The sequence below is a fragment of the Lotus japonicus genome, chromosome 6, assembly GCF_012489685.1.
Source record: "Lotus japonicus ecotype B-129 chromosome 6, LjGifu_v1.2".
In the NCBI taxonomy this organism is placed as follows: domain Eukaryota; kingdom Viridiplantae; phylum Streptophyta; class Magnoliopsida; order Fabales; family Fabaceae; genus Lotus; species Lotus japonicus.
Window position 1 is genome coordinate 54773773 of NC_080046.1, and position 72089 is coordinate 54845861.

A 72089-nucleotide genomic window follows, 5' to 3' on the forward strand; every position below is an offset into this window, starting at 1 on the left:
CCCATAAAAATCTCCTCATGATTCTAGTACGTATTGACAGCACCCCCACTGGAATTTTATAGAAAGACAGAAAAAATAATGGGAGAGCAGATAAGACACTCTGAATAAGACATACCCGTCCTCCAAAAGAGATATGTTTCTGTTTCCACGCAGAAAGCCTTCCTCTCATCTTTGTGATGATGGGGTCCCATAACGCCAAACTTTTCAGTCTACCTCCCACTGGAATTCTGAGATACACAAAGGGAATGGTCATTAATTTGCAATGTAAAATAGCTGCAAATCTCCCCAAGCAATCTCGGTCTACTACCACCCCTGCTAGCTTGCTTTTATGAAAATTTACTTTCAGACCAGATATAAGCTCAAAACATCTAAGTACACATTTGAGTGTCTGCACATTCTGAATTGTTGCATTACCCACAAACACCGTATCGTCTGCGAACTGTAGCATAGAGATATCAATGTCTGAGCTCCCTCCAAATGAAAAGCCCTTGAATCTCCCCATCCTTACAGCCTGTGAGAACAAACCGCTAAGACCCTCAGCCACAATTAAAAATAAAAATGGAGCAAGTGGGTCGCCTTGGCGAAGACCTTTAGTCATCATAAACTCCTCACAAGGGCTCCCATTCACTAACACAGACACAGAAGCCGATTTAAGACAACTCATAATCCACTGGATCCACTTGTTACTGAAATTCATTCTCCCCATCATATATGCTTTTTTTTTCCTTTCGTTGCTTCTTTCTTGCACCCAAACTAATCTTATTTTTCTTATGCTTATATAAAATATCTCTTGCGCTCAAACTAATTTTTTTTTTCACCAAAATACCTATGTTTTTTTGGCTAATTTTTTACTCCCTCCGTTCCTAAATATAAGACCTATTCCAAAAAATTGCGCTTATTAAGAAAGCACTTAATGTGACTAATTAGTGTATTGACTTTTTAAAAATGCATACATTCTTCCCTATTTAGCCTTTGTCATTTTCTCTCACTAATAATCATTGCATTCATAGTTAGTTGGATTAGTAGTAATTAATGGTAGGTGGTAACTTTGGAATTGAATACATACAATTAATGTGAGGGGTAAATATGGAAGAGTACAAAACTTTTTGCTAGATTATTGTAAGAGGTCTTATATTTAGGAACATGAAAATTTTGAAACTAGGTCTTATAATTAGGAACGGAGGGAGTATTTGATAAGAATTTGAATTTTTCTTAAAAATTATATTCCTTTAGATCCTAGTCCCCCTTTTCAAATTCCTATCTCCGCCCTGGGTCGAACAAGAGATATAGTCGGACAAACGCCAGGTGTTACTACTATATATAAATATAAATTTTATTAAGAAGTTTTTATTTATCACAACCTGAGAGAAGGAAATTAAGAGCCTGAAACAATACATTATACATGAGAGATTGAGAAACCGGCCAGGCAATGCACAATGTTCATTGCATTGCGATGGACTGTTGCAGAGACCACCGTTAGCAGTGCATATTAAGTGAGGAGTTTTTAAAAGGTCACTCGAAACTACAGGTGCATAAGTTGAACTCACAAGATGTCAAGATCCCTGAACTCCTTCTTTATGCCCCGCCATCATACAACGCCGCGTGCACTCATCATTCGAAGAGCAGGGACCCTCTCAGTTTCATGACATTGCACAGCTTCCACTGTTAAATGGGTTGTGCTAATTAGGAGCACAAGGACATGAAGATGCAGCAGGTTCACCATTTTCATGTTTTTTTTTTCTTTTGATTTGGATTTGGACTTCTAGTGTGTGCCGCCATTTATAGATCCATCAATTCTGAAGCATTAATTATTTTCTTTTAATGCATTAATTATCAGGACTAATTAATCATTTAATTTGACCAAAGGCATTAATAAGGTTTTTTCAGTTTTACAATTAATAGTTAGTATAATTATTAGTATAAAAATTATTAATACTAACAAGTTAATAATTACTTTAATGTAAAATTAAGGAATTTTTTTTTGACAGAAAAAATTAAGGAAATTTTACTTATGTAAATATAAAATTATAATTTTTTAACTTTAGTACTTAATATATTTATTATATATAAAAATAAATATTACTTAATTTTATTTTATTATAACTAATCTCATTTCTCATTTTGTGATTACTAATTAACATTAAAAAAATTAATATTTAGCATTTTACATTTCTATTAAAAATTTGAGATATTTTATAATTATTAATTAATTAAATTAATAATATAAAATATTATTAATAAATAATAAATAATATCATTAATCCATAATCACCATCCATCCAATTCATCTATAACTATCTAAATTCCATTCATCCATTTAACTCGGTGGACGTTAGCGATGCAAAAACTTATGGAATGACAAAGTTATCAAGGAGGAACCGGTGGTGTGCCATAGCAGGAGAGAATGACACCTCGATGGGAATTGCTGGCGGAGGGAACGATTAAAATCAATATTGATTTTGGTTGGAGGGGAGGTGCACACTGGTTTCGGATTAGTGGCCAACTCCTCTAATGCTGAACTCTATGTAGCAGGCTCTCTTCTTGAGATGCAACGACAGCCTCCACTTGTGGTGGAAGCTATGGCTCTTCGTTGGGAAATTTCGGTGGGCTCACATTGTCCCTCAAGTGATTCAGGCGATGGTGGGCTCGCATTGTCCCTCAGAAATTGTTGTCATCATCCAGAATTGAAAGGTTTTGGCTTCTCTTTTTAGGAAGGTAGAATTCTTGCATGTTAAAAGGCAAGCAAATAATGTAGCACGTCTTAGCATCCATTGCAGTTAATTATCTTTGTAATCTTTGGTGGGATGGTCCTCCTCTTGATGTATCTGACGCTCTCTTTGTAGATGCAGTATTTTCAAATTAATATATTGCGCATTGACCCTAAAAAAAAACTTGATGGATGGACAATGACCCATCCATTAATTCTATTAATATATTAATATTTTCCACTGTAAAAAAAGGATTTAGACTCCAATTAATTTGTGTAACAAAAAAAAGACTCTAAATTGATTTTAAAGGTTGTTTCAAAAAAAAAACTTTAAGGGGGCTTTTACATTTATCATTTTCCTAGTCTTTTACCTTTTCTCCTCTTCATTACTAATAATTTATCACAATTTTTTAAGAAAAAATTAGAGTATCCTCTCCTACGGTATATATAGTTATAACAGATCAATCTCTCACAACATATATACTGCATCCAACTGATCCAAGTATATATGCAGTATATATTTTGCAGGAACCTTTCAAAAAAAAACACATATATTGCATCATTATAAGAATGAGATATATATTACTATAAATTATATTACTTATTATTATTCATGGGAGAAATTAGGAGTTTCTGAAACAGTAGTACATCGATCAACTAGCAATCAAACTGACAAAGGCACAATTTCTGACCATGCCAAAAGCTACAAAACCCTATACCATTATCTAAAATAGCACAATGTTCCCTGCATTGGCCGTAAATGCAGAGTCCACCATAAGAAAGACATTTCTTCTTCTTCACAGGTGGAATTGAGGGAGGCTCACAAGAGTAAGAACAAGTGCATAAGTTATGCTGACATTCTCCATATACTTGGCTATTGATGTGCCGCGATTGACAACCCCGGTTGCAATCCTCCGTTGTAGGGCAGTAACCCACAATTTCTGCACATGCATGTCCTACAACTACTAAATGCATTATGCTAACTAGGAGGACAAGGATAAGAAGATGTAGGTTCACCATTAGATAGAAATTCTTCTTCTTCTTCTTTTAATCAAATTTCTTTTGATTCGGATGTGGATTTCTAGTGTGCTATTTATTGTTTTTAATCTTCTCAATTAGTGATTAATAATTAAATTTTTTAAATATAAATATTTCAAATTTCTTTATGATTATTAATTGAATTAATAATAATATAAAAAAAATATAAATTTATAATTATTATTTAATTGAATTAATAATAATATAAAAAGTTATTAATAACAATTTAATAGTGTCATTAATGCAAAGGAATTGATTTATTTCAAATTTCAAAAAAATAAAAATAGCATAAATGAATTGATTTATTTAGAATTTCAAAAAAATATTATTTATTTAGAATTTAAAAATTAAAATAAAAGTCACAGTCACAATGGCCAAACCCCTGATCAAGCATTAAATGACCAACGAGAAGAGGCATCTTTTGAGGACCTAGAAGTGACGAGAGAAAGTCTCGCAAACCCAACATAAACAGAGTCTCATCTCGGCATTGGAGGGAACGCGAATCAACACAAGACATAGACGAAAGATGAAAACAACATAACTAAACCATACTTCTGAATGCGATATCGATAACAATGACAAGTCTAAAAATTCGGGAGTGAGGAGCCACACCGAAGAACCTCTTGCACATTCTAAATCAGCTGGACTAGCACACCAGTCACCAGACAACGAATTCGTCTAGGCCTAAATTTATTCAATTCATCCAATTATAAAGTGAATGGATAATGACTCATCCATTTAACTTGGTGGATGGACAATGACCCATCCATTAGTTCTTTTAATATATTAATATTTTCCAGGGTAAAAAAAAGGATTTAGACTCCAAATTAATTTTAAAGGGGGCTTTTCAAAGTTAGCCAAACATTAAAAAAAACCATTTTCTTAGTCTTTTACCTTTTCAACAATTTATTAACAATTTATTTAAAATTTTTGAGTATCCTCTCCTAGTTAAGAGATCAATCTCTCACAACATGAGATGATTGTTCTCATGATTCTCCTTTTGTTAATACAAACTCTTTCTTCTCGAAAAAAACATACTGCATCATTATGAGAATGAGATATTACAATAAATTATATTACTTATCATTTTTTTTAGAAAGCTGAATATATTATCACTAAAAGAAAGATACAAACGAAGCAGAAGGCAAGAAAGTTACGGCTACCAACTAACAAGAAAACAAAGAACAATAAAAGAAACTAGGCTACTTAAAAAGAAACTAAAGCTACCACAACACAAAAGAGCAGAGAGCTGAAAAGAAAGACAGGAGTTAGAGCAAGCTTCCAGCAACAGGCAAGAACACCAAAATCACATCAAGTACCCTCTTGATTCACAACCGCCAGTCACTTGAGCTGAGAATAATCACCAAAAGCACAGGGAGATGCCTCCACTAAATGAAACAGAAGCACGAAATGCCAGGGAGCAAAATCAGAAACAGTGCAGATCCGTAAAATAGCAGATCACATCAGCCAGGGTCCAAGACCTAAGAGGGGGTTCTTGGCATATAAATTTTATTAGAACACAGAAAAAAGAAACAAAGCTCCAGAGGGAAACAGGGCAGCTCGATTGCAGCAAGAGGCTGGAACCTCCCCGCAACACAAAAACCACCAGGATCCAGCATCACGGAGGGGGACAGCACACGGCACACCAAGGCAAAGACCCACAGGAACATCATCCACAACTTTTAGCAGTAATTATGTCAAACCCAGACTTGAAGGGAAAATCTCTATGAGGGGGGAGCTGCGATCACAGCCTTCTTTGGCTAAGGAATCGGCTTTGGTATTAGCTTCTCTGAATATATGGTAGACACCACAGCACTCGACTTCAACCATAAGTTGGTCAATCAAATTCAGTTCGTTGAGGAGCTTCCAAGGACGGTTCCTTTTAGTCAGCACCCACCCTACAGCAAGGGAGGAATCACTCTCCACAATTATGTTTTTGAAGCTGTGATTTTTACAGAAAAGAAGGGCATTAAGAATGGCTTTTACTTCTGCCATATAAGCCCATGAGACACCCACAGCAAGCGAGAATCGACCCAGAATAATACTATTTTCATCCCTCAAACCCCCCCCCCCCGCACCACTAACACCCGGACACCCCCAGGAAGACCCATCCACGTTGAATTTTAGCATACCAGAGGGGGGAGGGCACCAGTCCGGCAATCTCACTTTTGGAGCCGCTGATTTGATTCTAATCTTCTCAAAGTGTTGGGCAAAGTCCAAGGTTGAAAAAGGGCACTCCTTCCACCAAGCTTTAACCCACCACATTACTCTCATGATATGAATGTCCCAAACCGCATCAGTGGAGAACACTTTCTGGTTGAAAACAACATCATTGCGAGCAATCCAAATAGACCAAAACACCGCATACGGGATAATTTCCCATAAGATTGGGTCTGTGGTGGCTCTTAGGGAAGGCCACTCAATCATCCAGTCTTGGATGGAAGAGGGAATGCAGAATAGAGCCTCTTCTCTTGCCAAAATTGCACACCAGACATTCCATATCTTCTGGCACCGTAGCATAAGATGGTTTTCCGATTCCCCTTCTAATCCACAAATATCACACAATCACCGTTTTCTACCACGATTCCCCTTCTAATCAAGTTCTCTTTGACGGCGACTTTACCTTCCATCAATTGCCATGTGAATAGCACCACTTTCGGCGGTACTATCTTCCGAACTCTTTTTGGGACTAACCACGAGTGTTCCCCAAAGATCCTCAATTCAACCGCAGCGCAAAATCCTTTTACAGAGAAATTACCATTTGAATCTCCTGTCCAAATGATCGAATCAGGTCCATCACCTGGCACAACCAGATTGAGGAAGCTAAAAAGCTGTCTTTGCAAATCAGTCTCCCAATCGAACAAACGACGACGGAGGTTTAGATTCCAGGTCCAGCTACCATGCTCATAATGACCCACATAATTCAGAAAAGCATTTTTATCTTGAGAGAGAGCAAAAAGACGAGGGAACCTTAAAAAAATTGGTGAGGTATCCACCCAAGGGTCGAGCCAAAAACGAATGTTTTCTCCAGCCCCAACACAGCAAAAACAGCCCTCTTTGAAAACTTTTGAGATGATAGAGTCTTCTTTCATAATCTTAAAAATATCATGCGTGTATATAGATAGATGGGTGGAAGGAACCTGCATCTCATGCAGCAGCAGCAGCCGTGGATTGCAGAAGACCAATCGCCTACAAACGATTGGAAAAGCGGATCGGCCAAACAATTGAGCCCATTTCCTTTACGTTCACCATCATTTAGAATTGTGTTAAAATCACCACCAATGATTAAACAACCTGAAATCTGTTCCATGATATCTCCAATATCCTTGAAGTATACCTCCCTCTGACTGTCATTGTGAGGTCCATAAATATTCCCAACTGTGAAGGATTCACCAGATTGCACAGAGGAAAAAGTGATTAAAATAAAACGCTGACCTTGCCATACCTGAGAGACCAAGTATAAGGATTTCTTCCACAAAGTGACAAGGCCTCCCGCAGAACCACTCGCCGGAACAATCTGAATACCCATATCCATGGAAGCTGCCCAGTCTAATAGGACCTTATTACGGTGCTCATCCATCTTTGTTTCTTGAATGATGACCAAAGCAGTTTTGAACTACGAATTTTTTGCTTTACCACAAGACGTTTTGTAGATTTTCCCATACCCCTAACATTCCAGGAAACCCACAGTGACTTCATGGAGTTAGGGATTTGAAGTATGAGAAGAAATTTGCTCACACAAACCAGCTAGAGCCACCTCTTCAGAGCACTCGAGAACAACCCCTACTTCCGTACCCAGAGAAAGAGCACGATGGGACCTAGTGAGGACCCCATAAGAATTTTGGGTTTGGTTACTTACCTGAGCCAATTGAGAAGGATCCCCTGCAATACCAGAACTAGCATCCACAGAGGCTACGCTAATACTACTGCCAGGCGCGTGTGAAGCCTTAATTTTCTTGACTCCCCCTCGTTTGGCACCCCTTTTTTTTCTGAGAATTCACTCGTTTTTTACTAGCGTCATTTAGATGGGTTATCGGAGTGGAGCCAGCTGTGGGCGCAGCTTCAGGAGAAGGGGAAAGACAGCGATACTGAGTACAGGATTCACCTTCTAATGTGTCACTTGGCCCGGACCCACTATCAGTAAATAGAGTCTCCTTTCCTTTGACTGCTTGAGGATTACATTGGGGAGGCATAGAAACTTTCACACGGCCTAAATCCACGTAGAGGGAGAAACTGGGCTCGTCCCAAGTTGAAAGGCCCAAAGGCAAGGGCAAAGGGAAACTCAACATTGAGTGTAGCGCAGGCTGACCCTTAAATCTTAGGGTGGGAGACACGCTTCTCACAAACGGCGGATGACTGACAGCCATATCGACCTCACCCATTGACTTAGGTACCCATTGATTAAAGAGAACATTTTTAAAAGCCACTTTCACCATGTCAGGCAGGAACGGTAGATTAGCTAGGAAAAATTTTCTACTAGGATAAGGTCCAGAATATATGACACAAGAGGTTGAGCACCAATAGGAATTGCGCAAACTTTCAGGTCTTTTCAATAGAAATTTGAAAATATACCTTAGGTAGTCAATTTGGGTACTAACCGAGGTGGGACACGTGACAGCTACTATACTCTGCATAGCTACAGACTGATTTTCTGACAGTACTATGTTTGCCCCAGCCATAGAGTAACCGGGAACTGCCTCCCCTGAGTCAGAGTGCTCTGCCGCCTCCGCCGTTTCTTCAACGATGGTTTCGGGGGAGAGAAAAGAGCGATTTGAGTCACCACTACCCGAGGGCATGGTAGTATACCCCGAAATTCCTGAGGAGTCATTCTTTGGCTGGTAACGATTAGGGGCAACCTCCATCTGAACCGAAACCTGAATCACTCTGTCATGTACCTTAACTCTGATAACACAATCTGGAATAGTAGGCAATGAGGATGAAACTAGAACTCTGGCATGATCCAAGGCTTCCATATCACGCGTATTATCATCCAACTTAACAAATGTCCCCCAAAGTGATACAAAACTTGAGAAAAATCTAGAGTTCCAGCACCCCAATGGGACATTCTTGATCCTGAGCCAGACGAGATGTCTGGTGGGGACGGAATAAATAGTAGCTGGTTTGAACATTTCAAATTTTTTACCCATAGTTTCTCCAGCATGTTCTAGGAATTGAAACATGGCCGATTTTTCACAAAACTCCAGTGCCATTTCCAGCCCCTTCACTTGATGTACTCCATTTAAAGATAAGAAATCCTTTACTGATTGGACATTCTGGACCCCTCTAAGTGATGCTATGAGTGTTCTGCTGACACGCTCCTCATCCTCATCTGATGGGAGAAAGAGTGTATCATAGCCAGAAGGAGGGCAAGGAAGGGAGGCCCCCTGTTTTATCCTCCACGCCTTCCTGGTCTTCATTCGTGACCCCTGTTCTGGTTTTGGCGCAGATCTAGAAGCAGAATGGGTAGCTACCGGGGTCTGGGACTGGACACGAGAGCCCTGAGGATCTCTAGCTAGCGAGACCTTTATGGGTGCTCCGTTGAGAAAAGAGCCATTCATACAACTCCTAGCGTTCTCTGCGTCCGCTTCAAAACAGAATCTAACGAAGCCGAATTTGCTACTCCGTTGCCATCGCCTAGTGTTTTGCACGAAGACTCCTGAGATTCTGCCAAATCTAGCGAAGGCGTTTTTAACTTGGATGTAGGAAGTTTGGTCAGTCAAGCCATCCACAAACAAAGCTTTCCCTATTCGTCTTCGAATGTTCCCAGAACTTCTTCTATTCCCGGTCTCTATTTTCTTTGCCCTGTGGCTCCAATCTTGGTTGTTCATCGGATTTTGATGCCTTCGATTCCATGGCGCCACTGTCGGATTATCACCTCCTCCCATCTCTGTCATTATTCATCGGAGAAATTAAGAGTATCTGAAACTAGTACATACATCAACTAGCAGTCATGCTGACAAATGCACAATTTCTGACCATGCCAAAGACTACAAAACCCTATACCATTTTCTAAAAGAGCACAACGATTTTCACTGCATTGACCGTTAATGCAGAGTCCACCGTAACCAGCACATCTCTTCTTCTTCACAGGTGGACCTGAGGGAGGCTCACAAGAGTAAAAACAGGTGCATAAGGTATAGTGACATTCTCCATATGCATCTCCATTAATGTGCCGCATATTACAACCTCGGTTGCAATCCTCCGCCGTGGGGCAGTAACCCACAATTTCAGAACAAGCATCTCCTACCACTACTAAATGGATTATGCTAATTAGAAGGACAAGGATATGAAGATGCCTCCATTAGATAGAAATCTTGTTTTTATCAGATTTCTGTTGATTTGGATTTGAATTTCTAGTGTGCTATTTATATTGTTTTTAATCTTCTCAATTAGTGATTAATAATTAACATTTAAAAATGTAATTATTTAATATTTTACTTTTATGAGTTAATTATTAGTTAATTTAATTAATAATATAAAATTTATTGATAACAAATTAATAGTGTCATTTTTTGACATAAAATTAATAGTGTAATTTTTTTTGACAGAAAAAATTAATAGTTAAAACATAAAACCCGCACGTGCTATTATTTACCAATTATGATTACATGGCCTAAATGAACCGCACCGGCCCGCATACCCATCTCTCCAAAGAAGAAATGTCACAGGAAATATCCCTTACATATGGAAGGGCCGCATGAAATGTTATGCAAAAATATTCAATCACTCAAGCAAGTTTGAAATATTATTAATAATATCTTTATATGTTGATTTCAATTTACAACTTATTTATCACAACCTGTGAGTTACAATATGCTAAACAATAACTCATCAGCAGGTATATTCACAAATGCACAAGTTACCAAGTGCAGCATTACAACTCCCTGTAGCAAGATTGAATCTCCCAGAACACCAAAAACTGCAGCAGGAAGAACCACAATTATCAGTGCAGGGTCCAGTCTCAGCAAGGCATTTCCTTACAACTGGGCCTGGGGGTAAGGGAGACCCACAATCATAATAACATGTGCATATGTTGTCATGACAAATCCCTTTTCCATTGCTGTTGTTATGTTGGGATTTACAGGTTTGGTCACAATCTGGATGTGAACCACCACATCTACTCACAAGTTCTGAGCATCTACCTCCTCCCATTGTTAATTCCACTGCACTCCCACAACAATTTGTTAAAACAAACAACATAAATTATAAGGAAATGGAGGAAAAATATTATAATGAGATCTCTTTGCATCTATAGTTTGATTGGTATCACTATATTAGAGAGTTTACCTGTGGTAACCAGAATTAAGAAGACAAGGAAATGAACATAGTTTGAGATGTGTTTCGCCATTAGAGAAAACTGCTATCAATTTTCTTTTGAATTGGATTTTTAGTGTGCTTTTTATGTGCTATTTATAGATCATTGAAAAACCTGAGTAAAATATGCTGTTTATAATTACTTATTTTATGGTTTCAAAAAATTATTATTATTTATTTTAGTCAAAGCTATTTTCAAGTCAAAACATAAACGGTTAGTTTTATCTCCAAATGTTATTATCTTGGGGAAAGAATTCATTGACCATATTTTTTAGGAAAAGAAAATTATTATTACGAAACAAAATTTGAGAAATAGAAAATTTAACCATTGACCCAACTAATTTCCGTCCAAATCTTTCTTGTATTTTCTTGTTGATGGTCTTCGTACAGAGCTTGAGAGATATAATAGTAAATGTCAAGAAAAATATCATAAATTGCTAAGGAATTCACCCCAAAACACTTTCTGATAGTTAATAATTTTCAAGAGAAATAGATTTTACAAAAAATATTGCTATTCCAAAATATAACTTGGATTATTTTACCATCACTCACCATCACCAAGCAGGAATATCAGTGGTCAGAGTGATTATTTTTCTTGAATAATTATATTATATAAGTCTTTCTCATTTTAAAATTAACTAAGATTTATATATATATAACTATACTTATCTTATTTAATATATTAATTATCTACTTATGTATCAAGAGTTAAATCTAAAATTGTTTTACATGCATAGTAGTACACTTACTAAAATGTTTATAATAATATTAATTAGTTTTAAATCCACTAAAAAATTAATATATTATTTCTTTTTTATTATAAGTATATTAATTTCTGAATAAAAATTTACTTCCATTTTCATGAGTATATTAATTATCAATAGTAGAATGAGAAAAATTATTAAAATAATTGAATAAAATAATTTATTATAAAATAATTAGAGAATAGTTAACCATAAATATTACTTGTTTGCAAATAGTCTTTATGTGTGGTGGCTTGATGTGCGATAACGCTGGTCAGTGGATATAAGGTTTTACGTCATACATAACGAGTTGATGAAATGTGACAATGCTTGGCTAAGGCGATGACTCTGCATGATGGCTTATTGTTGGTTTGGAATTGTGGGCATATATAGGAAAGTATCAATGAGGTTGATTGCTCGAACCTGGTCTCCGTTCTAGTTGATCCTGATCCGGATCGTGCTCGACTACATTTGTAGGATCAAATGCTTCATGAGGTCCGTGATATTCTAGTTAGGAGCCGGAGAGTGAGTTTGTCTTGGATTCACGTGACAGTAATGTTGCTGCTGACTTGCTAAGCATGGTTCATGTGTCCCGCCCCCTTGGTATGCGCGCTCTTGACCGACACGGTCCAGAGTTAGAGCTTCCTTTGTTGAATGATTCTTTAGTCGTTTCGTAGTTTGTTCGGTTTGTTGTGTTGTTGTTGCTAGTTTTCCGATAAAAATAATAATTTTTAAGAAAGTATTCTAAATATAATGTAATTACCTTACACTTTGTATTTAAAGTTTAACCTACTAAATATAAATCTCAAAATTTCACAACTTGTTGGAACCGAAACAATTATTTTTTCTGTTTCCTCCAATTAGATCAGGGTTTTTTTTTAATCGCCACCATGGCTAGAAAGCGAGTCGTCGAGGAGGACCGCCGCAAGGCATGTCGTGATTCGGAGGACGAAGAAGATAGTAGGAAGAAAAGGGTGTAGGATGTAAAGGATGAGGGCGATAGGGTGCGCCTAAATCACAATCGACGAGAACGGAAAAAGGCAGAAGAGGAAGACAGGTAGAGAGAATTCCAGCGAATGTACAACGAGGATGACGGTGGCCTCCGTAGAGGCAATGATCGCCGGCAAGATGATAGGAACATGAACTGGGATGGTAGGTAGAAAGACACTTAGGAAGGTAGTGGCGGGGTTTACATTCCCCTATTTAAGTTGGATAGGATGATGAAGGAAGTTGAAGACAAGAGAAGCCTTGAGTATCATAGGTTAACTTGGAATGCATTGAGGAAGAACATTAATGGGTTGGTCAACAAGGTTAATACTACTAACATCTCGTCGCCCGGTTCTACTCAAGTGTTTGCTGCTTTGGTTGTTGTTGTGAATGCCAAGTTTCCTCAGGTGGGGGAGCTTTTGCTCAAGAGGATTGTCTTGCAAATTAAGATAGCTTGTAAAATGAATGACAAGGTATTTGATGTCATGTGATATGATTTCATTTGATGTCCTTTTTCCATGATCAATGAATGTTAATGTTACTTCTATGATCAATGAATGTTTTTGTCTTGCAGCTTATAAGAGAGCTTATTTCTTCGCTTTGTGTCCTTTTTCTATGATCAATGATTGTTATTGTTGCTTTCTATGATCAATGAATGTTATAGTATTGCAGCTTAAGAGAGCTTATTTCTTCACTTTGTGTCCTTTTTTTATGATCATTGAATGTTATTGTTGCTTCTATGGTCAATGAATGTTATTGCATTACAGCTGAAGAGAGCTTATTTCTTCGCTTTGTGTCCTTTTTTCTATGATCAATGAATGTTGTTGTTGCTTTTATGATCAATGAATGTTATTGTCTTGCAGCCTAAGAGAGTTTATTCTTCGCTTTGTGTCCATTTTCTATGATCGATGAATGTTATTGTTACTTCTAACTTTTTCTTCATTCATTTGTTGTAGCCTCAATTGCTAGCTTATGTTAAGTTTTTAACACACTTGGTGAATCAGCAAGTGGCTAATGAGATCATTGCTCTAGAGTTGCTCACAGTTTGCTTGAGAAGCCTACATATGACAGTGTTGAAGTAGTTGTTGGTTTTGTCACGGAATGTGGTTCAATCCTACAGGAGCTCTCAGCGAAAGGCCTCCATGGTATGTTTGAGCCTTTTCGAGGAATTCTTCATGAATAAGAAATTGACAACCGTGTCCAATTTTCGATTGAAGGCTTATTCGTGATAAGGAAAGCCAAGTTTCAGGGCTATCCAGCTGTTTGCCCTGAACTAGACCTTGTGGAGCTGGGAGACCAGTTAACTCATCAAGTCTCCTTAGATGAGGTCATAGAACCAGAAATTTCTCTTGATATATTCAAACTCGATTCCGATTATCTGGAGAATGAGAAATGTTATCAAGAGTTAAAGAAAACAATATTGGGTGAGGAGTCGGATGATGAGGAAAGTTCCTTTACTAATGCTTGTCTAGAGGCAGATGAAGATGATGAATCGGATGAAGAAAGTATGCAAATTAAATAAAAGATGAAACAAAGACAAATCTGATCAATCTTCGAAGGACAATTTATTTAACCATCATGTCCACCGTAAACTTAGAGGAAGCTGGTCATGAGCTTCTTGGAATTCATCTAGAGCCTGGTCAAGAGATGGAATTATGCATCATGCTTTTGGGATGTTGCAGCCAAGAGAGAACCCGGAATTCATCTTCATGATGTTTGAATTTACTTTTGTTTTAAATTGTTGAGTTAGTTGGAGCGGTTGAACTTTTGATATTTCTTGAGTAGTAATGCATTTGATACTCTTGGTGACAACTTTCATGTCAGGTTGCTATGCATTTCAGGTTGGATCACTTTTTGTTTTCTTTCCCGAGTTGTAGAGCAACCTGACATGGAAATTGTAGCCAAGAGTGACCAGTATTCACCAACTCAAGTATGCTCAATTAATGAACAAACTCTTCTTTTATACACCGGAAATATAAATTGCACCCTCCAAGAGTTGATCCCTGGACCTCCCCCACTCAACGCATATGTCCCCTAACTCTTACCACGAGCTATCATTCAGGAACTTAATGAACAACTCTAACTCATCACTTAAATTATCATGTGCCCAACTTATTAATTTCTAAGCACAATATTAATATAATGTGTATATGTACATTGTCTATAATTATCACAACAAATTTGATGATAACTTACATCATTTATTAACTACTTGAGTGTCTCCAAACTGACGATCTCATTGACAAAAAAGTACCATTGACTTGGAAATACTAAGCATATTAACTCCAAGTCAGGGATATTGTTTGGCATGAAGAAGAGAGACCAATTTAGAGAGCCTTAAGCAGTAAACAAATGGCAGTAACTCATCATCAAATCTGCATTGACAGTCAACATTAGTATCAGTCTATCAACTCATGTCCTACATAAGTCTTTTTTTTTTGAAAGCCACATAAGTCAATATGTACATCAACGCTAACGGAAGGACAATAATATCCTCAGTCATCTTATCAAGCGTGTAGTGTCGGCTGGCAAACCACAAGTATTAGCTTAATTGATGAGTTTTTTTTTTTAAATTCATTTAATATATGCACACACAAAAATTAGTAAAGTAGAAAATAACTGACCAATCGTTGGCTGCAGTGCATGAGGGAGACTGTTCCTTCGTCTTGGTCTGCCACTGCAAGTTGAGTAGAAGAGTTCCTTTTTCCTCACTTTCTCAGAGATAAAGCAAAACACACACTCAAAACGCTTCGTTTTCTGATCTTTCACCACCCAATTCCATTCTCTTGTTCTCACAATTCCTTCGATTCACAGGTAAATGCTCTTGTTGTGTCGAGTTTAGCTGCAATTACTCCATGGAAATTGAAAAAAAAGTATTGGGTATTCACTCTGTTCTAGCTTTTTGAGCTGGGCTACTCCAAAAACGTTGAATTGATTGATTGATTGTGTTTTAGTATTCATTTGTAAGATTGAATGATGAATACTGTTCATGTTTTGTGTTTTTTTTTTTTAATCTCCAAAGATTATATTTTTCTGGTTCCTAGATGATGTTGCTTTTGTGATTTTAGATTTGTAATCATACTATTGCATGTGGGTTATGTGTAAAAATTTGGTCTTTTTTAAATGTTAATGAAGTAGAGAATTCTGGGTTTTGACCTCACAGATCAGTGGTTCCTCCTCACTCCTTAATAGCTAGTATGTTAGGATTGTATAATGGTCATTTAGATATATTGATTTCTACTATCCCTTGAAGTTTGAAATTTACAACCCGAATTTTTTCTTTGTACTGCATTATGTGTGGTTGAACATGGAAAAATTGGTTTCTGATGGCTTGTGGAGTTATGTCTGTCGATTTTATAGTCTCTTCCCTTTTTGTATAGCGAGCACCATGTATGTCTGTCTGGGTCTAGATGTCTGTGTTCAAAACTGAGTTGACTTAAGTGGGTGGCTTGTTAGCTAATGTATCTGCATTTTGTGTTTTGATTCAGATTTTTTAGCATCAATCCGTTGAAGATATCTTGTAAGGCGTTTATCTTGAGTTCTTGTGTGTGCATGGAATGGTGATCCATGAGGAAAGGAGATTTGTGGACAGCAAAAACCGTGATTTGTTTACATAGATGAAAACAGCAAAGTTTTGGTGCCTAAGCATGGGTGATATGCAGATCTTGCCTGGATCTCGCTACCGTCCTTCCGTGAAGAAGCCAATTTGGATTATTGTCCTGGTTTTGTTTGTGTGCGTGTTTCTCATATGTGCTTATATCTACCCCCTAAGAAGCAGTACAGCTTGTTATGTTTTTCCTTCTAGAGGGTGCAAGGTTATTGCTGATCAGCTTCCACCTCTTCCTGCAAGGGAGTACACCGATGATGAGATTGCATCACATGCTGTTATTAGGGATATTTTAAACACACCACCAGTTTCACAAAATCCAAAAATTGCCTTCATGTTTTTGACGCCTGGTTCTCTACCATTTGAAAAATTGTGGGATAAATTTTTCCAAGTAAGGATTTGTTACCTGTCTATTTGATCTGTTTTTGTATCATATTATTATTTAATTATTTTGATGCACTGAATTTGAATGGTAAACAGGGGTAGTGGTCTAATGCACCTCTAGCTGAGTAGCCAAATTTGTTAATGATCTTTCTTGCTATAAGGGAATGAGGGGCAAAGGAATGTGGTTTAACTTGATTGAAGGTTAATTTTTTAAATTTATCAATCAACAACGTTGCATTTGAAAGAAATGGATAATGTGGTATTGCAACTTATTGCAAAATTACAGTCTCCTCCCTGTTAGATATGAGGTGTTCTTGGAAACTGTTGTGACAAAGATGTCACAGCCTTGGGTGCTTAGTTGAAAGTACTGATTCGGTTTAGTATTTGATCCATAAAATGTTAATTTGCAAAATAGACATCATATCTTTTATTCATAAATTGTTGATAATGTACTAGAATCAGACTTGTACTTATGATTTCGTTGGTTTATTGTCTTTGCTTCTGGATCACATTCATTATGTACTGCGTACTTACCTGGAATAATGTTCTTCTCCTTTTTGGCAGGGTCATGAAGGGAAGTTCTCTGTTTATGTGCACGCATCTAAGACTAAACCAGTTCATGTGAGCCGTTATTTTGTTAATCGGGATATACGCAGCAGCCAGGTGGACAATCTGTCTTTTAACTGTTCAGTTAACTACTATCTGTCATCTGTCGACTCTATCGTGTCATATTATATTCTTCAATGAAAATCATTATTTAAAGGTATATGACTTCTTGGTTTTCTTTAATATCCTTTTTATTTGTACCCTTAAATATATGTGACACCTCTTCACCTTTTGCTCAAGTTATGATCAAATTGAACCTCTTGCTTTTGAGGGCCCGAATATAGATATGAAACCAAGACCCCTCTGGACTTATTGTCAACTTAGACATTAACTGATGGTGTAAGAATTTAATAAACATGTCCGGGGATATAATGCATAGTAGGTTCTTCATCGAAATCATCTAGGATTCCAATATTTTACATCGGTAACTTAAAGCTGCAATTTCACACTTCCCTTCTCATTATCCAGAAATGAGATTTATATTATAGTGTATTTTGTTTACTTATTCACATAACCCTAGGATTCAGCATAGCCTTAGAAGCCAACAATTTCAGTCTAGTTTGACCTGTGTGAACTTATTTATTATTTATATATCATCATCGTCATCATTGTCGTCATTATTAGTATCCTTGTTATTATGAAAATGCTTCAGCAATACATCCTGTTTTCAATTGTTCTATCCAAGAACATAGAGATGAGGTATGGTACCTAGAGTGAAAGGATCGTGATGTGAGAATCTAGAGAGAGTTTAGAGCATAACCTCTTAGAGAGAGAAAGTAACTGAATTTCCAGCTTGTTATTTCTCAAATGAGCTAAGAGTCCCTTACAATTGATACCCGCCCCCTATTTATAGGCTTGGGGCTGGGCTTAGCGTTCCTGACCACCCTTAGTGGGCCAGTTGGGCCTCCTGGGAGAGGGCCCAACTCTCTGGCTCGCGTGTCGCCCCCAAACAAACGTCCCTGGGCGAGGGCCCTTGGGGTCTCGCCCAGTCCACCAATCATTAATTGGTATATTTTTCAAAGAGTTGCTTAAGGCATTAAGGTCAACTATTGGTCTTGAAAGTAGCAATAGCGGTAGGCCAGTAGCAAGTGTAACTATCAGTTGTTAACTAGTTAGCAGCTCTGACGATAATTAGTTACATGTTGCAGGTGGTATGGGGTAAAATTTCCATGATTGATGCAGAGAGACGACTATTGGCAAATGCCCTACAAGATCCTGATAACCAGCAATTTGTTTTACTTTCTGATAGGTAATTTCCATAGTAATTAGCATTACTTATTGTTTATTTATTTTGGTTTCTGATGTTTTTTTGCGTGGGTTTTGCAGCTGTGTGCCACTCTTTAATTTTGACTATATTTTTCATTATCTGGTACACACAAATATCAGCTTCGTGGACAGGTATGTCATGATTTGCGTAATGTATTCCCATGTGTTTTCCTCCCATAGAGTTGATTGTTCTTCTGGTCTCTACTTTTTGTTATCAATTTGGTGTCCTCAACTAATGCACCCATTTCGTTTTTCATTTTAGTTTTCGGGATCCTGGTCCTCATGGCAATGGCAGGTATTCAGAACATATGTTACCTGAAGTGGAGATTAAGGACTTCAGAAAGGGTGCTCAGGTGATTTTTTGCTTAAATTGTTTTGTTGCTGCTTGCACGATAATTTGAGTGGAAACTTTACATATTACTATACAGGAATGTGAAATTTGAACATAGTATTTAGGCTACTTTATTTTACAATTGCCTTTTTCACAGGATACCAATTGGATTAATGGACATGACCATGATTTACAGCAATAGGCTTTACTAGTGAGTCGTATGCAACACATTGCAGTAGTCAAGTCTTTTATCTTATAGTATAGTGGTCGATAGATTCTCAATAATAGAAGTATCTCTTTGATCTTGCCTGAAATCTCCCACTTCCTTTTATTCCTTTAGATAGTCCAATCGGCATCCTACTGTGGTCCAATGCACCCATTTACAAGCGCATGAATGTTTTTATATAATATTAATTCGTAGCTCATTTAAATATCTCATCCATTTAGATATCTTCGCCTCACTGTTAAATTCTTTATGCAGTGGTTTTCTATGAAGCGGCAGCATGCTGATATAGTTGTGGCTGACCATCTTTATTACTCAAAATTTCAGGATTTCTGTCAGGTGTAGTTTTTAAATCTTATTGCCATTAAAAGTCCAAAGCAATTTTCTTTTATTGTTAATAGTTTGTAATTTTTCTTGTGTTACCTATTAAGTTTACTTTGAACTGGCACTGTATTCTAACCAAGCAAGTATAGCATGTTGTAATCTTTTAAGTTTTAACATAAAAAATGAAAACATTTTGATCTATTAAACTTGTAAATGAGTCATATGTTTGACTTTGACAGTAGATGAATCAATGATTTACCAGACTTTTGCTAATCAGAATTGACTTCCGGATCAATTCTTAAGAAGGAAGATAAGACGACCAAGACAGCAAAAATTGACTTATGAGAGTTAGTGCATCTGCACAGAAATATTGTTTTGATTTGGAATTCTTTGTTTTAGCTTAAGTGTTTTAGCTCAAGTCTCGTGACATCTACTTAAAAAATTAAGCTTTAGACCTACGTTATTAGTTCTTCCGCTTGAAAAAAGTTCTTCTTCCCTCATTCTCTTTTCCGTTGAATATAATGAATTGGATTCATGGGAGCAACTTCATTTTTTTACTCTGATTACCAATAGCTGGAAAATTCGTTATTTTAGAAAACTACTAATGCTGACCTACTCCAAGAAAAATCATTATTAGTATGTTACGTCTTATATGCAGAATTTAAGTTATTTGAAAAACTTCCATATCATCCTAGTATTGGATCATATTTATTTTGTTAAAACTTGCATAGCACGTGCTTCTTCTGTTGATATTCAGAATGTTAGATCCTAAATATGCACCAGCACAGCTATTCAAATTAGAAAAGAAATGTTTTATTTTTGCAGGCAGGATAGAGTTTTTTGTGGAAATTATATTATATGGTTGAATGGCTATGGAAGTGTGATTTAATATTCTCTAAATTCAATTACATTGTTCAATTATTATTATTAATACCTTTGATATTACAGCCTGGTTTTGAAGGGAAAAATTGCATTGCGGATGAGCATTACTTACCCACCTTCTTCAAGGTGAGAATGAGAATTTCAATTGTAAAACAAGTCTCTGTTTTGACAGGTTTCAAATTTCAGCTAATTGGCTAAGATTTGTTTTAGATTGTCGATCCTGGTGGAATTGCGAACTGGTCAGTAACTCACGTTGACTGGTCTGAGAGGAAATGGCATCCAAAATCCTATAAGGCTCAAGATGTTACATATGGGCTTTTAAAGAATATCACGGTATGGTGTTACTATAACTGTAACTTACACAACAAGGCCTATACAATTTTTATTCCTTAAAGAGACATCTTTGGTGCGTGTGTAAAGACTACATGTTGACTGCCAGCATATTTTGGTTCTTGTTTCTGATATTTTATTCTTTGCAGTTAGTTCTTCTAGCCACCAATTTCATTACTTAGTATAGTTGTCATTTTGCGAAACTCTTTAAAGCTTCCTATTCTGCATCATGGGAAAAAACGATGAATATCTTATCTTCTTTTTACTTGTTGAATTGGTTTTACCAAGTTGAGCTGATGTAATGTTCATATTAACTCGCAGTCCATTGATGTAAGTGTGCACGTCACCAGTGAGAAGAAGGTATGCTATCCCATATCTGAGAGCGCTCCTGATTCTGACTTAATGTTTCACTATTAAGCGATAGGCTTAATTGCACATTTGCTCCCTCATCTTTCATCATTGTGCAATTTGCCTCCCCCATGTTTAAAACGAGCGAATTTACTCCCTCATGTATCAATTTGTGAAAATTGACCCCTTCCGTTAGCCTTCCGTCCAATTTCTAACGGCGATTGCTATTTTCACATCCTCTTTTTACTAACCACACCCCTCAATCAGAAACAAAAATAAAGGAAAAAATAAATGAAATAAAAATTGAATACAAATGGCTTAATTGAACAAGTCTTATCTTACCCAAACCCACCACAAAACCCACCATTGATGAATCAAATCCAAACCACCCAACAACAATTTTCTCCATGCTTCAAAGCAACAACAATTCCACAAACAGAAAAATTGAATATTTAATTTAACAAATCAACAGCTTCATCAAGAACAACAACAATCATACCCATTGGCCATTTCGCCTATTCTAATGCTAAACCTTCTTCTCCCTCTTCCTCTTCACCATCATCTCCATCACCTCACAAGTCCCTCTAACTTTCACATGAATTTCATGAAGATTAGCAGGCCCGCACCCTCACTACACGCCCACCCCCAGTCGCGACTCCAAGAGCGTGACAGAAGAAGAGGGGATCCCCGATTTGGAAGACGAGGATCACCACCACCACCCGCATCAGCATCACCGGCAGGAGGAGGAGGAAGTGGTGAAGCAGGGGGATGTCGGTGAATCTCGGCGAGGCGTCGAGGTCGATGGTACTGGAGAGATTGAGGTTGGAGAAGTGGAGGCTAACGATGAAGTGGAGGTGGGGGCGGGTGACGAATTGGTGGTGAGAGCAGTGGAGGTTGTGGAGTGTGGGTTGGGTGGGTTTGAAGCTGATTCAAGTGGCATTGTCTTCTTACTCTCCTTACAGATCAAATGGAGTTTGAAGCTGATTCAAGTGGTAATGGGTTTGGGGGTGATTTTTGCAGGGCTTCTGGGTTTGGGGAAGAGAGAGATTTTTCTGGGTTGTGTTTGGGTAGGATTTTTCAGTTTATGGTTCCTGGGTTTTTTTCACAAGATGAAGATGAGTATTAGGTGGTAGATGAAGATTCAAATAGAGCCAGGAAGATAAAAATGATGAAGAAGAGGTTGGAATTTTTTTAATTCACAAAATAATGTTTTAATAAAAAATTACCTTTGTGGCATGATACAACCTCGGTCATCTGTAAAAAATAGAGAGTGTAGGTGTAAATAGGAAATATGGGGTGTAAATAGCAAGCCACGTCAACTCCGTCAAACTTTAACGGTTTACTAACGGAAGGGGTCAATTTTCACAAATTGATACATGAGGGAGTGAATTCGCTCGTTTTAAACTTGGGGGAGGAAAATTGCACAATGATGAAAGACGAGGGAGCAAATTTGCAATTAAGCCTAAGCGATATGACAAATTATAATGTGTTGCTACAGAATGAAGTGCAAAGATGGCCTTGTTTATGGAATGGGATTCAGAAGCCATGTTACCTATTTGCTAGGAAATTCACTCCTGGAACACTGGACAATTTGTTGCAGCTTTTTTCAAATTACTCATCATTTTGAGGCAGTACTTTTTTTCGCCAATAATTGTTAGATCAGATGTAGCCTTCAGCCCCCATCTTGGTTTCTCATGGGGAAAAGGGGATTGTAAATAACAGCATTATTGAGGTTTGATCATTTGCCAACACTGTCATTGCAGGTAGGGTGGCCTAATGTACAGATAGGAGGCTTGATTTTATGGCCTTAGGGATTGATAGCTTGACTCCCCCCTTTCCATTTTGTGGGTTATTGAAGTTTCCTAATTTCTTGACAAATTTTGGGGGAATCATATAAAGCTCATTTCGTGGTTGGTGGTATTTGTTCATCGTTATGTGCTATGAACAAAGCTTACCAGTATTGCTATCTCATGCAATGCTTAAATTCGTGCATGCTTTTCCTGTTTTTCACGCCAAATCTATTTGTTTTCGGTTTTCTTCTTAAGGTAATCTTGGAAAAGGAGAGTTTAAAATATGTTGTGCCATTAGAAACTACTACCTTAAAGTAAATTTTTGTTGAGACATTGGTGAAAATTGTGTAGACTGATTTTGTCCCAAGGTTAACATTGTTGCGAAATATGGGTTGCGCTCGGTTAACCCACTTTTGGCATTTAGTTTTAAAGTCTCAACCTAACTCATATTTTGGTGGACAGGTTGGTGGGTTGACTCACTTCGAGAATGTAGTGAAATAAAAAGAGTTGTGCAATGAGTAATTTTACGAAATCTTTCACATTTTATATGTTGATACAAGTAGAATTAGAATCATTACAATATTATACTTGCTCTTTATCATTGAAGGTTATGAGCTTAACAAGAAAGTCTCACCAATGACAATATCAAATAAATATTTACTGTGCCTTGTTATTAAAAATGTAATTGTAACTTCAAGAGCAATTATCAAGTTTAAGTGTCAATGACCTTCACCAAATCGTGGATAGCTGTCATGTCATCTTTTCATTGATACGAACTCAACTAATCTTCTTAATATTACTATATGTGTTCTATAATTATCAATAAGAGTTTACTAATAAATAATCAATCAACAATTATAAACAATAATGTCATGCAGTTATGAAAGTTTTAGACAAAACATAATCTACAAATAAAGGTGAAAATATGACTTGTTGGGTAGGCCTAACCAACCCGCAATCGATCCATCAAAACCACTTCTAGAATTTGGGGTTCAAAATCTCAACTTAACCCGCAAAAAATGGTCAAATGCGCTAACCCAGCGTGTCAAGCCCATTTTACCACTAGATAAGATCTTGATGAAAAAAGACATGTCATCTAAGGACCATTATTTGAAAATAATGCTCATTGAAATTGCCTAATGTACTCATTTCCTATATTATCAATCATAAAGACAATTTGATTAAAATAGCTAGTAATAATGCATTTTTTTATAAGCACTAGTAATAATGCATAAAAATTATTAATATTTATTATATATCGATCTTCATTATCTCATAAAAGTAAGAATTTATTGCACAGTTCGTGCGGTCTAATCACATGCATGTACCATTCACTTGAGTAAACCTTATTTGAGTAAAAAATATTCACATCATCATTAAACTATTCCTTAGCCGGGGGTTTTTAATGTACATTGTACAATACACAAATTCAAAAACTTTTTTTTAAGGAGAAATTGGACCTGTAGAATCAGACCTTTAGGAGAGATATAGGCAGATGAAAGAAAAATAAGAAATATTATAGTTGATGCGATAGAAGAAAAGAAATATGAAAAAAATGAATGAAATAGGGATGAAAAAAAAAGGGAAAATGATAGAAGGCACGAGCCATTAGACGCACGACCACGCACGAGATAAAAAAATTGACATTTTTAAAATAAAAATAAAAATAAAAGAACTGAGTTCTCAATGCAAAATCCCATGAACATTCAATCCATTCCAACCCTTTTGATTCACCACACCATCCATGTAACACTAAATCCCCACAATCAACAGAACTGCTTTATGGCACAAGCAGGCACTGCAAAGTAGCTAACTTCCACCCTTGTTTTCTTGGGTTTTATCTGTAAAGTAACTAACCTCCTCAGATTTGGAGTTGGGTGAGGGAGAGATTGAGGAAGAAATTGAAGAACAAGATGGGTAATAAGTTTCTGGGTTCCACATAGAAGGCTAAAAAATTGATATTTCCCCAACAAAATGAGCTTTTTCTTGATATAAGAATGCTTATAGAAATACCCACCTCGTGGTAACCAATTGTGCCAGCAGAATCGATTTTGAACTTGGAATCAAGACCCTTTCTCTTGACCAAGTCAGTGAATACTCCATGGAAGCTTGAATTGGAGAAAAGATTCGATTTTTGTAGGAAATAGCAGATGGGGTTGGGGTTTTCTGAGTGAACAAGGAACAAGGAATGGGAAAATTGGGGTTGGAGAGAGGAATTGGGAACAGTGGCAAAATCGTAAATTAAAGAGTTCAGTGCTTCACTGTTTAGTGTCCACGTCAGCTCGTGCCTCATCGTGCCTCTCTCTCTCGTACCCTATAGCGGTGCTCAAAAAAAAGTGTCATAAATCATATAATTCGCAAATTATATATCCAGCATGTACCAAAATAACCAAGTGAGTTTGAAATAATTATTTTATTTCAATTTTTCTTATTTGTCATAGAACAACAATAATATCTTTTTTTTCTTTACTAAGATATCTCACACTTGATCATGTGACTGACTAATCGCTCGTCACACAATCAAGGCGGTCTCAGCAGGTATACTCACAAACACAGAGTGTATGGATACAATCATAAATGGTACCGGCTCCAAAATCCGAACAGCTTTTTTTGCATTGAGATGCAGCAGTAGCAGGATCGATGCAATTTCCATAGGCAGCTTTGCAATACCTTGTACCTGGTGCAGCCCATGGACAATCGTAATAACAGTTGCATATGCCCATAAAACAATACCCATTTGGATTCGTCTCGGCAGCATGGCGAGTATAACAGAACTTATAACAATTTGGATTTGCTTTTTCATCACAGTAATAAGCTTCTGAGCATCTACCAGGTTCAATCTGATCGCCTTCCACCACCGTTGTCGCCAATTGCACTACGCTCCCAATAATTAAAAAGAATTAAAAAAAGATTAGTGAGGTCTCAAATGTTGTTGGTACTTTAATTTAAATTAGAGACTTACCTATGGTCATCACCAAAATTATGAAAACAGAGAAATGAAATGAGTTGGAGATGCCGTTTGCCATGATGAAGAGATAAATCTTTTGAGTTTATCAATCTTCTTTTGAATTGGATTCTCTAGTTTAGTTTGTATGTGCTTTTTATAGGTCTATCAAGAGTTGCGTAGCATTGATTTTTTTTTTTTGAAACTACGTAGCATTGATTAATGGGATAGAAATACGTCAAGCCTCGATCTCCCGGTGTACATGACTTAGGTTATATCGTTTTCAAACCTATATGCTAATTAAATTAAGTCAAAGTTTGTTCAAAGATTATTTGACTAAAAGGTTAGGTTTCATGTTATTTGAAAATCATATTAGCCCTTTGGTGTAAGATAGTGAAAGACAATTTTGTTCATCTCATTCACATCAATGGAGCTTTTCTATCAATTTTTTTCTAGAAAATCGTGAAATGCTTTTCTATTAATTCACGTTTTTGAATTTTTTCTAGAAAATCATGAAAAGCTTTTCTATTAAAAATTTTGTTCAAAGATTATTTGACTAAAATGTACTAGAAAAGCATGAAAATTTTATTTGAAAAGGTAAGCTTTTCTATCAATTTTTTCTCTATCCACATGCCATTATCTTTAAAGGGAAGGAATTGGATCTAAACGAGGTGTGGGATATCCACTTGATGAAGGTCTCGTGGTGGGTTAAAATAGCATGGAAGGGATGCCCTTATGATACATATCATATCATGAGAAACTTGAGTAACATAAGGATGCCTCAAGTGCAAAAACCCGCAAGGATTTCTGGTTGGAGCCCTCCATCTACTGGTCTTCTCAAATGCAATGTGGATGGAGCATCAAAAGGAAATTCGGGGCCAATTGGAGTGGGGGGGGGGGGGATCATTCGAGAAATACATAGTAAAATTCAGGGGTATTTTGCAATCAATGCTGGGGTTGGATGTGCATATGAAGCTGAGGTAAAAGTCATTTTACATGCACTAATCTTCTGTCAAGAATTCCTATTTCGTAACATAATTATAGAGAATGACTCTGCTATTGTGGTGTTGATGGGTGGGATCAAAGGAAAAGCGGCCTTGGAGGCTACTTAATGAATTGAACAAAATTGATTTTCTAATTCAAGAGGTAAACTGTATGGAAGTGAGACATATCTACAGAGAAAGCAATGTCGAGCTGACTTCTTGGCTAATAAAGGCTGCAATAGGGATGCTCCTCTATGGGTTTGCTTAGAGGAACCGATTCATGTAGATGAGCCATTGGCAAGGGAAGCATTCTCGGGTTAGAGAGTTTGGCAATATCTATGACGTGGTCACTGAGGATGCAGATTTGCATTTGTTGAACAAGCAGGGATGGTTCATAGAGAATGAGCTCGAGGATAGCACTTATGTAGTGTCTCCAGCTTGTGGATGATTTGAATGCAACAGAGGGTCTATTTCGCCAAGTGCTTTCTTCAGCAATTTAAATTCTTGTTTTAGATAGGCATTGGAGTCTTGTACTGTTGTTTGTTTTAGATGTGGGTTTGAGTGAACATTATATAAGGTGATTACAAAAATCTGTATATCCTAGAGGATAGTTCTGTTAGTCCACTGGGTATGTTGGTTCTTTTAATTATTGTGCTGCTATGTAGGAGCATCACTTTGAGGTGTTTAAGGTTCTCATTGTTTTGAGTCCTTTTGAACTTGTCTCCATAGATGGGAAAGGTTGTTCCCATCAGTTTTTTTTTTTTTTTTTTTTGGGTAAATGAAAGCCTAAAAGAAACACAAAAACCAAAAGCAAGAAACTAGCTCCTCAAGAACACGATTCCCTTGTAAGCATGAAAAGCGGCCAGCCAACGAAAGCTCATGCACCACTAATCTGCTACCGCCATGAACACCCTCCTTAGCCAGGAAATCAACTACTCGATTCCCTTCTCGCAGAGTGTGATCCAGAGTGACAGACCACTCCATCTCCAAGCACTTGCGAATCAAGGAAATAATGGGAGCATAAGCATGGAACAAAGGAGCCTCGTCATGAAGAAAATCAAGAGCCATCGTGGAATCCGACCGCACCGCCACACGCCTGAACCCGCGCGCCCAGCATGGCCACACAACTGATCCATCAGTTTCTATTATTCAATAACAATTCAGTTTAAAAAAAAATAAGGAGAATAAAACATGGACTAGTAACTTGACTTATTTTGGAATATATAAATAATCATTGTATTAATTATCAAAATTAAAACTTTCTTATAAATTAAACAAATATTTATATTATTAAATTAGTCAACCATAATGTTTTTTTTTGTAAACCGGAAAGACAAATTGTATCCGTCAGGAATCGATCCATGTACTTCTCTCTATCCAACTCATATGTCCCCCCAGCTCCTACCACTTGAGCTATCATGCGGGGACATAATGTTTTTATTTAGGTACATGGTTTAGGATTAATCCAAAAGAAAATATTAATTTATTAAAGAAATTACAATGGGACAAGTTTTTAAATCAGAAATTTATTTAATGAAATTAAATATAATTAAATATGCAATTATTATTCAAATGATAAATATTAAAATAAATTTAACAAAAACATATTACATTAATCAGTAATTATGAATTGAAAAAGCATATATAAATATATGCTAGTAAAATAATTTAATAATTATATTACCGAGTTAAGATTTAATACTATTACATACTAAAATATTTTAACCTTGCAATATATAACTTTACAAGTTATAGAAATTAAAATTATTGAATAACACCATAAACTATTAAATAATAAATATAAAATATAAAATTCCATTGATGATAATCAAAATCATTAAACGGCAAAGTTAATTAATAATTACTATTTTAAAAATTATAAATTCAATATTGATTGAGAAATTCAATGAATTTTTTATAAAAAATTGGGAGAGACATATGTCTCTTCTTATTGTGTTTCTGAGAGCTGTAAGTATATTTGTAAGCGACCTAAGATATTAGAGAATGTCTTGACTCATGATGGTGATTGAAGCCGGACCATTCCAAACTGTTGTAACAAAAAATGAAAAAATAGCATTGTTGTTTGAATTATTAATTTATGTTTATCAAATTTAAGGAAATAACTGATTGATTGTTAAGTTTTAATTGTAAAATATTACATAATTAATTTTTTTTATGTCTATCATAAATAATTTATTAAGGTGAATTTTTTTAATTAAATTTAATGGTTCATTTTCTGCCTCTACGGTGTTCGTTAGAGGCATTTAGTTTGTTTTATTCTTAGTTTCAAAAAAAAAAAAGTTTGTTTTATTCTTGTTGTTGGGATGTGAAGCCCGCTTAATTCATCAATTCTTTAAAATTTTTAATTCAAATTTAACAATAGAATTTAAATAATTATGGAGTAAATAGGTATTTTTAGATTTTTAATTTGGTGTAGACTTTCTGCAGGTTTAACCTAGCAATTAGATTAGATGTTTAGTTACCGTTATCAACTATGATTTCTGCTTTAGAATTGGAAATTGTGAGCTGCATTAGTTTTTTTTTTTTTAACAGCAAAAAATAATTACTGAATAAATTATAGCATTAAGGAATGCTAAATATCCCAAGTACACAAAAACAGGGTGCCAGTAGGAAAAAAGAGAACAGTCAAGAGACAGGGAAAAACGCCCTGCATAAAGGGCATAGGGACACCCAGCGAGCACCGCACCGCCTGCCTCAGGATTTTCAGCGGGCATTTCCTCCCATGCTCACTCCTGGGTTCGAGACCCAATCATGCCAAGACCAAACATGTTGGAAGAAATTTTGTTTTGGAATTGGGAAATTGTGATTTCTATATGCTTAATTCTTCTTAACAAAAATTTAGAACAGAGAGATAATGCATCTAAATTATTGGTAGGATGTTGTAGTTTGCTAAGGAGATCATCAAATACCCCATTTTTCGATACGAGTTTACGGGACATGTGAGTTGGGTGGAAGAAGTCTAGGATCGATCCCTAGAATGTGTAATTTAACTTTCTTATCGAACAAAAAAAATACAAATCTCTCGATTTTCTTTAGACACCAATATGCACGAGCATTAAATATATTTGTTTTATTTCAATTTGACTTAGTAGTATTTATGACAACTCTGATCAACATGTATACTCACAAACGCACTGGGTACCTATACAATCCCCAAAACTACCCTTTCCGTGAAAGGTACAATGTTCATCGCATTTATGTTGGCCAGGACTGCAGAACTGTCCTACCCAAGCCTTGCAATACCTAACTTGACCTGGAGGGGCAGGGGCACAATCATAATAACAGGTGCATACGGTGCCAACACAAAACCCAGATGCAGTTTTTCCATGCATGGTAAAACAGAATTTTGCATTGCAATCTGGATCGGTTGGACTTGCACAGAGATAAGCATTTGAACATCTACCAGGTGCAACCGGATTACCTTCCACCGTGGTCAATTGAACTAGGAAAAAAGAATTGAAAGAAGATTAGTGAGGTCTCATATCTTTTGTACTTTAACTCATATCATATCAAATAATAGATCTTACCAATGGAAACCAAAATCAGGAAGACACAGAAATTATATGATTTTAGGATGATGTTTGCCATGAGAGAAATATTTTGAGTTTATCAATCTTCTTTTGAATTGGATTCTGACCAGTTCTCTTTGTGTTACTGATATAGATCCATAAGAAGTTGAGTAGTATTAATTACTTGGGGGGAAATAGTGGGATATATATGACCTAAGCTATATCAGTTTCTATCCTTTTTATTAAATAAATTTGGTCAAATTTATATCAAAGTATTAAATAAGGTTGGTCAATATTTAAAGTTTTAATGATTAGAGCAAAATTGGGGGAAAATAGTGGTATATATAACTTTAAAGTTCAAAGCAACATTACTTCCTTTCTCTGTTTCTATATATATGTCATATTTTAGTATGTTTTTGTTTCTATTTATCTATTTATCTGTCATTTTTATAATTTTAATACTCTCTCCGTTCCTAATTATAAGACCTAATATAAAAAATTGCGCTTATTAATAAAACATTAAATGTGCTAATTAGTGTGTTGGTTTTTTAAAAATGCATACATTCTTCCATATTTATCCTTTGTTATTTTCTCTCACTAATAAATGGTAAGTGATAATTAAAACTTTAGAATTGAAAACACACCATTAATGTAAGGGTTATATATGGAAGAGTAGAATACTTTTTGCTATATTATTGTTAAAGGTCTTATATTTAAGAACTAGAAAATTTTAAAATTAGGTCTTATATTAGGAACGGAGGGAGTAGAACATTAATTATGTTTTACCAATTATATCCTTAATTTAATGATGATAATAAAATTGAATAATCATAATTAATAAGAGAGATAATTGTTATATTAGGAACTTAAGTAGTAATTCTGATAGAAACAAGATCACTAATATTATTTCTTAGAACATGTTCAAAACCTTAAAGTAACAAATATTAAGGTGCAAATGGAGTAACTGAAAACATATGGTTTCAAGTAATTTGAAATTTCTATTATGCTTAATTGATTGGCTTGTTTAGAAAATTTATACGATAAGTTACATGATGCGACAAATCTTGTGGACGTTCAAAATTGGAGAAGATGGTCGAATGGAGTCATCACACAACAACACCAACTTGGGAATGCTTCTACATCAACGAACTCGACAGCAGGAATAATGAGATTTTCATCTCAAGGTGGATGGTAGTTGGAACCTAGGAGTCCAGCGCATGGGGTGCAGGGTGATCGTGAGGGATGCCAACAATCGCTGGATCTCGAGGGTCTCTTCCAGTTTTGGCTCGTGTTTGGCTTCCTATTATTGGTTGTGGAGACCGCTTTGCAACATGATAGGGAACTTGGACTCCATGATATTACTTGTGAGTCGGATTACAACAGGGTGGTGGAGATCCTGCAATAGAATGGGGACGTTAGGAGCTTTAGGGTTAGGGGCACAATTTTCAGGATTAGGGAGCTTCTCTCTTGGAACTGGAATGTGTTGTTTACTCTTATTCTCAGAGAAAAAACAATGCCGCATTTTTTTTATAAGCCAATGAATTGTATAAAAGGGAGTACAAGGGGTACTTCAATCATAATTACAAGAAAGAAACAAAACAAAACCAGTCACAATACAGTAATAAGAGTGACTCAAACCAAAAAATAAATTAGTATTTTTGAATTCAAAAGTTCAATTCTTATAACAACATGTATTTTATGGGAGACTTTCAATTTTTATCACACCTGATTTGAATAAGATTGCATCAGTACAAAATACCTGCTGTTATACCAATAAATTAGTCTTATAAAATCTATGCAAAGTTTTGGTCTAACAATTTTTAATAAGGATTAGGCTAGTCATCAGCAATGTGATGAGTCTAGTTAACTGAATATTGATGTAATTTTTTTGTTGTTGCTCGTGCCAAAATGATACTCACTCTCACTCCAACGTGAAGTGATACATGGTGGTAGTACTCACTAGCCGTTGTGATGCCAATGAGAGGGAGAAGCAGAGAGAGAGGGAGAAGTCGAGAGTGGGTGAGAGTGGAAGATAGAAGACGGGCTGGTGGGAGAAACAGAAATGGTAACGTAGGGCGAAAGACAGAGGGACATTACAATGGCACCATAACCACATATTTTTTCACTAACTTTCCTGAGGATTTTGGGGAGAAGAATATGTGGGGGGTGTTTCAGAAGTATGGACGAGTGTGGGAAGTTTTTATACCTGTTGGAACATTTTGTCATGCATTTTGTCAAAAACAACTGATTGTCGAAGCAGATGCCGTGGCATCTGATTTCGTGAAGCTAGGACATCAGTCCTTTGCTGAAGTTTAATTTTGTGGGCCCTCTGAAGATTTGCTGAAGATATGTTTTTGAGTTACTTGAGGAGCAAGTAGCTATTTCAGAAGAGTTTTAATTGTTGGGTTGTTATTTGTTGAAACAATCTTTGATAAAAGATTTGTTTCTATCTTTACTTGGGAAAAACGCAACAAGATCTTTGGAGATTCTGTTTTGATTTGATTATTGTTGCAATCTGTTACTTCAGCCCAAGCAAACCCTAGTGCCTACCTGCTGCTGCTGAAGTCTATAAAAAGGATGAAGACCTAAAGCTTGAAGACCACTGAAGCTAATAGAGAGAGATCAAGTGTTTTAGGGTTGTTCATTGTTCTTTATCCTTGTTTCTTGTGAACAAACTTTGCTCCATGATTCTATAAAGCAAAGTTGTGTTCTGTGTTCTTTAATTCTTCAAACTCTGATTGTTGATTGTTTGTTACCAATCACTGTGGCAGTGATTGAGAGAAAGGGAGAGGGACTCTCATACTTAGGTTGAGATACTAAGTAGAAATACACTTGGGTAGATTAGGAAGTGAACTATGAACTGTGGTGTTCATGAGTGTCTGTAATTCCTGAATCTTGAGATAGTGGATTTCCTTTCTTTGGGTGCAAACCCTCCAGACGTAGGTGAAGTTTCACCGAACTGGGTTACCAATCTTCTGTGTTCTACTTTATTATTTTTCTGGTTTTGTTACTGTTAGTCAGTTGTCGAACCGGTTGTCCCAGCATCGCGTTCGACATCTGTCCTGTGCGAGAACTGTATTTACAATTGGCATCAGAGCAGGCACCCTACTCTGTTGGGTGAGCTCCAGGGAATATATTCTGTTCTCAAGGACAACATTATGGATGCAAGAAGATCAATTTATATGCCACCAATTTTGGATGGTACCAATTATGACTACTGGAAGGCTCGAATGATGGTGTTTCTCAAATCTATGGACAGTATAACATGGAAGGCAATAGTCAAGGGATGGAAACATCCTGTGATAGCATCCACAACTGAATTGAAGCCTGAAGATAAGTGGACAAAGAAAGAAGATGACGAAGCTCTTGGAAACTCCAAAGCCTTGAATGTTATTTTTAATGGAGTTGACAAAAATATGTTCAGGTTAATTAACACATGTACTGTGGCTAAAGAAGCATGGGAGATTCTCAAGACTGCTCATGAAGGAACATCAAAAGTACGTATGTCAAAGCTTCAACTTCTTACAACTCAGTTTGAAACTATGAAGATGAATGAGGATGAATCCATATATGAGTTTCACATGCGAATAAGGGATCTAGCCAACTCTTCTTTTGCCCTAGGGGAACCAATGTCTGAAGAAAAGTTAGCAAGAAAGATTCTCAGGTCTCTCCCCAAGAGGTTTGATATGAAGGTAACTGCCATTGAAGAAGCCCAAGACATCAGTAACATCAAGGTTGATGAACTCATTGGTTCCTTGCAAACCTTTGAGATGTCTCTTAATGGTAGATCTGAGAAGAAGGCGAAGAGTATAACCTTTGTGTCCAACACTGAAGAAGATGAAGATCAGAGGGAGAAGGATACTGATGCAAACATTGCAGAAGCTGTATCATTACTTAACAAAGCGTTGAAGAGTTTGGGCAGAATGTCAAATACAAATGTCCTGGACAATGTGTCGGACAATGTGAAGAATACTGAATTTCAACTCAAAGACAAACATGAGAATGATACAACCAAGGCTATTCATGTAAAGGCTCTCATTGGGAAGTGCTATTCTGATGCTGAGTCAAGTGATGGTGATGAGGAAGAACTAGTTGAAACCTACAAATTGTTGTTGGCTAAGTGGGAGGAATCATGTATGTATGGTGAGAAAATGAGAAAAGAAGTCAAGGATTTGATTGCTGAGAAGAAGCAACTTCAGAGTAATAACTCCAGTTTGCAAGAAGAAGTAAAGACCATCAGCAAGTTGCGTGAGGAGAATGAGAAACTTCAGATCACTAATGCAAAACTGCAGGAGGAGGTAACATTACTGAACTCAAAGCTTGAAGGTATGAAAAAGTCTATTCGTATGATGAATAAAAGCACTAATGTGTTAGAGGAGATTCTGGAAGTTGGGAAAACAGTTGGAGATATGGAGGGGATAGGCTTCAGCTACAAGAGTGCAAATAAGTCTGCTTCATCTGAAAAGCAAACTAAGCAACCAATGTCAGACCCAATGTTGCATCATTCTGTACGACATGTGTACCCTCAGTTCAGAAAATCCAAGAAATCTACTTGGAGATGTCATCACTGTGGAAAACTTGGTCATATAAGGCCCTACTGTTACAAGCTATATGGATATCCTCAGTCTCATGATCAACCAAGGACTAATCCACAAGTAGCTCCAACAAGGAAAGAATGGAAACCAAGTGGGCTTAAAGAGAAGGAGAAGAAAGAGATTGTGAAGGCTCCTAGGCATTTTCTCATGACCAACAAGGATGTTGCTCTTCTTAAATCTCAGAGTTCTGGTGTAGATGTTATGAAGGAATGGAGGAAGAAATTTGTTGCTGCAAGTTCTCTTGAAGGTTCAAATGCACCATCAACTGTTCATGCAAGCATAGGTGAATCTGTAAGTGCAGATCCTAATGCTATTGTGCCTAGTGTGATTCATGAGATATCAGTTGAATCTGTTTCTGTTCCAAATGTTGAACCCCATGTTGACACATTAGTTGAGACTACTTCAGATGTGAGTATGGGACCCTCTGTTGGAAATCCAAACCCCATTGTTGACACATCTGAACTTGATCTCCAAATCCATCAATCTACCTTGGGTTCTGAACCATCTACCGTTTGCAAGAAGTCAGTTGTTGAAAGTGTTCATGAATTGTTGTCATTCTGGTCTTAGAAGTGATGGGTTGTTTATGCTGTGCTACCTTTGCCAAATTTGTGCTAAAAAGGGGGAGTAGTTTTCAGACGTTTGTGATTTAGAAGTTTGTGATTCAGATGTTTGAGTTTTCAGAAGTTTATGTTTCAGATGGTTTCAGCTGTTTTGAAGTTTCAGAAGTGTGTGAACAGTGTTTTCAGATGTTTATGTTCAGAAGCTTGTGGTTCAGAAGTTGTTTATGATCAGAAGTTAGTAGTTCAGAAGTTGGTTCTGTTCAGATGTTCGTAGATCAGAAGTTGTTTTTGTTCAGATGTTCGCAGATCAGAAGTTTGTTCAGATGTTCATGTTCTCAGAAGTTAGGTGAAGTTGCTTCTGTTTCTACTGTGCTATGTGTGTTCTGATAGTGTTAGCTCTGGTCTGAAGACAAGTTCAAGACGATGGCTATGTTTGTTTTCTGAAATGTTGCTTCTGATGAGCAGTATTTCTGACGGTGCTTCTGATGAGCAGTATTTCTGTTAGCTGTACTTCTGGGTATGTGCTGCCAGCTTCTGATGGTAGTATTTTTGATATGATGATGTCCAAGCTGATCCATTTTGAAGACATCATGTGCTAAGGTTGATTGTACCTCTGGTTGTGTGTTTGTGCTGCTAAGTGGTTTGTTCCGACTATGTCTTCTGAAGTATGGTAGTTGGTTGTGTAGATGCATCAGTTTGAGGGGGAGCTCTGACTAAGGGGGAGAGTTGTTTCTCTAGTTTTTATCCTCTCTGATCTGTGAGTTGTTTTAGACAAAATTTGACAAAGGGGGAGATTGTTGGAACATTTTGTCATGCATTTTGTCAAAAACAACTGATTGTCGAAGCAGATGCCGTGGCATCTGATTTCGTGAAGCTAGGACATCAGTCCTTTGCTGAAGTTTAATTTTGTGGGCCCTCTGAAGATTTGCTGAAGATATGTTTTTGAGTTACTTGAGGAGCAAGTAGCTATTTCAGAAGGGTTTTAATTGTTGGGTTGTTATTTGTTGAAACAATCTTTGATAAAAGATTTGTTTCTATCTTTACTTGGGAAAAACGCAACAAGATCTTTGGAGATTCTGTTTTGATTTGATTATTGTTGCAATCTGTTACTTCAGCCCAAGCAAACCCTAGTGCCTACCTGCTGCTGCTGAAGTCTATAAAAAGGATGAAGACCTAAAGCTTGAAGACCACTGAAGCTAATAGAGAGAGATCAAGTGTTTTAGGGTTGTTCATTGTTCTTTATCCTTGTTTCTTGTGAACAAACTTTGCTCCATGATTCTATAAAGCAAAGTTGTGTTCTGTGTTCTTTAATTCTTCAAACTCTGATTGTTGATTGTTTGTTACCAATCACTGTGGCAGTGATTGAGAGAAAGGGAGAGGGACTCTCATACTTAGGTTGAGATACTAAGTAGAAATACACTTGGGTAGATTAGGAAGTGAACTATGAACTGTGGTGTTCATGAGTGTCTGTAATTCCTGAATCTTGAGATAGTGGATTTCCTTTCTTTGGGTGCAAACCCTCCAGACGTAGGTGAAGTTTCACCGAACTGGGTTACCAATCTTCTGTGTTCTACTTTATTATTTTTCTGGTTTTGTTACTGTTAGTCAGTTGTCGAACCGGTTGTCCCAGCATCGCGTTCGACATCTGTCCTGTGCGAGAACTGTATTTACAATACCATTACGAAGAACTAAGCAGGGGAAGCGTTTTGGGTTTGCAAGATTTATGAACGTCCAGAACCCGTCGCGCTTCGAATGGGAGCTGGATGGTATACTGATCGGTGCAACAAAGCTTCATGTGAATCTTCCCAAGTACTCAAAAGTGAACGTTAACGCCAGGGCTCCAGAGTCTGGTATACGTAGACAGAAAGAAACACGTACATTCAGGCAGCAAGCACCACGTGCTGTCGCGAGTGGGGAGAAGCATGGCGAAGGGAAGGACGGTACTAGGAGGTCATATGCACAGGTGGTAACGGGCGCCGGTGGAGTTGAACAATCAGAGAGCTCGTTGGGGGATGCGCTAAAAGATAACCCAGTGGAGGTCTGGGATGGTCCTGAGATTCCGACGGCGGAGGCCTGGCTCCAAAGGAGCTTGGTTGGATCAATCAAAAATCTGGAATTGTTACCTTCTCTGCAAGATGCATTTATCCTTGAAGGCTTCAAGGCCATTCAAGTTAGATATCTGGGCGATGACTTGGTTCTCATATCAGGACCTGAAGAGATCAATTTGGAGGAAGCGTTGGCAGCATCAGAGGCATGGATCAATGATATATTCCAGGTGGTATACACATGGTCTCCGTCTGTGGCTTTGGATCATAGAGTCACTTGGCTAAGATGCTCCGGTCTCCCATTAACTATGTGGACTAAGGAGTGTTTGGCTCACCTTGTTTCTCCATTGGGTACGCTAACGGCAATGGATAAGGCAACACAATCATTCACCAGATTGGATTATGCCAGGATCCAAGTAAGGACGTCAAAGCTAGAACCGATTGCAGCTTTCAAGAAAATTGACGTCAATGGTGGGGTGTGCACCATTCGCATCACTGAGGAATTGGGGGGTGATATGTCGCCTTGCTGCCAATGCTTAGGGAGATCACCAGGTAGTGAGGACTCCTCGGAATGGACTGATAATGAGGATGGAGGCGGAGGAGATCCATTCTTAGACGGCTTTGATGATGGGGACAGCAGTGACGGAGGTAGAAATTTTGCTCCCGTCGGCGACCATCGCCGGGGGCAGGATCACGGGGACGGCGTGAACGTTTCAGATTCTCAAAACGCATTAAACACTTCAGTTGGCGAGAGCGTTATTCCTCCCTTAAATGGTGCTGATCTTAATGACGCAATCATTGTGCCCCCAATGATTGCCGTAACAGACGCGCACGCACATAATGGGCAGGTTCGAATTTTGAAGCGGAATAACGGCGTGGCAGAATTATTTGGCGCAACATTAAATGGGACCCCACCTGCAGGATTGTTGGATTTTTCAACTTCAAAATTAGATGCCCAGTCAAACCAGGTAATATTTTTAGAGAAAGGGAATCAAAATCTGGTTTTATCAAACTTGGAGGCCCACGATAGGGAGGCCCAATCAGCTAGGAGGCCAGATTTTGATGGGGCGGGTCTGATTGGAGCTCCAGGAACCGTGGCAATTGATAATGATGCACGAGAGGAGGTACAACAAGCTTCAATTGTAGCGAACACCACACAATTTAGGGATTTTGACCCACAATGCACAAACATGGGTTCCCTTCAAGAACAAGATGTCGCTGCATCAAGGCCATATACTCTTCAATCACCAATGGCAGGAGTAGAACAAACCGTCCACCCCTTGGCACCTTTAGAAAACGAGGATGCAGCAGAAATCAAAACTAGAGACACAGAACTCGTGTCAACGCTGCAAGGGAAGAAGCAAGCCTCAATTGATGGGTCTTGGGTCATCAAAGATGCGTCCATTAGAAAGAAGGTGAGACAGGCTTTCTATCCTCTTAGCTGTTCTTGTTCTGAATCGAATGGAAGTCAGAGTAGCCGACCAGTTTGGCTCAAGGACGCGGATGCGGAAGCCAGGAGCATTTGGAATGAAGGGTCCAACCTGGGAATCACATTCCAGGGAAACGAAGATGATATTATCAGCAGGTTGGTCCAATTGGAACGAAGGGATGAGCAGGGTGCTAGCACTACAATGGGTGTTGGACCTACAAGGGGTTCAGGTGGTGTTCCATGAAGCTACTAACGTATAATGTGAGGGGTCTTGGCAGTGTGGCCAAGAGGCGTGTGATCAGAGAGCTGGTGATAAAGGAACAAGTTGAGCTAGTTTGTCTCCAGGAAACAAAGCTAGAGGCTTTGGATAGAGGTATTTGCGCGCAAGTGTGGGGAGACTCAGAGTTCAGTTGGCTTGCCCAGCCTGCGGTGAATCGAGCAGGTGGCCTGTTATGTATCTGGAAGCATGATCTTTTCAAGGTAACTGATAGCTTTTTTGGTAATGGCTTTTTGGGCTTGGTTGGTGCGTGGGGTAGCGATGATGTTAACTGTGTGATAGTTAATGTGTATTCCTCTTGTAATTTGGAAGAGAAGAGGATTATGTGGACAAGTTTACTGCAGTGGCGACATTTTAATCATTCTCTAGTTTGGTGCGTATCTGGAGATTTTACGCTGTTCGGGCCACGGAAGAAAGGAGGGGGATCTCCACAGGTTCACAAAATCAGTGGAGGGAAATTACAGAATTTAACAATTTCATTGCAGAGATGTCTCTGGTTGATATTCCATTGGCTGGGAGAAAATTCACGTGGGTAAGGCCCAATGGTCAAGCACAAAGTAGAATTGATCGTTTCTTAGTCTCACATGAATGGCTTCAGGTTTGGCCGCACTGTTCACAGCTTGTTCTCAATCGGGACATTTCAGATCACTGTCCATTGCTTTTGAGATGCTTGATACAAGATTGGGGCCCAAAGCCTTTTAATGTTTTGAATTGTTGGCTTCAAGATCACCGCTTCCCGGCGTTTGTGAAGCTGTCATGGGAGGGAATCCATATTGATGGCTGGGGTGCTTATGTGCTTAAAGAAAAATTAAAAGTACTTAAATCAGATTTGAAGTCGTGGAACCATGAGGTTTTTGGTGATCTACGTAAAAGGAGGAATGACGCCGTGCAGCGGATAAACGACTTAGATAAGAAGGAGGAGGACGGGGGACTCTCAATAGATGAGATTGAGGAGCGGAAGAAGCTTCTTCAGGAGTCCTGGTCAGTTTTAAAGCTCCATGAATCACTTCTTTGCCAGAAAGCACGATCACGATGGCTAAAGGAAGGGGATCAGAATTCCAAATTCTTTCACTCCATGATCAATTGGAGGCGGCGCTCAAATTTTGTGGTGGGACTCCTGGTTGAGGGTGTGTGGGAGGAAAGTCCGATGAGGGTGAAGGAGGAGGTGACTGATTTCTTTAAAAAGAAATTTGCAGCAGACAACGGGGACTGTTTAAGGCTGGATGGAGTCCCTTTTAAATCCACATCAACTGAAGATAACATATTTTTAACTAAGCGTTTTGATGCAGCGGAAATCAAGGAAGCCGTGTGGGAATGCAGAGGAGACAAGAGCCCAGGTCCGGATGGTTTTAATTTCAGATTTATACAGCATTTTTGGCAGCTATTAGAACCAGATTTCAAGCGTGTGGTGGATGAATTTTGGCAGCGCGGAGTATGGCCGAAGGGCAGCAATGCGTCTTTCATCGCTTTAATCCCGAAGGTGGATGCTGCACAGAATCTGAATGACTTCCGACCCATATCTTTGATTGGCTGTATGTACAAGGTGATTTCAAAGTTACTTGCTATCAGATTAAAGAAGGTTCTGGGTTCGCTAATTAGCGAGCAGCAGTTCGCTTTTTTAGGTGGCAGGCAGATGTTGGACAGTGTTGTGGTGGTCAATTAGGCAGTCAAGGCAGCGAAGCGAGCTAAGAAGCCAACCATATGCTTCAAAGTTGACTATGAGAAGGCGTATGACTCCGTAAGGTGGGATTTTCTGTTCTATATGATGGGACGTATGAACTTCTGCAGGAAGTGGATTAATTGGATCAAAAGATGCTTATGCTCTGCTACTGTATCTGTTTTGGTGAACGGTAGCCCAGGAGAGGAATTTAATATGGAGAAAGGGCTACGACAAGGGGATCCTTTAGCTCCTTTTTTGTTTTTGATTGTAGCTGAAGGGTTGAACAGATTATTCTTTCAAGCAGCGAGTAATGGCAGCTATGTGGGGTTCAGGTTTGGAAATAATAATGCTTTGGAAATTTCAATGTTGCAGTTTGCTGACGACACGGTGTTTTTGGGAGAGGCGTCTATGAGTAATATTGCAATAATTAAATGTGTGTTGAGGTGTTTTGAGCTGGCATCAGGTCTGAAAGTTAATTTTCACAAAAGCAAACTAGCAGGGATAGCAGTGGAAGGGAATAATTTAGCTAGGTTTGCTGTTGTGTTAAACTGTAAATTGATGACAATTCCCTTTGTTTACTTGGGTATCCCAATTGGGGGGAAAGCAAGAGGAGCACAACTGTGGGAACCGGTAATTTCTAAAATCAGGAAAAAGCTGTCTAAATGGAAGCAAAGAACAGTGTCTTTTGGAGGTAGGATTTGCTTGATACAGAGTGTACTTTCTGCCTTACCCTTGTTTTTCCTCTCGTTTTTCAAGCTGCCGGTAGGGGTTGGCAAAAGGTGTATCCGCCTCATGCGCAATTTCTTATGGGGGGGATCAGATAATGAAAATAAAATTGCTTGGGTGAAATGGGCGGATGTCTGTAAACCCAAGGATCTAGGGGGGTTGGGTATCAAGGATCTTTTTGCTTTCAACAAAGCCTTGCTTGGGAAATGGAGGTGGCGGTACTTGACGGAACCTGATAGCCTTTGGAGGCGGGTTATTAAGGTACAATCTGATGACTATTCATGTGCTTCATCTTGGTGGATTGGCATAATGTCTGTATGCCCTGATGAGGCGGATGGTTGGTTCTCTTCGGGGTTGAAAAAACTGGTTAGGGAAGGAGATCAGACTAAGTTCTGGTCTGAGGATTGGCTTGGCTCAGGTAGTTTATCAGTAAGGTTCCGCCAGCTGTATAATCTATCAAAAAATAAATATTGCAGCATAATGGGTTTTGGGAAGGTTGTGATTGGAAGTGGAGGTTTGAATGGCGACGAGGTTTGAGAGGAAGGGAATTATCTTGGTTGCAGGATCTGGAGTTTGTCATCAATTGTGGGAGGGTGATAGAAGGGCGGGGTGATAAGTGGGTGTGGGAGTCGGGAGAGGGTGGGACTTATTCTGTTAACACAGCTTACTCTTTTTTGCAGGTAAATCATTTGGCGACCCCGGTGTGTGATTTTAAAACAATCTGGTCAGCGCCTGCTCCTTCTAACGTGAGGGCTTTTGTGTGGCGGTTGATGCTGGATCGGATTCAAACAAGAGACAATTTAAGGCGACGCAGAGTCCTTATCAATCCGGAAGAGTTGAGCTGTCCGTTTTGCACTACGGTAGAGGAAAGTAGCGCCCATCTATTCTTCACTTGCGCCTTTTCCACGGGTGTGTGGAAAGCACTATATAACTGGTTGGGGATTTCTGTGGCCTTGCCGACTTCAGTTGTGGCAAATTTCGCTCAGTTCACCACTATAGCAAGGAATAAAAATCAGCGTCTTGGGGAATTAACTATCTGGATAGCTGCTGTTTGGTCGCTTTGGCTTCAACGGAACTCAATAATTTTCAGGAATGGTGTCACGGATCAAAGCTAGCTTCTCGATCTGATCCAAGCTCGTACATGGCACTGGCTCAAAGCAATTTTGCAGCTTCACATATTCTCTTTATGAGTGGAAATCCTGCCCCTTGGAATGCCTTTCTTCCTTGTAGGACTGCTTCCATTTAATTTGCATCTCATGTTGGGGCCATCTCCAATGTGATGGTGCAGCAAGGGGGGCTTACTTGTGGTTGTAATTGATACATGCTTCTTAATTGCTTGGAATTGTCTAGGACATTGCTGCTACTGTGCGTGCTATGTGGATCCTAGACTACTTGCTGCCTGCTTTTGATTGGCTATTTTGGTTCTGGTGGTCTTAGTAATACTAGCAGGGAGGGCGAATTTGGCATGTCTGCTTGGGGGGGGGGGGTTTTGCTGGTTTATTTTACCGGTTTGTATTTTTATCTCTTTCTCCTCTTTTCTCTTTTGTATTCGGGTTTAGCACCCCTTGTGCTACTTCAATACAATTCTTTGGCTTACCTAAAAAAAAACTCTCACTCCAACGTCACATACCGTGCTACCAATAAATACGAATCTCCAGTTTTTGTTTTGACCAGAATAAATACGACGTCACAAACCAATATGCACAAGCAGTTTTGAAACAAAATTCAATATATTTATTAAACACATTTATCTCTTTTCAATTTGACTTATTTATCATCACAACCAGCTGTGACACTTAATAGCTTAACATGTATACTCACAAACGCACTGGTTATCTATACAATCCCCAAAACTACCCTTTCCATGAAAGGTACAATGTTCATCACATTTAAGTTGACCAGGCCTGCAGAACTGTCCTACCCAAGCTTTGCAATACCTAGTTTGACCTGGAGGGGCAGGGGCACAATCGTAATAACAGGTGCATACAGTGCCAGCACAAGACCCTCTTGCATTTTTTCCATACCCGGAACAGAAGTTTCCATTACAATCTGGATCGGCAAGATTCTTACAGAAATAAATATTTGTACATCTACCAGGTGCAATTGGATTACCTTTCACCACATTCAATTGCACTAGAAAAAATAAGAAAGAAAAAGAGATTAGTGAAGACTCATATCACATTATCAAATAATAAGAGATCGATCTTACCAATGGAAATCAAAATCAGGAAGACACAGAAATGAAATGATTTTACGATGTTGTTTGCCATGAGAGAAAGTTTTTGAGTTTATCACTCTTCTTTAGAATTGGATTCTGATCAGTTCACTTTTTGTGTTATTTATTGATCCCTAAAATGTTGTCTATTGGGAGGAAATAGTGGTGTATATGTCCTAGGTTCTATCACTTTCAATCCTATTTAATTATTTATTAAATAAATTTGGTCAAAGTCTATATCAAAATTACTTAACTGAATGGTTTCGGGTCATTTGAAATTTTTCTTAGCCTTAATTGATTGGCATATTTAGAAAATATAAATAATCAAAATATTATTATATTTGGGATATTTCTTCTCTCGAGTATTCGTGTGTGGGATTGAAACCGGAAGTGTCTTAGAGGTGCAATGTATTATGTATGAGTTCTATTTGGTTATACCACTGGGTGTTTTATTTGTGGCGGCTAAGCCTACTGTATTTACTTGTCTCTTATACCTCTTGGCTCTTGATGTTTCTTGTTTTGTAATTGCTCTTGTACATGGATTCAAGCATCTCTTTGTGTTGTGTAAATACATTTTTTGCTGATTAAAAAAAATGTGATGAGTCTAGTCAAATGAAAATTGATGTAATTTTTTGTTGTTGTTTGTGCAAAAATTATATATGTTTATTTATCTTTTGACCTTGAAGCAAATTTGGTCTCTAATTTTTAAAATGGAATTTCCTCTTTTCGGCTTACGTTTGGTGAAGTCATCACTTTCAAATTGGTCTCTATTATAGGAAAGTGCATAATGTGGTAGGATGATATTAGGATTATTTTGTGGGAGTGATAAACTCTCTTAAATGAGGTAGCATGTATAGGAGAATTTTCTTATTTTGAAAATAAAAATAATCATATTACTTATTGGGAATTATGTATTAATTATTAAATTTAAAACTTTCTTATAAATAAAATAAATAGTATACTATTAAATTAGTCAACGACAATGTTTTTATTTTGGTACATGGTTTTTGATGAGTTCATGAGAAAACATTAATTAAGTAATTAAATTATAATTGGACAAGTTTTTAAATTTAGAATTTATTCAATGATATCTTATATAATTAAATATGTAAATTATATTCAAATGATAAATATTCAAATTAATTAAATAAAAACCTTAATCATTAATTATAACTTGAAAAGTATTTATAAATTTATACTAATAAAATAATTTAATAATTATACTACCCAAGTTAAATATTTTAGGTCAATTTAAAATTATTAGTTACTAAAATCATTTTAACCTTGCAATAAGTTTAAAAGTTATAAATAATTGAATAACACCATAAACTATTAAATAACAAATATAATATATAAAGTTTGATAGATGATAATCAAAATTATAAAATGGCAATCCTAATTAACAATTTCTATTGAAAAAAAATTGAAAGCATGTGGTATAATGCTCGTGGGTTTGCAATCGAGGTGTTTTTGGGTTTTCTATGTTTGGTTTGGTTTTTGCCGACTTACTTTGTTGTCTTGGTTATTGTATCTATGTTGAGAGAGGATATTTCTCTACACTATGTATCCATATATTTTTCTTTAAAAAAATTGAGAACTAAAAAATTTGATGAAATATTTGTACAAAATTGGGAGAGACATATGTTTCTCTTCCATAAAAACATCTATACCAAATAGTATTGTTGTTGGATTATCTATAAGTATCTTTGTAAGTGACTTAAGATTCTGAACACATACCTTGAGACGTAGTGGTTACTGGAGCCGAACTAACCCAAACTTTTGTAAAACAAAAATAGCATTGTTGTTTTAGTTATTATATATGTCTATTTTAAAGAATTTATACTATTGTGATTGATTGTTACGAATTAAGGATTAATTTTAATTGTAAATTATAAATAATTAATTTTATTATGTCTACCATAAATAATTCAATTAGAAATAATTTAAATTGGAAAACGTTTAATGGTTCATTTTTAATTCAAATTTAACAATCAAAATTTAAATGATTAGCAGATTAGGGAGTATATAGGCTTTTCTTCGTTTTTTACTTTGGTATAGACTTTTTTTTTTTGGTATAGACTTTCTGCAGGTTTTTTTATAAGCAATTAATTAATTAAAATAGGCACAAGGGATGCCACCCAATACAAAGTCAGATCAAATAAAATTGTGCGCGAGATTGTTGTAGTGCTTTTTTCTTTGGGTACAAAATTGTTGTAGTGCTGACTGACACAGGCAAAAGAAGCATATCATACCATTAAGAAATGTAAAAAACAACTTTTAAAAGTGACAGAGCTCGTGCCCCTGAGTAATTTTGAGCCATAGTTAAAGTCTATATATTCATGACAAATATGAAAGTAGGAAACAATCTCTGGTTTTTCTTTCGACTAGAATAAATACAACACATACCATACTAATATGCATGAGCAGTTTTTTTTTGAACGTAGGCCAAAATATTATTTATTCAAACTTCGCATAAAAGCTAAAAGATCAACATGTAAAAGTCCTAAAAGATTTCATAAAAAAACAAAAGTCCTAAAAGATCCGGAGGCCTCACTCTTCTATCCAGACAACATATTCCAATAGGAAGCATTGGGAGCCATGAAATCAATATGCATGAACAGTATTGAAACAAAATCAAATATATTTATTTTATTTCAATTACATAATATATAGCTCAACATGTATACTCACAAACGCACTGGATACCTTGACAATTCCCAAAACTACCCTTTCCGTGAAACGCACAATGTTCATCGCATTTACGTTGACCAGACCTGCAGAAATGTCCTATCCAACCTTTGCAATACCTAGTTTGACCTGGAGGGGTAGGGTCACAATCATAATAACAGGTGCATACGGTGCCAGCACAAAACCCAAATGCATTTTTTCCATACATGGTAGAACAAAAGTTTGCATTACAATCTGGATCGGTTGGACTTTTACAGAGATAAGCATTTGTACATCTACCAGGTGCAATCGGATCACCTTCCACCATGGTGAATTGCACTAGAAAAAAAAAATAGTGAGGTCTTATGTCTTTTGTAATTTAACACATCATGACATTATCAGATAAGAGATCTTACCAATGGAAACCAAACTCAGGAAGACACAGAAATAAAATGATTTTAGGATGTTGTTTGCCATGAGAGAAAATTCTTTTGAGTTTACCAATCTTCTTTAGAATTGGATTCTGATCAGTTCACTTTTTGTGTTATTTATAGATCCATAAAAAGTTGACTATTGGCAGGAAATAGTGTATGTGACCTAGGTTATATTAGTTTCAATCCTATTTATCAAATAAATTTAGTCTATAACAAAATTACTTAACTGAAAATGTAAGGTCTAGGTCTCATTTGGAATTTTTATTAGCCATAATTGATTGGCTTATTTAGAAAATATAAATAATCAAAATATTATTATATTAAATTTATTAACAATGTTGAACGGAGAGATGAGAGAGAACCTAGTGAGAGAAAGGGAGAGACAGGGGAGACGAGAAGGCAATCAAAATGGGGACGACGAAGGCTGGCAACTGGTCACGAAACAGAGAGGAGGTAACCTATCATCCTTTTTCTTTTCTAATTTCCCCGACGACTTCGATGCCAAAGCCATGTGGGGGGTTTTCAACATATATGGAAGAATCAAGGAGGTAGTTATCCCATCTAAGAGGACTAAAGCAGGGATGCGATTTGGCTTCGCTAGATTCTGGGATGTGAGGGACCCGAAGTACTTGGAGAGGAAGCTGGACAATATCATTATAGGGAACACGAAGATTCATGTAAACCTCCCAAGATTTAGAAAGGATGACGGGAGGAAGAGAGAAGCAAGACAGCCAGCGGTCAGCACGGCCAAAGAGATTGGGAAAAAGGTGCATTACCAGAAGGAGATGCTTGAAGAGGGAAGAAAAATCAAGCCCTCAATGAATCGAAATCAACCTGGCAGGTCGTTCAAAGAAGCGGTGATGGGAACTGGAAAAAGAAGATATGATGATAAGAGAGGAAGCAAAGAAGGGGTGACAGGAGAGGAAAAACGCATCGAAGTGGAGGAGGTGATTGAACCTTGGCTAAAGAACAGCTTAGTGGGAAAAGTCAAAAAAGTGGAGATGATGAATTCTATTCATGAGCTGTTCCTACTCGAAGGGATCAGTTATGTGCGGATTCGATATCTGGGGGATAACCTTGTACTCTTAAATGGGGAGGATGGAACAAACATTAATGACATTTGGGATCAACAGAGGAATTGGTTGAGTGATACATTTGAAGCAATTTATCCGTGGAGCCCAGAGCTAACCCCAAGCCATAGGATCTTGTGGGTCCGTTGTGAAGGAATCCATCTCCATCTCTGGACTGTCAAATTCTTTCAAGATATTACTAAGGATGTGGGAGACGTTATTGCAGTTGACAGGGATACCAGTGAGTTTCTGAAAATGGATGCTGCACGGCTATGTCTACGCACTGCAAATATGGAACAAATTTTTTTCCATTTTAAGATGACGATCAATAAAAGCGTGTTTAATATCCGAATAATGGAAGAACTTCCGTCAGCAGGACATTGTAATGGATGCTGCAACCCGTGGAATTGCCGATCGGAGGAGAGTGACTCATCCCAATGGTCCCGCTTTGAAGATGAAACGCCGCCCAGTTCGCCAGTTTCTCCAAGTGGTGATGGCGGTGGGCAAAGGAAGTTGAATGATCGGGGGTTGCATGGAAACGCACATGAGACAGTAATGGATTCATTATTTCCCTCGAATGCTGACCCAAAAGGAGTGAACCACAATGGTGGGAATGATGAGACAATTATGATAGGCAGGGGACTCAATGCAAATGATTATGGAGGGATGCACGTGAACGATATTTCAGCTAGTGGTGGGGCCCAGCTGCAGAATTTAAATTTTGGGTCACTTGAGGGGAATAATAATTCAAAGGAAAATCTTCAAAATGATGGGTTGATAAATTTACTTGAATTGGGCTCTCAACAGAACTTAAGCCCAGTGGACCCACCAGATAATAGTAGCCAGGTTGGTAACCCTTTGGTGTCAAGGGACCCATCAGTGGCTGAGGAGGATTATGAGGATGGGGAAATCAGGTCCAACCATTCCTCCAACGACAACTACATCCACAACTCTGTATCTCAATCAACTTCTGTGCAGGTGGGGGAGGAGTCGAAGACCCCAAGGCCAATTTTGAGGCTGAGTGGTGAAGGAAGCATGTTTGAAACACGCCCATGCTCTGATCAAGAGGAGCTATCTGATCCCTTGACCATCCGAAATTCTGAAGGCTTGGCAGTAGTAATCAGAGACAATTTGATGGGCTCACATCCTCGAATTGTTGGTACTCAATCAGGGCAAAGTTCTTCTTTTTCTACAACTAGCTCCAGATATGCGGCTGGGAGGAGAGCTATCAGGCAGAGAGTGCTTTCTCTGTTTGACTCAGTGGAAGATTCAGATGTGGTAAATTGCAACAGGGTCTTTTGGTTGCGGCATAGGGAAACTGAGGCAAGAAGGATGTGGGAGCTGGGGAAGAATCTGGGGGTGTGCTATGAAGGTAATGAGGAAGCAATGATAGCCAGACTCGTTGCTATGGAAGAAAGGGACGAGAAAGGAGGCAATGACAGCGAGGTGCCTCAGGTTGGAGGGGTTATTCAGCAGGTGAACCCATGAAGCTTCTAAGCTATAATTCACGCGGGGTTGGAAGTAGGATAAAAGTGAGGTCTATCAGGAACTTAATTCAGAAAGAGACGATTGACATCGCCTGCTTCCAGGAAACCAAAATGGGGAATTTGAGCCATTCTTCGTGTCAGCTATTGTGGGGTAATGAGGAGATGGAGTGGATCCACTCTCCTGCCGTTAATCTTGGGGGTGGACTCCTATGCATTTGGCGTAAAGGTTGCTTCTTTGTTGAAGAAGTCTCTTGCAACCCAAGATGGATAGGGTTAAGAGGAAAACTGAAAGACAGATTGGAGGATTGTGTGATTGTGAATGTTTATGCACCGTGTACTTCTGAAGGGAAACGTCAGCTATGGGCTGAAATTTTAGCATGGAAACAACGAAATTCTGCTGGTATGTGGTGTGTAGTTGGCGACTTCAACACTGTTAGGAAAACTAATGAGAGGAAAGGGGTTGGTGCTGATCTGAGCCAATTCAGAAGGGACTCTGAACTGTTTAATGATTTTATTGATTCCATGGAGATTCAAGATGTGCCTATGACAGGGAGGAAGTACACATGGGTAAGACCAAACGGATCATCAATGAGCAGATTGGATCGATGCATGGTGTCCTTGGAGTGGCTCGATGTGTGGCCAAACAGCATTCAACATGTCTTGGATCGCGACTTATCTGACCATTGTCCCATTATTCTGAAGCAGCTGAATCAAGAATGGGGGCCCAAACCATTTAGGGTCCTCAACTGCTGGCATAGTGATCCTAGATTTGGGAAATATGTGGTGGATTGTTGGAAGGAATTGGAGGTAAGTGGAAGAGGGACGCATGTTTTTAAGGAGAAATTAAAGCTATTAAAAGGCAAGCTGAAACAGTGGAATGTGGAGATATTTGGGGACTTGAATGTAAAAAGAAAGGTGATTGTTGAAAAAATGAAGGCCCTGGACTTAAAAGCTGAGGAGAATACATTGTCAGATGAGGAAATCATGGAGCGGAGGTCGCTAATGAGTGAATTATGGCATGTTGGGAATCTGAATGAATCTCTACTATGCCAAAAATCGCGACTTAATTGGCTGAAAGATGGGGATGAAAATAGCAGGTTTTTCCATGGAATTGTCAGATGGAGGCAGCGGCGTAACTCCATCAATGGGTTGTCACTCAATGGTCAATGGGAGGAGGATCCAGGAGTAATTAAGGAAGGTATCAGAAGCTTTTTTGAACAGAAATTTCAGGAATCAAATGGGGAGAATCCTAACCTTAATGGCGTCCATTTTAAACAACTTGATGATGCTGATAATGCATTTTTGACAGCAGAAATTGATATGGGAGAGATCAAAGCAGCAGTTTGGGCATGTGATAGCAATAAGAGTCCCGGACCGGATGGATATAACTTTAAATTTCTCAAGGAGTTTTGGGGGTTGATCCAATCAGATGTGAAAGGAATGGTGGATGATTTTTTTAACAAAGGGAGATGGCCTAGAGGGACAAATAGCTCTTTCATCACCTTGATTCCTAAATGTGACTCTCCTCAAGGGTTAAATGAATTTAGGCCAATCTCTTTAATTGGTTTTGCATACAAAATAGTGGCAAAAATCCTGGCAGATAGGATGAAAAAAGTACTGCAGAAGGTGATCGATGCAAATCAATTTGCTTTCCTTGGAGGTAGAGGGATGCTGGATAGTGTGATAATTGCGAACGAGGTTTTTCATGAAGCAAAAAATTCAAAACTACCTTCTCTTATCTTTAAGGTAGATTTTGAAAAGGCTTATGATTCTATTAGGTGGTCTTTCTTGGTGGACATGCTTCGGAGGCTCAATTTTGGAGAAAAGTGGATCAACTGGATTGAGGGCTGCTTGAAATCAACTTATGTATCTATTCTCGTTAATGGAAGTCCCACTACTGAGTTCAAAATGGAAAAGGGGATCCGTCAAGGGGATCCCCTTGCCCCATTCTTATTTCTGGTTGTTGCGGAGGGGTTGAATGGTTTACTTAAACAGGCAGTGGAAACCGGTAACTTCAAACCATTCAGGGTCGGGACTGACAGTGGCGTTGATGTGGCCCTCCTCCAGTTTGCGGATGATGCTCTTTTCATGGGTGAGGCATCGGTCCAGAACGTGCTAACCTTGAAGTGTATCCTACGTTGCTTTGAATTAGTGTCAGGTATGAAGGTGAACTTTCATAAAAGCAAATTAGCAGGTATTGCGATTTCTCCTTCTGTCACTAATCGCTTTGCTGCCCTATTAAATTGTCGAGTCATGGAGGTCCCCTTTACTTATCTGGGGTTACCGGTGGGTGCTAATCCGAGACGTTTATCCACGTGGGATCCAATTGTGTGCAAGATCAGGTCTAAGCTCTCAAGCTGGAAGAGTAAGCAACTATCTCTAGGAGGGAGAATTTGTTTGGTAAAAAGTGTTTTAACAGCACTTCCCCTGTACTATATTTCTTTCTTCAGAATGCCAAAAGGAGTGTTCAAAAAATGTCAACAATTAATGATGAGATTCCTATGGGGTGGCTCGGAGGAGGATCGGAAAATTGTTTGGGTGGGGTGGAACCAAATTTGTAAACCAAAATGTGAAGGGGGCCTTGGAGTGAAGGATCTGAAATGCTTCAACATTGCCCTATTGGGAAAATGGAGATGGCGCCTCCTACATGAAAAAGACAGCCTTTGGTGTAGAGTCCTGCTTGCTAAGTATGGTGATAAACGAAGTAAGAACGGATCAACATGGTGGAAGGATCTTCAATCATCCTGTGTTGGGGCTGAAGCAGGGATGTGGTTTGAAAATGGCCTGTGCAGAAGGATTGGGGATGGATCCGACACCTTTTTCTGGTCTTAAAATTGGCATGGCAGAGGAAAATTTATGGAGGTATTCCCTGAACTGTACAGTATCTCAGAACAGAAGGAAAATAGGCTGGCAGAAATGGGCTATTGGTCAAATGATACATGGATTTGGGACTTGCGTTGGACCTCTCAACTGATGAGTGAAAGTGTTCTGAAACTAGGGGTAATGGCTCAAATAATTTCATCTTATTCATTAGTAAAGGATAAGAAGGACTCTTGGGTTTGGGTCAAAGAAGGAGATGACATTTTCACTGTCAAATCTGCTTATGACTCTATAATTAATACAGAATCAGAGATTGATGATTTTACTTTTAAAGTGTTATGGAAGGCTTGGGCTCCCTCGAATGCTGCCGCTTTGGGATGGAGGGTGTTTCTCAATCGCATTCAAACAAAGGTAAATCTAATTAGAAGAAACATCCCAATCTCAGATCCTAACTGTCCATGGTGCGGGTTGTATGAAGAATCTGTTTCTCATGTACTGTTTGATTGCCTTTTTGCCTGGAAAGTCTGGTCTCAAGTTGTGAACTGGCTGGGATATTATTTTGTGTGTCCAGATCAACCCGTGGGGCATTTTAACCAATTTATAGGCTGCTGCTATTTGGCGAAGAGGGAAGGACTGGCTGCAATATGGCTTGCGGTAACTTGGCAATTGTGGATTGCGAGGAACGCATTGATCTTTAGGGGAGAAAGATGGGAGGTCTCGAGACTGTCTGAGGCGATTAAAGCAAAATCTTGGGCATGGCTTCGTGCCAAAAACAAGAATTTTATTCACTCTATGTTTGAATGGTATAATGAGCCTATAACTTGTCTTCGTGATTTATAATGGTGGGACTTTATCTACTCGGGCTTAATCACTTGGAAGGGATTTGTGATTGCTGATTGGAATGGTTTCATGTTTGTGGTCTGAATTATGCAAGAATCAACTAAAGTTCTAGTGGTGCAGAATTTGTTGTCAGAATACGTGATGGTTAAGAGGACTTGGAGTCTTTAGCAGCTTTGAAGGATCCATTTGCTTAGTGCAGAATTTATATTTTTTCCCCTTGGTGGTATGCTTTGGACTTAGTCTTTTGTACTCTTTTTCCTCACTAGGTTTTCTCAATGGGATTTCTCCTAGTGAGGTTTAATGAGGCAAATCTTTAAGTCTAACCTCCTAGGGGCTTTCTTTCATTTACAAGTTGAGATGTAATTTTTCACCTAACTTACTGATGACCCGGGATTTAAGGCTATTTTCCTAGTTTATTTGCATGCATTTTGATATATTATTTAAGATATTTTAGTCATTTTAGGACACTTTAGGCTTATTTCATGCATTTTAATATTTTTATTTAGTTTTAGTATTTTTCTACATTTTATATTATTTTTCTAGATTTTATTAGGATTTAAATTAGCTTTATATTCTATTTAATTATTATTAGGATTTATTTACTTTAATTTAGTATTAGATAATTTTATTTTAAGGTGTTATCTTATTTTTATCTCTTATATATTTTTATTTGCTTTATTTTAGGAGAAGATAGAGAAAATTCTGAATTAAAATAGAATTCTGGAGGCTGGAATCATGCGATGCGCAAGTGCACGAGCTTACCATGCAACTGCGGCGGGATCGTGACACGTGTCAGTGGCTGGAAGAAAATGCACCAGATGCACGCACCGCACCAGATCATCTCCTGCGCCAGAAAAGACAAAATAGGCACAGAACACGAAAAAGCACTATAAAATCAGGTTTTAACCTATTTTTTGGGATCTTTTTTCATCTATCTTTTCTCCTAAACCAAATAAAAAACCTTTGGGTGACTTGGAGGCAATTTCTGGGTGGAGAGGAAGGCTAGGCCCTTGAGGGCCGGTGTCAGGGCCATGGAGGAGGTGACAACTTCTCCGGATGTCCATGACTCCGCTCTATTTTGGGTTTTGCTTTTCTCTTTACCTATTTTATTGTTTTGACTCTCTTTTAGTATTTGGGATGACTTAATTTGATTTTCTCTCTTATTCAATATACTTTTATGCAATTATAAGTATGAATTTTCATTATTTGGTGTTTCTCTCTATGATTAATGCTTCAATTGGTTAATTGGTGTTCTAAAGAGTTTATATTAATTCATAAATAGATTGGGAAATTGATATGGGTTAATGTAGGCTTAGTTCATAAATGGGGAAAAATTCCTATGTCTTAGGTTATTAATTCTCTTTGCGCGTTCATGTATCTTTTGCCAATATGATGATTTTTAGGATTTGCATGACAATTGAAAAGTTGGTGTGAGTTTAGTTAATGAGAGAAACCACTCTTGCATCAGTCATCTTAAGAAAGACATGTCTTAGGTAGGGTTGAGGTTTTCTAGGTGACAATAGGAGACATTAACTCTTAGGTATGAATATCATGAGTTGGAAAAGAGGTCTAAACCGAGTGACTAGTCGGGATACTCACCTCTCTAGGATATGATTATCTAGTAGGAACTATTAGGATTTCTTGAGTGACAGTCAGGGATTCTATCCACTAGGACATGAACTTCTTAGGTTAGGAACAGAGCTTGGGAATGTCTTATCGAGTAGGTATGTGCTATAATGCTCCTTTTATGATCACTAGGACTTAAGGAATTAAGGCTAGGTTCTTAATGGGTAGATTCACTTAGCTAAGAAATTAGTAGGTGACTAACTCTTATCGGCATCTTAAATGTTAATTTCATCTTATAAGAGTATATTGGTTGATAATAAGTAGTAAATCAAGTGAACTCATTTTCCAAATACATTTTCTTCTTTGTTTGCCTCCGTGAAACTTCTTTTATCGCTTTAATTATAGTTTTTCCTAAATTTAAATAAAACACATATCATGTTTAAACTGTTCAAACAATGTCTAGTTAGTGAAATTAATACGTCGCAACACAATCCCTGTGGAGACGACAAAACCCGATACTATACTACGATTGAATCTTGAAAGGGATTTGATAGTAGTTAGTGGAGGAAAACCTCTTCATTAAATATCCTTTCATCACTTACATTGACTCTTTTTGTATTGGGTTGAAGTACCCCTTGTACTTCACTTCAATATAATTCATTGCTTATCAAAAAAAAATATTAAATTTATTAATATTGTATTAGGTTTAGTAGACATATTTTGGGTCCCCGTATGATAGCTCAAGTGGTAGGAGTTGGGGGACATATGGGTTGGGTAGGGGGAGATTCAGGGATCGATTTATGACGGATGCAATCTATCTTTCCGATATACCAAAAAAAGTAGGCATATATATTTTTGGAAGACCTTCACCTTTTTTTATTTACCTTTTATCACGCATGTGTCAAATAAGATTCACCTAAAAAATGATACTTATAGTTATAGTATAATTAAAAAATAGTCGTACATGGACTGGCGTAGGTCTCCTAGAAGAAGCATGGTAAAGGCCTTCAGGGCGAAGGCGAATCCTACGTGTTTGGGCCGGACTAGATAAATGACCTATATATATAATAGTTTTAGAACCAATAAGGCCCATGATATAATTGACTTAGGATTAGATTTTTTTAACTCAAACCTCACTATAAAAGACTGGACTCAAAACCTAATAAAACCTATTAAGCCAAGTTCTCTCTTTTGACTAGAAACGACTACTCTAACTCTAGATCTAAGGACTTCCATATCCTCATGAGATAAGAAATAAGATATTTCGCAGCGACTTTTTCCCAACAACAAATAAATTGTTAGTAAAAATATGCATATGCCAATAACATTTTTCAGTTGTTGCCATAAGAAATTTTTTTTCAAACAATACTTATATAGATGGAAAAAATGTACTTATCGCAACAACCTTATTTGTCATTGGGAAATATCTAACTATATGCTAACAACATTGAAGGTTGACACGAAATGTACACATATATACCAACACTTTATGTTGTTGGCAATGATAGTCAAACCATAGCCAAATCAAATGTTTATCTCATCAACTTTCATTTGTTGTCGGGATAAGTATATATATTTCTCAACAACTCGAGCTATTATATATAGTTTGACCTGGAGGGGTAGGGGCACAATCATAATAACAGGTGCATACGGTGCCAGCACAAAACCCAAATGCATTTTTTCCATACCCGGAACAGAAGTTTCCATTACAATCTGGATCGGCGAGATTCTTACAGAAATAAATATTTGTACATCTACCTGGTGCAATTGGATTACCTTTCACCACAGTCAATTGCACTAGAAAAAAGAAAAAGAGATTAGTGAGGACGTACACATATCACATTATCAAATAATGAGAGATCGATCTTACCAATGAAAATCAAAATCAGGAAGACACGGAAATGAAATGATTTTACGATGTTGTTTGCCATGAGAAATTTCTTCTGAGTTTATTTAGAATTGGATTCTGATCCGTTCATTCTTTGTGTTATTTATAGATCCATAAAAAGTTGTCTATTGGGAGGATATAGTGGTGTATATGTCCTAGGTTATATCACTTTCAATCCTATTTATTAAATAAATTTGGTCAAAGTCTATATCAAAATTACTTAACTGAAAGGTTTCGGGTCATTTGAAATTTTTCTTAGCCTTAATTGATTGGCTTATATAGAAAATATAAATAATCAAAATATTATTATATTTGGAATATTTCTTCTCTCGAGTATTTGTGTGGGATTGAAACCGGAAGTGTTTTAGAGGTGCAATGTATGAGTTCTATTTGCCTTTGGTTATACCACTGGGTGTTTTATTTGTGGCGGCTAAGCCTACTGTATTTAGTATTTAGGCTTAAAAACATTTCATGCCCCTGATGTATCATGATTGTGCAAAAGTCGCCCCTACTCTTTTTTCGTCTACGTTTGTACCCTTCATGTTTCTAAAAAGTGCACCGAATGCCCCTCCGTCACTCTGGAGATGGAAAAATATGGGTTTTAATGTAGTTGAGGATGAAGATGATGAAGAAAATGATGAGACAATGAAGATGATGATGAATGAGTATGATATAAATAAAACTTTGGTCATGATATGATAAATTGGTTGTGTAGCTCAACTGGTATAGTGTGTGTTTTGTTAGTTCAAGGTCTTGAGTTCGAATCCCTCATCCCATTTTCCCAAGTTCTGTTTTTTATTTAGTGAATGTCACACTACGTAGGACGCTGACGTGACCATTTTTTAACGTTAGAGTGACATAGGGGCATTCGGTGCATTTTTTAGAAACATGAAGGATACAAACGTAGACGAAAAAATAGTAAGGACGACTTTTGCACAATCATCATACATCAGGGACATGAAATGATTTTAAGCCTAGTATTTACTTGTTACTTATACAGTTATACCTCTTGCCTCTTGCTGTTTCTTGTTTTGTGATTAATTGCTCTTGTACATGGATTCAAGCATCTCTTTGTGTTGTGTAAATACATTTTTTTTGCTGATTAAAAAAAAGTGACGAGTCTAGTCAAATGAAAATTGATGTAAGTTTTTGTTGTTTGTGCAAAAAATTTATATGTTTATTTAACTTTTGACCTTGAAGCAAATTTGGTCTCTAATTTTTCAAATGGAATTTCCTCTTTTCGGCTTACGTTTGGTGAAGTCATCACTTTCAAATTGGTCTCTATTATAGGAAAGTGCATAATGTGGTAGGATGATATTAGGATTATTTTGTGGGAGTGATTAACTCTCTTAAATGAGGTAGCATGTATAGGAGAATTTTCTTATTTTGAAAATATAAATAATCATATTACTTATTGAGCATTATGTATTAATTATTAAAATTAAAACTTTCTTATAAATAAAATAAATAGTGCACTACAAAAAAAACGTTATTTTGTGGGGTTTATTTAGCGGGGGTTTTGATAACCCCGCAAGTGTGGGTAATTGTTAATAGTTAAGGGGGGTTTTAATAACCCGCGCAAATGTTTTATTAATTTACTCTGAACTCCCTCTCACTCTCACTCTCACACTCTCACTCTCACTCTCAAAACTCGATCTTAGTCTCTCGTTCTCGTTCAACCATGGAAGCTTACGATTTCAAGCGGTTTCCACCGATTGCAACCTGATTTCCACCGATTTCATGCTCCATAGATTTCAACCACCGCACATCGCCGTAGCAACAGCCTCCTCCGCCGTCGGTATGACCTCGTTTTCCACTGATTTGATCTCGTTTTGCACCTTTGCTTTTCGTTGCTATTTAATTGTGCTAACTGACTTGCCGCTTCTTCTTCTTCATTCGCAGTTCTCTCTGCGATTTTCTCATGGATGCATCGCTTAGAGACTCAACAACCTTTACTTTGTCTCATGCTGCATTCTCTGGTACCGATTTTTTCTTAATTAACCTATTCAGATTTCTAAATTAGGTTTTCATTCTCTGGTGTGAAGTCTGGTTGATCGGCTATTCTTTAGGTTTTATTTCATTGAGCACATTGATCCTGATCCTTCACTTGGCTTCTGCTATTTTGTTTTGAAGTTTATGCCTGTATTTAGGACCTAATGGAAATCCTTTTTGAGTATTCGATATAAAACTTTTCCATGTACGTGTGATTCTGGAAAATGCTGAGCCTATGTGGCAATTGGGGCTGGGTGGTGCTGCTTCCGACGAATCGTATCCTCAACACCCCGATGAGGCTGATTGCACCTACTATTTGAGAACCGGTTTCTGCGGCTTTGGTTCCCGGTGTCGGTTCAATCATCCCCGTGACCGTGGCACGGTAAATTCCTTGTTTGTTTGTTTAGTGCTTGATGTGATCATCATCATGTGCATCTATGAAGCAATTTGGTTTGATCTTACTCATAACCTTGCTAAATCATAAAGGCTTTTTGAATTTTCCATCGTAAACTCTGATTCAGTGTTGTTTTGTAATTTGGGGACACTACAGCATTTTTGCCCTTCTGCCGCGGACGAAAAACCGCGGGCTGATGTTAAAAAACCGTGGCTGAAAGCTTACGCCGCGGTTCTGCCACGGTTTCCATGTCGCAGTGTATGTGGCCGTGGCCAAGCTCAAGTGCCACGGTTTTGTCAATTTAAAGCCACGGTTTACTCAAAATCTTAATGCCACGGTTTATATAATACCGCGTTTGGAAAACCGTGGCTTTGGAAATTTGAACCGCGGTTATTTAACAAGCTAATGCCACGGTTTCTTTGTGCCTTAAATGCTACGGTTTACTAATGCCTTTTTTGCCACTGTTTCTTAACCGTTGTCATTATAGTGGTTTTTAGAAATCTTTATGCCACATTTCTATTTACTTTTTAGAACCTTTTAAGCTACATTTTTTCACTTGCGCTTGCAATCTAACATTCAAAATTCGTGTACCCCATGTCCTTCCCATTATGTTCAACATTCATGTTATGTCAATTCTTTTGCACGATTATTTATAATGTCTTCTAACGACAACTTGGATCACCCCAAATAACATTTAAGATAACTACAAGAATGAATAACTATAGTGGATAACATCTCGAGTATTTAAAAAGTTAACATCTCAGACCAACCATCTCAAGATTCAAATCCACATGTAACTTAAGTGGACAACTATACTAATGAATAAGAGTAAACAATACAATAATACATCACTTATGGAACACACAATCAGTAGCTACAAGCAGTTGGACTTGGACCTGATCAAAAATAAAAACCTTCCGATCTTGGACATGGTTATTCCCTTGGGATACATAAGTTACTGCCCTGTATCCAAGCACCTTGCCCCGGTTGAAGCAATCCCTGCAGACCCAAGATTCTCCAGGATTAAAAAAATTATGAAAATAAGCAAACATGGAAATTAAGTATTTTAGGATACCAGAATCTGAAAATCGTTTGTCACTATTGCTATTAGAACCAGTCTTCCTGATATATCCCAACTACTCATCACATGACCCATTTTTCACTGGGCTTGTTTAAGAAACCTATGTATAGTTTTGGATAGTTTTGAATAATCATATATAAGTAAAAAGAAAAATATAAAGATAACAGTTATATCACAAAATACTCAAAAGCTAATGTCAATTTTATCACAGCTAAGCAAAGCATGAACTACAATATACATTTTATAAGAAAAAAAAAATCAAATTCCAATGGAACATAAGCGACAATAGATTTTAGTTCAGAAGCCCAAAGAACCAATAACAAAACCACACTCGCAGACACAACACAATAGCCATGATAAAAGTTTAGAAATTTAAGGTTGCAATAGTCATTGATGATGGATACCTTGAGGATGTTATCACCAGGGTATACAGAAGATGTTGTTTTTGCTAGTGGGGCTTTGATGGAGGAAGAGATAGAGAAAAGAGAGTCTCTACCAGAGGGTCCTGATGACTGAACTTGAAGTCCTACCAAATTGGAGAGATGGTGTTGAACAAATTCGAGACATGCTATGAAACAAGGCCTGAAGTGGATGATTGTCAGACATGTTAGTTGATAGCTGAGTTGGGGACAGCCAACATAAGAGAACAAAAAAAAGTAACAATCACATTCAGCATAGCCATATCCCATCATTAAAACTAAAATTAAATCAAACCATATGAATTACATGTATTATATATTATCAGCTTGTAAAGCTACTGACATTGAAGCATAAGAACTTATCATAACAAACACAGATAAAAGCAAAGAGATCCTACTGCATAATTAAAATCAATGGCAGCTTCCTGAACCAGGATACCCAGTTATCTAGTTTATTCAATTTAATTAAGAAACAATGGGTGAGAAGCCAATACAAGATATTGAATTTAACCAACACTCCCAACCCTTTTCTCACATCCCTTCTCTCTCTGTGTTGGAAAAGCTCACTCTTTTACATACCCACTAGTCTTACCTTGAAAAAAAATCCAACCTTTGACAACTCTAATTGATCACCATGATTGTTAGTATCTAGAGTTGCAACATCTTGTGCAATAGTTCAGTTGCTTACAAATTATGTAGCATCATCTCCTAATTAAATATAAATAACTAAATTGATGCAAAAAGAGTGTATGCGACTGTGTGAACACAATTTTCCCCCTTATTACTCGCTATTTTGTACTCTACAGACTACATAAAATGCAAAAGAGGAACTCCATGAACTCTTGAACAATCAAATGAAATCCACTCAACGCCTAATAAATAATGAGAAGAGTGTACATGATAAAGAGGGTTACCCATGGAGAACAAGAGGAGAATACCGGTCAACACATTGAACCACTCTTTATCCACGTGATGAGAATCAGTGGGGTTGATGGTTGATCTCGTTGCTCTCGTCGCAGAGGAAGAAGACCGGACACATGGCAAGGGTTGATGGCTCACGTCGCTTGAGATCGAAATCGCTCACGAGTACTTGAGATCGAAGATAATCGGTGGAGGGAGAAGGGTCACCCGAGATGAGGGAGCCAGATGAGCGGTGCCGGCGGAGGGAGGAGGGTCACGATCAATCGAGATGGAGAAAGGTAGGGTTCATAATCTTTCTCTTTTTCATCGTGAAGTTCTAATGAGAGTGAGTGTGCTGTTAGGGATTTGATTTGGGATTTTTCTTGTTTTATTACTTTTAAATTTTTTAATGAAAAATTGGCAGAAGGAATTTTTTTCTGTCAAAAAAAGATGTAAATTTTTATTCCACGGTTATATTAATGATATGAGGTTTCCACGGTTGCTAAAGCGTAGCTATAAATCGTCCACAATTACTGAACCGTGGAATGAAATGTAGATGCCACGGTTTTCATCACCTATGGTCATCTAGCGTCCACACTTATCGAACCGTGGCATATATTATACTTAGGCCACGGTTTTTTCTCCGTTGAAGAATTAAGCGTGGTCTAAAGTGAAAAATGTTGTAGTGGGATTTCTGTGTGTGTATGTTGGTTAGGTTATTGGAGCTGCCAGAACTGCAGGGGATTATCCATAAATACCTTCATTCAGAAGTCTTTCAAGTTTGATTTCACATACCCTGAGTTGAAGTTCAGTTCTTGTTTATAAGAAAATGTAACAAGGCTTGAACTCTAGGATAAAAATTAAAAAATAACATACCAAGTACTGATTATAAAAAATTGAGGTTGTTAGGTGAAGTCACTTATGATTGTGTAGGAATTGTTTTAAACTTGTTTAAGATATAAGATGAAAGCAATTTGTTGTGTTGGTCTTTAACAGTTTGAAATTGTAAAGATACTAAGATAGATGTGAAATGATTTCTGTTTCTGTTGTCCCTATTCTATTGTGAATTGATTACTTTTTGATCCATATATTTAAACTGCTGTTATATCTCAAGCATAACAATCATTAATGCTTTTTTCTTCAACACTGCTTTGGTGTTATACTACACTGCAGGCTTGCAGCTGTGAGGAAGATGGTTTATTTGGGTTTGATACACATAGTGATGGTGATGGACAAAAGTATGCACTTCTCTCTCTTTTTTATTTATTTATTTAGGAGCTATTTTCTTCATCTAAGTTATGTGCTAAGCATCTAGTTCCACTCATGTAGGCATCTGGTCACTCATATAGGTATCAACATCAAGCAGACATGAATGCTGCGCCGAAAGTGAATGTCATTCTTAGTCCTGCAGGCCTTCCTTTGCGCCCGGTAATGATTGTCTATGAACTTCAATTGTTTTGTTTGTAAAATAAATAACATGAGATATCTGTGGAGATAGGAAAGTTGTAATCAGGATAATTAGTTTCTGTGATGATTCAGTGTTTTTCTTCAGCAGAAATAAACTTTAGAATTATATGATATATTTTCTGGATGACCTATTGACCTTAACCTGCATAACATTGGAACGGTATATTGAAATGTTGGGTTCAGTTATCTTATTCTTTTTGTTACTTAATTGTCAAATATATTTGTCTTGAAGCTTTTACTAAATTTTGATATTATAATGACTGATTTACATGGCATGTATATTACAGAGGAATGATTTTCACCAACATGTGTTGGTCATAGTGGAGAAAAGACTTGAAAATAACTTGTCAAGGTATGTTATATCCAAGACTCCTAGTCCCCAGGATTGTAAGTGAAATAAAACTTTGGCTTGAAGTATGGTTAATGTACGATCATTGTCGAAGTGAGACTTAAGCTTATGTGCAACGTGAAATCACCAAAGACCGCAAGAGGCCCCTATACAGGCCATTGAACCTTTCATAATAAGCCAAAGGGAGTTGATTTTGGTACTGCAATATGCTAAAAACTGTAAGATCAAGTTTTGATCTAATAGTACAACTCTATGTTTTGATGATTACAAGTTAACCTTTTGATATGAACAATTGTGGTACTCTAACGTGTTTTTCTGAGTGTGCTATTTACAGGCTCTGACCTCAACTCAATCTCACACAAATCAGAAGCACTGTGTATAAAGAGTGACCCAAGCAACGCTTTCGCATTCACCATGTTCAGTATGAACAGTGGAAAAGCTTCAGAAGTTCTGAAGCTATACAAACTCTGATGTGGACTCAGTCGCTAGAAGCTCTGAAGATCCAGAAGTTCTGATAACCAAGAAACACTGAAGGTTCAGATGTTCTGATGGTGTAGAAGACTCTGAAGATCCAGAAGCTGAATAGTGGAAACTCTGAAGTCCAGAAGCAAGAAACTCTGAAGGCCATGTTCTTCCCTCTGAGTTCAGAATCAGAAGATACAATGGTCAGAGGATCTGTGCTTTCCCTCTGACTCTGATCAACCGGCTTCACAAGTTCCAATATGAAGTATTCCCCTGATCAGAAGTCTCCTAGGTTAAAAGGTCAAGTCGCTATCCAAGTACAAAAGCAAGTGTACCTTCCTGACGACCTACCTAACGTTCTCAGCCACAGCAGAAGCTGGATTTTCCAGAACTGCCCTCCAACGGTAGCATTTCCCATGCAACGCTCAACCCTAATCCTTGGAGTATATATAAAGGCTGAAGATTGAAAGAAGCGGCGAAGAAACTAAGTAGAAGCAAGACACACGCGCAAGACATATTCAAAATATTCTAAGCTTTCTTTCATCTTGAAATTCATTGTGTTTACTATAAGCTTTTTAGAAGCACTTTCTTTGTAAACAAGAACTTCATATACAGTTGTATAGTTTGCCTTTAGGAGATCAAGGTTGATCGGATCCTAGAGAAGACTAAGAGAGTGAATCTTAGTGTGAGCTAAGTCAGTGTAATTGTTAGTCACTTGTAGGTTTCAAGTGCAGTTGTAACTCTTACCTGATTAGTGGATTGCCTTCATTCTAAGAAGGAAGAAATCACCTTAACGGGTGGACTGGAGTAGCTTGAGTGATTTATCAAGTGAACCAGGATAAAATCCTTGTGTGCTTTTCTATCTCTTATCTTTTGCACTTAAGTTCTCGAAAGATTTGCCAAAATCTTTAAGGTGGAAGTCTTGTACTGAAAACGTTATTCAAACCCCCCCCCTTTCTACCGTTTTTCATACCTTCAATTGGTATCAGAGCGCAAGTTCTGATTACCACACCTAACAGTGTTCAGTGATCCGGGCCGGTGTGAAAAACAATGGCTGCCACCACCAGTGAAACTCAAAGAGATGGTTACAACGCAAAGCCTCCTATGTTCGATGGTCAAAGGTTCGAATATTGGAAAGATAGACTGGAAAGTTTCTTTCTGGGTTTCGATGCAGATCTCTGGGATATTATTGTGGATGGCTATGAGCGTCCAGTTGATGCAGATGGCAAGAAGATCCCAAGGTCAGAGATGACTGCAGAACAAAAGAAGCTGTACTCACAACATCACAAAGCAAGAGCAATTCTTCTAAGTGCTATTTCCTATGAGGAGTACCAGAAGATTACCGATCGTGAGTTTGCTAAAGGCATTTTTGATTCTCTGAAGATGTCTCATGAAGGAAACAAGAAAGTCAAAGAATCAAAGGCATTGTCTTTGATCCAAAAGTATGAATCCTTCATCATGGAGCCAAATGAGTCCATTGAAGAAATGTTCTCCAGATTTCAATTGCTTGTAGCTGGCATACGACCTCTCAACAAGAGCTAGACAACAAAAGATCATGTCATAAGGGTCATCAGGTGTCTTCCTGAAAGTTGGATGCCTTTGGTGACTTCAATAGAGCTCACGAGAGACGTTGAGAATATGAGTTTAGAAGAACTCATCAGCATTTTGAAATGCCATGAGCTGAAACGCTCAGAGATACAAGATCTGAGGAAAAAGTCCATAGCCTTGAAATCCAAATCTGAAAAGGCTAAGGTTGAGAAGTCAAAGGCTCTTCAAGCTGAAGAAGAAGAATCTGAAGAAGCATCAGAAGATTCTGATGAAGATGAGCTGACTCTGATCTCCAAGAGACTCAACCGCATCTGGAAGCACAGGCAGAGCAAGTTCAAAGGCTCTGGAAAGGCAAAAGGCAAGTATGAGTCCTCAGGCCAGAAGAAGTCTTCAATCAAGGAAGTCACATGTTTTGAGTGCAAAGAATCTGGACACTACAAAAGTGATTGTCCAAAGTTGAAGAAAGACAAGAAGCCAAAGAAGCACTTCAAGACCAAGAAGAGTCTGATGGTGACATTCGATGAATCAGAGTCAGAGGATGTTGACTCTGATGGTGAAGTCCAAGGACTCATGGCCATTGTCAAAGACAAAGGAGCAGAGTCAAAGGAAGCTGTTGACTCTGACTCAGAATCAGAAGGAGATCCTAACTCAGACGATGAAAATGAGGTATTCGCTTCCTTCTCTACCTCTGAACTGAAACATGCTTTGTCTGATATCATGGATAAGTATAACTCTTTATTGTCTAAGCATAAAAAGTTGAAAAAGAACTTATCTGCTGTCTCTAAGACTCCTTCTGAACATGAGAAAATTATTTCTGATTTGAAAAATGAAAATCATGCTTTGGTAAATTCTAACTCTGTGCTTAAGAACCAGATTGCTAAGTTAGAAGAAATTGTTGCCTGTGATGCCTCTGATTGTAGAAATGAATCTAAGTATGAAAAGTCTTTTCAAAGATTCCTAGCTAAAAGCGTGGATAGAAGCTTAATGGCTTCAATGATCTATGGCGTAAGCAGAAATGGAATGCATGGCATTGGCTATTCTAAACCAATTAGAAATGAGCCTTCTGTGTCTAAAGCCAAATCCTTGTATGAATGCTTTGTTCCCTCTGGTACCATATTGCCTGATCCTGTACCTGCTAAAGTTGCTAAACATCCTCTTAAAAAGGGATCTTTCTCTATGACTAAATATCATGCAAATATTCCTTTAAAATATTATGTTGAGACACCCAAGGTGATCAGAACCTCTGGGGTAACTAACAAAAGAGGACCCAGAAAGTGGGTACCTAAGGACAAGATCATCTATGTTGCAGATATCCTTGATAGCTCCACTGAAACACCAATCATGGTATCTGGACAGTGGATGCTCGCGTCACATGACGGGAGAAAAGTGTATGTTCCGAGAGCTGAAACTTAAGCCTGGAGGCGAAGTTGGCTTCGGAGGAAATGAAAAGGGTAAAATTGTTGGTACTGGTACTATTTGTGTAGATAGTAGTCCATGCATTGATAATGTTTTATTGGTAGACGGCTTAACACATAACTTATTGTCTATAAGTCAATTAGCTGACAAGGGTTATGATGTTATATTCAATCAAAAGTCCTGCCGGGCTGTAAGTCAGATCGATGGCTCTGTTCTGTTTAACAGCAAGAGGAAGAACAACATTTATAAGATCAGATTATCTGAGTTGGAGGCTCAGAATGTGAAGTGCCTTCTGTCTGTTAATGAAGAGCAGTGGGTATGGCATAGACGGTTAGGGCATGCCAGTATGAGAAAGATTTCTCAGCTGAGCAAGCTAAACCTTGTCAGGGGCTTACCCAATCTGAAGTTCGCTTCAGACGCTCTTTGTGAAGCATGTCAGAAAGGCAAATTCACAAAAGTCCCTTTCAAGGCAAAGAATGTTGTCTCAACCTCAAGGCCGTTGGAACTTCTGCATATCGACCTTTTTGGACCAGTGAAAACTGAGTCTATAGGTGGCAAGAGATATGGGATGGTTATCGTTGATGACTATAGCCGCTGGACATGGGTAAAGTTTCTAACCCGCAAGGATGAGTCTCATGCTGTGTTCTCTACCTTCATTGCTCAAGTGCAAAACGAGAAGGCTTGTAGGATTGTGCGTGTCAGAAGTGACCATGGTGGAGAGTTTGAGAATGACAAGTTTGAGAGTCTGTTTGATTCCTATGGAATTGCACATGATTTCTCTTGTCCCAGAACTCCTCAACAAAATGGTGTTGTTGAGAGGAAGAACAGAACTCTTCAGGAGATGGCTAGAACCATGCTCCAAGAAACTGGCATGGCTAAGCACTTTTGGGCAGAGGCAGTAAATACAGCATGTTACATTCAGAACAGAATCTCTGTGAGACCAATTCTGAATAAGACTCCTTATGAATTGTGGAAGAACATAAAACCCAACATTTCTTATTTTCATCCTTTTGGCTGTGTTTGTTATGTTCTCAATACTAAGGATAGATTGCATAAATTTGATGCTAAGTCTTCTAAGTGTCTATTACTTGGTTATTCTGATAGATCTAAAGGTTTTAGATTTTATAATACTGATGCTAAGACTATTGAAGAATCTATTCATGTCAGATTTGATGATAAGCTTGACTCTGACCAGTCAAAGCTAGTTGAAAAGTTTGCAGATTTAAGCATTAATGTTTCTGACAAAGGCAAAGCTCCAGAGGAAGTTGAGCCAGAGGAAGATGAACCAGAGGAAGAAGCTGGTCCCTCTAACTCACAAACTCTGAAGAAGAGCAGAATCACTGCAGCTCACCCTAAGGAATTGATTCTGGGCAACAAAGATGAACCAGTCAGAACCAGATCTGCCTTCAGACCCTCTGAGGAGACCTTGCTGAGTCTGAAAGGATTGGTGTCCTTAATTGAACCCAAGTCCATAGATGAAGCTCTTCAGGACAAGGATTGGATTCTGGCCATGGAAGAAGAACTGAATCAATTCTCCAAGAACGATGTTTGGAGCTTAGTGAAGAAGCCTGAGAGTGTCCATGTTATTGGAACGAAATGGGTATTCAGAAACAAGCTAAATGAGAAAGGAGAAGTAGTCAGAAACAAGGCAAGGCTAGTTGCTCAAGGCTACAGCCAGCAGGAAGGAATAGACTACACTGAAACATTTGCTCCGGTAGCAAGACTGGAGGCAATTAGACTGTTGATCTCCTTCTCAGTAAATCACAACATAGTTCTACATCAGATGGACGTAAAGAGTGCCTTCCTAAATGGTTATATCTCAGAGGAAGTCTATGTTCATCAACCCCCAGGTTTTGAAGATGAAAAGAAACCAGACCATGTGTTCAAATTGAAGAAATCACTCTACGGTCTGAAGCAAGCTCCCAGAGCATGGTATGAGAGACTTAGCTCATTCCTTCTGGAGAATGAGTTTGTAAGGGGTAAAGTAGATACAACTCTTTTTTGCAAGACTTATAAAGATGATATCTTAATTGTGCAAATTTATGTTGATGATATTATATTTGGTTCTGCTAATCAATCTCTATGCAAAGAATTTTCTGAGATGATGCAGGCTGAATTTGAGATGAGTATGATGGGAGAATTAAAGTACTTTCTGGGAATACAAGTTGATCAAACACCAGAAGGAACATATATCCATCAGAGCAAGTACACTAAAGAACTTCTGAAGAAGTTCAATATGCTGGAATCTACAGTGGCCAAGACTCCAATGCATCCTACATGCATTTTGGAGAAAGAAGATAAAAGTGGTAAAGTATGTCAGAAGCTCTATCGTGGAATGATAGGTTCACTTCTATACTTAACTGCATCTAGGCCAGACATATTATTTAGTGTTCACTTATGTGCTCGTTTCCAATCAGATCCAAGGGAAACCCACTTAACTGCTGTTAAGAGGATCCTAAGGTATCTGAAAGGCACCACTAACCTTGGCTTGATGTATAAGAAAACATCAGAGTATAAGCTTTCAGGTTATTGTGATGCTGATTATGCTGGAGATAGAACAGAGAGAAAAAGTACTTCTGGAAATTGTCAATTTCTGGGAAGCAATCTAGTCTCATGGGCAAGCAAGAGGCAATCAACCATTGCACTATCAACTGCAGAGGCAGAATATATCTCAGCAGCAATATGCAGCACTCAGATGCTCTGGATGAAACATCAGCTGGAGGATTATCATATCCTTGAGAGCAATATCCCAATTTATTGTGATAACACTGCTGCAATCTCGTTGAGCAAGAATCCTATCTTGCATTCAAGGGCAAAGCACATTGAGGTAAAGTATCACTTCATTAGAGATTATGTGCAGAAGGGCGTACTTCTTCTGAAGTTTGTTGATACTGACCATCAATGGGCAGATATCTTTACAAAGCCCTTAGCAGATGATAGATTTAATTTTATTCTGAAAAATCTAAACATGGACTTTTGTCCAGAGTGAAGATGGATAAGAACCTCTGACTATGATACTTCTTGATCAGAAGATGTCTAGTCCAGAAGGTAACTCAATCAGAGTGTGTGTGCCCACTGGTACTGACTCTGAAGCTGAGACAACAACACGTGTGTCAGAATTTCTGATGCATAATTCCTTGTGCCTGTGTGACAGTCTGTTATGATTGTGTGTAGATATGCTTATCTCCTGTGTGTGATTGTGTATTTTACTGTTACTATCTATCTTTAATTTTCAACCGTTGATCTTAAAGTGCTTTTTGAATCAACAACGGTTATTTGATAAAACCCACTATACACACACGTTCTCGTTCACTTCCGGTTTTCACTCTCGCACTCTCTGCTTTTCAAAACCGCCTCTTTCTTGATTTCTCTCTCGATCTCTCTTCATCCTTCAAACTTCATCTTCTACCTCAAACCTTCAACCTCTTCAAAATGGTGAGACAAACCAGAGGATCTACTGCAGATACACCTCAGTTCCCTCACATGGAAGTTGGTTTGGCAACGGGTCAAAGGGGCTCTGAGAACCCGACACAAGAACAAGTTCAAGTTCAAGAGCAGATTGTTCCTATTGCAGAACGGGGCTGTGCCGTTCACTGCGTATTTGCTCCTGAGGAACTCCAAGTCCTGGCAGAATGGAGATTCAACCTCGATAACTTGGCTGCAAATGGGTATGATCTTCGTCCTGAAGTTCAAGCTCAAGGTTGGGGAAACTATTTCAATCGACTTCGAGGACCGGTGTATGAGAAATTGGTAAAGGAATTCTGGAAGCACGCAGACTGCGATGACACTCAGGTGGTCTCTCACATTCTTGGCAGGAAGATCATTATCACTGAGAAGTCATTCGTGAATCTGCTAGGAGCAGAAACTGCTTATGGGTATCGGTTCCAACTGACGGAATCCAAGCTGAAACCCATCACCAAAGACAAAGTCAACAAGGCCCTGTACACCACCTTCAAACCGGGCAAGACGAGTTACAAGGTGATGGATCTTCACCCCAAACTCAGAATCTGGCACAAGATCCTGCTCAACTGCATCAATCAGAGACCGAAGGGCAGTTCCCCAGATTACATCAACTTCAACCAGAAGGCGATGCTGTTCTTCATCCAAGATCAGGAGAAGATCTGCCTTCCCTACTTCCTGTTCTCCTACTTGAAGGAATGCATCCGGAAGTCTCGCACCACCGCCTCCATCAAGTCTGCAATCAAATACATCCCTTTTGGGAGGCTGCTCTCAGACTTTCTCATTGAAAGCCACTTGGTGCAAGATTTGATCGATGCTGGTTGCACAGAGGATTTGAGCACAATTGTCAGTGATGTCTTCACTGCAAACTCCTTGAAGAAGATGGGCTTAATCCAGAAGAAGATTGCTCCTGCTCATGAAGACTCATCTTCTGAGATCAGAGGAAGAAGAATGCCTCTGAATGACTACCCTCTGTGGACTCAAGCAGACCATCCTGAAGCCATCAGATGCTATGTTGAAGACCTCATGGCTCAAGGATTCGAGATTGACCTTGATGATTTCATCAGCAGACTATCGCTAGCTCCAGAGTTTCCTTCTCCTCCAAAGAAGAAAGCTCAGAGGAAGATGGTTCTGGAAGAATCCTCTGAAGAATCTGATGTCCCTCTGGTCAAGAAGACGAAGAGAAAGCCTGATGATGGTGATGATGATGATAGTGAGGATGGTCCTCCAAAGAAGAAGCAGAAGAAGGTCAGAATCGTGGTGAAGCCTACTCGGGTGGAACCAGCTGCTGAAGTGGTCAGAAGGACTGAACCTCCTGCCAGAGTGACTCGATCATCAGCACATACAAGTAAGCCTGCACTTGCTTCTGATGATGATTTGAATTTATTTGATGCACTCCCTATTTCTGCTTTGCTCCAACACTCCTCAAATCCCCTCACTCCTATTCCTGAATCCCAGCCAGCCGAACAAACCACCTCTCCACCACATTCCCCAAGATCTTCCTTCTTTCAACCTTCTCCTACTGAAGCACCTCTCTGGAATTTGCTTCAGAACCCAACCTCACGGTCAGAAGATCCAACCTCTCTCCTTACCATTCCATACGACCCATTATCTTCTGAACCAATCGTCCAAGACCAACCTGAGCCCAACCAAACAGAACCACAACCCAGAACGTCTGATCACTCTGCTCCCAGAGCATCAGCACGTCCTGCTGTCAGAACCACGGATACAGACTCTTCAACCGCCTTCACACCTGTATCCTTCCCAACCAATGTTATTGACTCTCCTCCCTCCAATACCTCTGAATCAATTAGAAAATTCATGGAGGTTAGAAAAGAAAAGGTATCTGCCTTGGAAGAGTATTACCTTACCTGTCCAAGCCCTAGGAGATATCCTGGCCCTAGACCTGAACGTCTAGTTGACCCAGATGAACCTATCTTGGCCAATCCTATCCAAGAGGCAGACCCCTTAGTTCAACAAGCTCAC

At 38.1% G+C, this 72089-nt stretch overlaps 4 protein-coding genes across 4 annotated transcripts in view; 3 read left to right on the forward strand and 1 right to left on the reverse strand.

Annotated features, from left to right (window-relative positions):
* Positions 1-10475: 10475 nt before the first annotated feature.
* LOC130722342 (defensin-like protein 183) lies at positions 10476-11130 on the reverse strand. Its single transcript, XM_057573036.1, has 2 exons — positions 11033-11130; positions 10476-10908 (listed from the first exon to the last, which is right to left on the reverse strand). The coding sequence occupies exons 1-2, from the start codon at positions 11091-11093 to the stop codon at positions 10577-10579; spliced, it is 393 nt and encodes a 130-aa protein (XP_057429019.1). The 5' UTR covers positions 11094-11130; the 3' UTR covers positions 10476-10576.
* A 1562-nt stretch (positions 11131-12692) lies between these two features.
* Positions 12693-14502, forward strand: LOC130725590 (uncharacterized). The gene is given in 5 exon segments (XM_057576808.1): positions 12693-12731; positions 12975-13262; positions 13746-13830; positions 13833-14303; positions 14306-14502. Coding segments are annotated over 5 exon segments (1080 nt in total).
* Positions 14503-15410: 908 nt separating this feature from the next.
* Positions 15411-23134, forward strand: LOC130722751 (glycosyltransferase BC10-like). Its single transcript, XM_057573576.1, has 11 exons — positions 15411-15603; positions 16278-16787; positions 17345-17443; positions 18535-18635; positions 18713-18784; positions 18915-19005; positions 19465-19545; positions 20479-20538; positions 20623-20745; positions 21064-21102; positions 22589-23134. The coding sequence occupies exons 2-11, from the start codon at positions 16407-16409 to the stop codon at positions 22715-22717; spliced, it is 1176 nt and encodes a 391-aa protein (XP_057429559.1). The 5' UTR covers positions 15411-15603; positions 16278-16406; the 3' UTR covers positions 22718-23134.
* Positions 23135-62345: 39211 nt separating this feature from the next.
* Positions 62346-72089, forward strand: part of LOC130723093 (uncharacterized) — a 14167-nt gene continuing 4423 nt past the window's right edge. Inside the window, exons 1-3 of the mRNA XM_057574024.1 lie at positions 62346-62640; positions 62732-62830; positions 63157-63221. Of these exons, the coding sequence (XP_057430007.1) occupies positions 62771-62830; positions 63157-63221 (125 nt within the window). The 5' untranslated portion in view covers positions 62346-62640; positions 62732-62770. The remainder of the gene's footprint in view (positions 62641-62731; positions 62831-63156; positions 63222-72089) is intronic.

Coding starts and splice junctions, on each gene's coding strand:
- LOC130722342 (XM_057573036.1), bottom strand. CDS start 11,093: ATGGCGAAACACATCTCAAACTATGTTCATTTCCTTGTCTTCTTAATT. Junction 10,909..11,032: donor CTTAATTCTGGTTACCACAG/GTAAACTCTCTA, acceptor GTGGGAGTGCAG/TGGAATTAACAATGGGAGGA.
- LOC130722751 (XM_057573576.1), top strand. CDS start 16,407: ATGAAAACAGCAAAGTTTTGGTGCCTAAGCATGGGTGATATGCAGATC. Junction 16,788..17,344: donor TGTGGGATAAATTTTTCCAA/GTAAGGATTTGT, acceptor CCTTTTTGGCAG/GGTCATGAAGGGAAGTTCTC. Junction 21,103..22,588: donor ACGTCACCAGTGAGAAGAAG/GTATGCTATCCC, acceptor GTGTTGCTACAG/AATGAAGTGCAAAGATGGCC.